The sequence below is a fragment of the Macaca fascicularis genome, chromosome 8 (genome assembly GCF_037993035.2).
Source record: "Macaca fascicularis isolate 582-1 chromosome 8, T2T-MFA8v1.1".
Taxonomy (NCBI): Eukaryota; Metazoa; Chordata; class Mammalia; order Primates; family Cercopithecidae; genus Macaca; species Macaca fascicularis.
The window spans coordinates 112,133,847-112,205,324 of NC_088382.1; the positions used below are offsets into that span (position 1 = coordinate 112,133,847).

Genomic DNA, 71,478 nt, shown 5'->3' on the forward strand with positions numbered 1-71,478 from the left:
AGTTGCAAAAATAACAAATGCTCAATATACAAAATTTGGAAAATTTGAAAGGGCACAAAGAAAAGAAAAAAATAAGCACCATAATCCCATCTCCTACTTTTGTTTTCTTTGAGACAGGGTCTCACTCTGTCCCACAGGCTGAAGTGCGACCGCACAATCACAGCTCACTGCAGATCCTCCCATCTCAGCCTCCTGAGTAGCTGGGTGCACACGACCATGTGCGGCTAATTATTTTTTGTATTTTTTGTAGAGACAGGGTTTCACCATGTTTCCTAGCCTGGTGTTGAACTCCTGGACTCAAGTGATCCACCCCCCTCAGCCTCCCAAAGTGCTGGGATTACAGGTGTGAGAGCCACCTCGCCCAGCCCTATCTCCTACATTTTGAAATACATTCTTCTGGTAGTTTAGATACAAGGATAAACATGTAATTCAAAACCAAACTGCCTTTAGCTGCTCCTGCATGTTCATGGGAGGGCTGGTGAAACGGCCTTTGTAAAATCATGACTGAGACAGTGGAAGAGATCGTACTTAACTGACTCCATCTTGCTTCTAACCCCCAAGCTGTCCTTGTTCATTCCTGGGCATAGGCTGAACTAACTTTGGGAGATACTTAGTTTTTCTAATTTAAATAAAGACAGTAACAGCCCTTTCCCAAAGCAGACCTCCTTCTTGCCTGGGGAGTAGATTGCCTTTGTAGGACTAACATTAGCCACAAGATTAGAAATTATGGTTTAGGAGTCATGCAGCTGGAGGCTACAGGATTCTGACCCTCCCTGAACTGCTCCTAAGAGCAGTGCTTGAGATATTTTGCAGACCCTGCACTTGATGGATCAGCTGCTGCCACCCAGATCAATAAACTGGCTCATCTGATCTTGTACCCCTGGCCCCCCAGGAACTGACTCAGCACAAGACAACAGCTTCGACTTCCTATGATTTCATCCTTGACCAATCGGCACTCCTGGCTCACTGGCTTCCCCCCACCCACCAAGTTATCCTTAAAAACTCGGCTCCCTGAATGCTTGGGGAGACCGATTTGAGTAACAACAACAAAAAAAATTCCGGTCTCCTGCACAGTCGGCTCTGCGTAAATTACTCTTTCTCTATTGCAATTCCCCTGTCTTGATGAATCTGCTCAGTCTAGGCAGCAGCAAGGTGAACCCCTTGGGTGGTTACAGTGGCTGAGGACATAATTCATATTTGTGCAGAAAACCATAACATTGAATATTATTTACTATGTACCAAACACTAAGCACTTCATACATATTAACTCTAAGAAACTTCTCTACTGCCTGCAAAGTTCAAAGATATTCTTCTATATTTAACTCATTTAATTTTCAGCAACCCTACTAAATATTAGTGCTATCCCATTCTGTAGATAAATAAACTAAGGCAGGGAAAGAACTGTGCCCCAAATCGCACAGCTGGTAAGTGGTGGAGTCAGGACTTTCTTCAGAATCTGCTTCAGAAGCCTGCGCTGTGCTGTGCTCTCCGTGCGCTGTGTGCTTCGTGCGCTGTGTGCTCAGTGCGCACTGTGTGCTGTGCACGCTCTGTGCTCCGTGCGCACGGTGTGCTGTGCTGTGCGCTGTGTGCTCTGCGCAGTGTGCGCTGCGTGCTATGCGCTGTGTGCTCTGTGCAGTGTGCGCTGCGTGCTATGCGCTGTGTGCTCTGTGCTGTGCACGCTGTGTACTGTTCTGTGCGCTGTGTGCTGTGCGTGTGTTCTGTGCTGTGCTCCGTGCGCTGTGTGCTTTGTTGTGTGCTGTGCTCTACGTGCTCTGTGCTGTGCCCTGTGCTGTGTGCTGAGCTGTGCTGGCATCGTTCTCACTCCTCCTGGTGGCTATGGGAGGATGGACTGGTAAGGCTTTGTCCTTGTTATCTTCTATCCCAGACCCGGACGTCTGTCACAGTCATCAAGGGGTCTTGTCTGTAATGCCAGGAGGTGTAGCACAAGATGGGAAGGTGGGGGACACACTGAAGTGAGGAAATCCTAGAGGGAAGCCCAGCCTGGAGGGGCTCAAACACCGCCGCCCCCAGGCCCCGCCCCACCCCGGCAGCCAGAGCCCTGCAAGCAGCGGGGGCCTTCTACGCAAGAGGCATCCACGCTGTGCTGCTCTGAACATTGAGAGAACGCTAGGCTGGGCGTGGTGCCGGCTCACGCCTGTAATCTCAGCACTTTGGGAGGCCAAGGTGGGAGGATTGCTTGAGTCCAGGAGTTCAAGACCAGCCTGGGCAAGAGAACCAGATCCGATCTCTAGAAAGAAAAAAAGGAAGAAAGAAAACATATGCCACATGGTCATTTTCCTTGCAAAGGTGGTTTTGGAGGAATCCAGAGAAATGGCTGAATCCCACCTCTGAGCTGGGGCAGAGAAGGAAAAAAGAAGTCTGGTTGGTCTGAGAATAAACCCCATAGTCCAGAGGCAGCAGTGAGCCCCTGGGAATCTGGATAAACTTGAGGAGGACACTGTTCATTGTACTTTACACCAACGTGAACTGGAGGATACAACCTGTTTTATTTCAGTCCCAGAGGACTGAGTGACCTCGGATGACACGTGGGAGAGTGCTGTACATTCATGCATGTATATACGTGTATGTGATTTGTAGCATGTATATTATGTGGTTTATATAAGCAGATACATGACATAAACATGTACCAGTAGAGATGTAGAGAATTCTTTATAAAAAGTGACATAATATAATGAATCAATAAATCTATATATAATACATTGTATATAAAATATAAATGTAATATGGTATATTATAAAACTTATATATAAAACAAACATAACATATACTGTTTTATATATAAGATATGTAAGCATATATTTATATACTCTTTATTAAAATGTAACATTATATGATTTAATGTTTTTCCCATTAAATTTTTTTAACAAAATGGGACATTATTATATATACAATTTTGTGTGTTTTTAATTTAGGAATATAGTGTGTATGCTTCATTTTTTCAGTAATATTCTTTAAGAAGATGATTGTTAATATATTTTTATATTATTTTGTTTTTGAGGTGGGGGTCTTACCATGTTTTTCAGACTAGCCTTGAACTCCTGGGTTCAAGTGATCCTCCTACCTCAGCCTCCCAAGTAGTTAGGATTACAGGCACACGCCACTGCACCCGTCTATCTTTTTATATTCTATGTGGAGGTATCATAATTTGCTTAATCAGTCTCTTATTTTGGTTATTTGTTTCTGTTTTGTTTTTGCTATTATAGGTAATGCTGCTAATGAACTTTCTTATAAATAGAACTTAGATTCTGATTTCATACATCTTGCCAACATCAGTCAGGGCCTGACAGGAAACAGGTGGCATGCTAAACCTGGGCAATTGAGGGACATCTAATAAAAGAAAAGGTACAAAGGTGTAGGCTGAGTTTAGGGAAACCAACCAGGGATGGTGTAGTGCCTCTGGGATATTACCTCCTCTAGAATATTTTGTTATTGCTTCATTTTTCATTCCTTTTATTACTCGTGAGGTCAAGCACTTTTTATATGTTTAATTTTCTTTTGTGAGTTGCTTTTGCCCATCAGGGAGTTCATTTATTCTGCTTAGTTTGTGGAGTGTTTTACATTAACTATTGGTTTGTTTCCTCAAATATTTCAGTTGGTTTGTTATTTTTTATATGTGGTTACTGTTGTTTTGATACACAGGAGTTTAAAATTTTTACATTGTCAAACTATTAATCTTTGCTTATATGTTTTAGAATGATGCCAATTTAATAAGACTCTGTAAATGGAAATTATAGTCTATTTTATAGTTTCTTTTTAACCTCTAATTCTTATCTTCTTAACCAGAGCTATAACTTTCCTTATCAAGTAACCATTTATGCTAAACCTGAAAAAACTGAATATGATTCTTCCCCCTAAAAAATCTTTACAAACATAGGTATTAACATGAATCATCATATTTCCTGACCTTGTGTTCTTCCATCACGGTTTCAAAGCAGAGAAGAGTAACTCTGCTTTTTTCTTTTTTTTTTTAAGCAAATTCATCTTCTAGGTGCTGCAAATATGATAAACTGCTTTTTTAAGGAGAATGCTTGCCTGAGCCTTAGCAGACATGCCCTGACTTAACACATCTAAGTGAAACTAGAGTATTTTTTCAAGAATCATCTTTATGATGTTCAAGATCAATTAAATGGAGGAAAAGTAGGTTTTAAAAATAAAATTAGGCTGGGCCCAGTGGCTGGCCGGGCGTGGTGGCTCACGCCTGTAATCCCAACACTTTGGGAGGCTGAGGCAGATGGATCACTTGAGGTCAGGAGTTCAAGACCAACCTGACCAAATGGTGAAACCCCATCTTTACTAAAAATATAAAGATTAGTTGGGCATGGTGGTGCATACCTGTAGTCCCAGCTACTTGGGAGGCTGAGGCAGGAGAATTGCTTGAACCTGGGAGATTGCAGTGAGCTGAGATCATACCATTGAACTTCAACCTGGGTGACAGAACAATATTCCATTTCAAAAAAATATAAATAAATAAAAATAAAATTAGGCCAGGTGTGATGGCTCACGCCTGTAATCCCAGCACTTTGGGAGGCTGAGGTGGGCAGATCACTTGAGGTCAGGAGTTCGAGACCAGCATGGCCAACATGGTGAAACCCCATCTCTACTAAAAATACAAAAAAATTAGCCAGTATGGTGGCGGGCGCCTGTAATCCCAGCTACTCGGGAGGCTAAGGCGGGAGAATTGCTTGAACCCAGGAAGGGGAGGTTGCAGTGAGCCGAGATTGCACCACTGTACTCCAGCTTGGGTGACAAAGCGAGACTCCATCTAAAAAAAAAATAAAGTAAAATAAAATAAAAAATAAAAATAAAATCAGTTCGTAGACTATGATACAAATATAAAAGATAATATTAAGCATAGGCTTGGGGCCAGTCATTCTGTGTTGCAATCCAGCTTTACTACTTACAAACTGAATAGGAAAGAAACTTTGTCCTCTCTGTGCTCACACTCACTCTCGTACTTCACTTCTGATACCAAACATGTGGGGTTGTTTTCCTCCCACACATCCATTCTCCAGTGGACACCAGCTTGTCCTAAATTTCAATCAATTCTGACACCATCTACCTGGAGTTAGCATCAGAACTAACAAGTTAAGGGCTCAGTCCTGCAAGACCGGCTCCTACTTCAGGTCCCAGTCACAAGTACAGGCCTCCTGTGCTTCTGACCAAGGCTATAAATCAGAGGTTTCCATAAGCCCCTTCTAGGGTTTGATCCTTCATTAGAATGGCTCATAGAGTTCAGGAAAACACTTGAGTTTACCAGTTTGTTATAAAGGATATTACAAAGGATACAGAAGAACAACCGGAGGAGATTCTCTAAATGCCTTCCCAGCAATAAATATGCTCAACTAAAATTATAGGCTCATAAATTGCTATCAGTATTTGGTAGTACCTGTCTAAAAAGACATTTTCACAGTTGAAATACATAACATTTCATCACACATTAGTATTAACAGATGAACATTTGCAATAGATTTTGATGATAGGGAACACCAATTTTGAAACTCAATCAAAATGTTACCCTCTCTCAATGAAATTTTTTTTTTTTTTTTTTTTTTTTTTTTAAGACAAGGTCTCACTCTGTCTCCCAGGCTGGAATGTAGTAGCACAATCACAGCTCACTATAACCTCTACCTTCTGGGCTCAAGCAATCCTCCCTCCTCAGCCTCCTGAGTAGCTGGGACTACAGGCACACACTGCCATGCTTGGTTAATTTTTAAATTTTTTTGTAGAAATTCCTGGATTCAAGCAATCCTCCTGCCTCCACCTCCCAAAGTACTGGAGTCCAGGCATGAGCCACTGAGTCTGGCCTAAAAATAAAGAACTTAGGCCGGGCGCGGTGGCTCACGCCTGTAATCCCAGCACTTTGGGAGGCCGAGGCGGGCGGATCACAAGGTCAGGAGATCGAGACCACGGTGAAACCCCGTCTCTACTAAAAATACAAAAAATTAGCCCGGCGCGGTGGCGGGCGCCTGTAGTCCCAGCTACTCAGGAGGCTGAGGCAGGAGAATGGCGTAAACCCAGGAGGCGGAGTTTGCAGTGAGCCGAGATCGCGCCACTGCACTCCAGCCTGGGCGACAGAGCGAGACTTCGTCTCAAAAAAAAAAAAAAAAAAAAAAAAAGAACTTAAATGAGGTTTAATTGGGCCTCAGCATCAAGTATTTCCTCCTGTCTGATGGTTCTGTTGCATGGAATCAATAAAACCCTGATTCCCACCTATGTGTGATTGCAAGTGGTCACAGCCTTTAACAACGTGCTGGGACTCTCAGGATATCCTTCAATTAAACTAATCTAAATGCTTGAAAAGACAGATTTTTGTTGAAAAATTGAATCTACTGCCAACGTGTCTTGTCACGAATACAAGTCCACTGAGTAGCATCCAAATCATAATAAACATTCAGATGATTAATATGTTCTGTTTACCACCCAGTGCCCTCACTCGCCAGTTACTGCACAGCTCACTATTATGCTGGGTTTGATTTTAAGTGAATGGATAAATACAGCCTGCATTTTTTTTTTCCACTTCTTTTTTATATGGAACATTTCATGAATTTTCATGTCATCCTTGGGCAGCAGCCATGCTAATCTGTGTATCATTCCAACTTTAGGATGTTTGCTGCCAAAGCGAGAACCAGATCTGAGTATTTTTAAGAAATGAGGGTAGAAGCCGGGCACAGTGGCTCATGTTTGTAATCCCAGCACTTTGGGAGGCTGAGGCGGGTGGATTACTTGAGGTCAGGAGTTCGAGACCAACCTGACAAACCTGACCAACATAGTGAAACTCTGTCTCTACTAAAAATACAAAATTAGCCGGGCATGGTGGTGCTCACCTGTAATCCCACCTACTTAGGAGGCTGAGGCAGGAGATTCGCTTGAACCCAGGAGGCGGAGGTTGTAGTGAGCAACAAATGACCTGGTTTGTAGGATTTGCCAATTACCATGGTGCAAATACTTCCACTACAGCCAATTTCAAGTTATTAGTGCGATATTTCTGAATATCAGGTTAAGAAGAGATGTGTATCATTGGATGAATGAGTATTTCTGAGTATCAGGTTAAGAGATGTGTACCGTTGGTAGTGAGCTGAGATTGTGCCATTGCACTCTAGCCTGAACAACAAGAGTGAAACTCCATCTCAAAACAAAACAAAACAAAAAAGAAATGAGAGTAGAGCTATGATCTTTCTCATCCATATAGTTATAGGAAGGTCTTGGAAGCATATAATACATACTCAATAAACAGTTGTTCATTGAATGAATAGATGAATGAGGTTTTTTTTTCCCTCTAAAAAGGTTAGTCTGGTGGCACTAGTTTGTGATGTGGTGGTCTCCACCAAGTCACAGTCTGATATGGAATATCTGAATGTGCATGTTTGTATTTGCATGCATTTGTTACAGTTTTTAGAGACAGCATGTGAAATAGTGACCAAGAAAGGCTCTGGAGTCAGATTCCTTGGGTTTGAACCTCAGCTCTGCCATTTACTAGCTTCACAGCCTTGGAAAAACTGCTTAATTCTCTGTGCCTTAGTTTGCTCATCTGTAAAAGGAGGATAACAATAGCACTTACTTTATAGGATAATTGTAAAGATTAAAAGAGCTATTCATGCAAATAACATCATAAATTTGCTTAATATAGTTCCTGCTGAGGCATCTATTTTTAGGCCTGACATAAGTTATTTGAAACCTAGTCATACCTCATGACCTTTGGCGTCTGGTTACATCTTCCCCTTCCAGTGTGATTATTTGTGCTATAGCCCCATTGTTCTACCCACTGATACAAAGCTCAACATAGCCCAGAACTGCTGGCCATAATAAACCTAATGGTCAATGCCAGAGTCATGGCTGTGGTGGCATGCACCTGTAGTCCCAACTGCTCAGGAGGATGAGGCAGGAGAATCACTTGAGCCTGGGAGGTTGAGGCTGCAGAGAGCCATGATCGCACCACTGCACGTCAGCCTGGGTGACAGAACTGTGTGTTTTTTTGGTCTCAACAAACACTCAAAAAAGTCTCAAACCCCTTGCTTCATCAGATGGCCGTGCTCACCGCCACCTACAGACTTCCTGTTGGCCTCCCATTGGGACCCCTAACCCTTCTGGGACCTTGTAAGTAATATGTATCGTGAATTTTGGTTTCATTTCCCCATTGTGGCCTATCTGATGCACACACCTGAACCTAATTTCACCATCACCCACCCACATACCCCCATCCCCAACTCCTACCCCAGTGCTCTCCCACAGAGTGGCTAGCTTGGCTTATGGCCACTCTCGAGAGAGAGACCCGAAGACCAAATTAGAAAAAATTACAACCTAACTTGATAAAGGTTTGCCATTTAAAGCTGGTAAAATATAAAAAAGAAATGTAAATTGAAAGCAAGCTTACAAAATTCTCCAAGGAATCCTCAGATTGCAGAGGACATAGTCTGAAAAATACCAGTTTAAGAGAAAATGAATGAGAGGGTTTGTGCAGCTCAAAGCAAAATGATCTCCTTCTTTGATTTGCTTGCTCAATTAGTCTCAGAGGATGAGTGTCCGACATGTACGGAAAGATGTTTTTAATTGGAGAATAACCTGGAAACTTCATACTACTGAGCTACGTGTCAGAAACAGTAACAAAAAGCACCGAGGACTTACTCTGTGCCAGACCCTGAGACAAAGTATGTACTTAAATTTTCTCATTTAGTTCTCAGAAAATGCCCAATGAAATTGGTATTTTAACCCCATTTCCAGATGAAAAAGTCAAGGCCGATGGCCCAGTTGAAACTCTTTTGAATGAAGTGGAGGAGGCAGGATCTGTGTGATTTGAGAGTCCAGGCTCTGAGTCAGGACTGCCTCCTGGCAACACACAGCAGCAACAAAGTGCAAGTTTGGGGGAATGCCAAGACCTTCACCTTGAGGGTCTGCATGCCCTGCTCTCCAGAACCGAGGAGGAGCCTTACCCCCACCCACGGGTACTATAGCACTAGCTCATCCGCCCGGGGTCTCTTCCCAGCGGTACCAGGTGGCTGTTCTCCTTGAATGTCAAAACACACAGCCCTTGGTTTCTGCATTTCCTTTGTCTTCGCCACCCACACCCACCCTCTCGCCTTGTACTTATTAACACCACAGGCTTACCCAGCACCTTTTATTTTTAGCATCTCAAAATGTTCGAACAAGACATTTTTCTTACTTTCATGTGCCTCTGCCTGGGAAAATCAGAATCACAAAGACTATTACCATCATAATGACTCCGATGGTTATGCAACAAACAATTCAAGATAAAAGGAGGGGAGAGGCCCTTCCAGGTTCTGGGGTTTGGGGGATGGATCCGGTTCAGAACACAGCTGCATCTCTGCTACCAAACCTGCTGACCTGGCCCTGGGACTCGGGACTTGCTGATCCGTGTGAAACAGCTTCTTCCTACCAGGGGTGTTATTGACAGGAGGGGAGGCCAGACAGCTGGGCTGCCTCGAAGTGATGCTCGCCCGTGTTAGCCATTTTAACAGTCATTTAAAATTCACTTCAAATACTAGGGATAGCAGTTTGTCACTTTCCCTGTTGTTTTTTCCCCACACACATATTAATATGGATGTGGCCAGCAGGTTCCAAGCTCTGAATTGTACTCATTAAGTCACAGCTGGCTGGGAATACGTGTCAATCCCAGACCTTTATTTCTCAAGCCGGTTTTATAATGAAATTAAAAATGGACTCCTCCAGACACCCCCTTCCCTGGAAGCAAAGCATTTGCCCCTCTGGGGAGTGGATAGTGTTCTGATATGCTCTTTTTCTCAAAAGAAATGCGTAAGTAATTTCAGTAATTAAAACATTTAATTTGATGATTACCCTCACAAAAAGAAACTGCACAAATTAACCCTGGTAGGGGAACATTCCCTCCAGCTCTTTCGACGAGGCCTTTTTTGCCCTCATCCGTGCCCTCCTTCCCTTTGAGGGAGCAGCCCACCTGTTTGGGATGCTCCCCCGTCACTCACCATATCCCAGTGTTCCCAGTGGAAGTGTGGCTGGCCAGATGGCCCCTGCTATTAGTCACTTTCCTCCGCTGAATTGCACGGCTTGACGTCTGAAACTCAGTATTTATTTGTAAAAGGAGCTAAGGAAAAAGCTGACTCATTGTTACTCCAGAGGAATTCCTTCAGGGAATATAATACCCTTAAGAAGACCAGACGTCATGAAAGACATTTTGGCTTAAGCAGAACTAGCTGCGTAAGTGAACTCACCTGGGGAGCTTGTTAAACGAAGTGGTTCCTGGACCCCACCCTGAACCTACTGAAACAGGAAGGTCCCAGGAATTTGAATTTTAACAAGCTCCCAGGTGATTAATTTGCAACCTGGATTTTGGGAGCCACTGAGATGGGAGACACCCACTCATCATCAGCGTGGGGGTGGGGTGTAACTGTGAGTCACTCAGGGAATGATGGGGGGGGGGGTCTGACCTTTGATTGGGTGCAGCTGAGCTCACCTGACAGGCTGTGCTTCATTTGGAAATGACAAATTAGAAAACGATGTGCAATTAAGCTTTTCAAGAGGCAATTAATCAGTTCACCCCCTCTTGTACCTCAGAGCCAGCCTTTGCATCCCTGGGTAATCAGGAAAGTCACTGACACTCCCCATGTCATGGGGGCTGAAGGATGACAGAGCGGAAGCCCTCAGATGTTGTCTGTCTGCCCTGAACAGGAGAACAGGCTGGGTGAGTCCTGCAGCCTCAGCCAGGCTGGGTCCTAACTCTCAGGAGCTGCTGAAGAAGACCGCAACGTACTCATTTGCAGATGGTTTTGCCGTGGTTTCCAAATGCCATCCCAACCGTAGGCCTGGAGCTAGGCTGGCATACCAGAGCCACCTGGGGAGCAAACCAAAAACATAGATTTCTGTGCCACTGATTGGCTTGGAGGCTGGGCCCTGAAATCTGTATTGGTAGCGATCCTCCCTGGGATTTGGGAACCACTGTGAACAGACAGGACTGCCTGTTGGATCATGAAGTGATTAGAAATAAACCCACAGAGAAGTCGATGTAAAGAAAAGCAAAACTCCGATGGCAGGAGCTTTGAGTGATCCTGCAGCCCGTGGAGAACACCAGAGGGCCTAACAAGGGGAGGACAGTCAATGAGGACTGAAAAGAAGGACGCACCTTCAAAAGAGGCTATGTGATTCACAATTGCTTGGCTCCCATTTAGCACCGGGGAGCTTCCAGAAAATGATGGGGAGGGTGAGATGGAGAAGATTCTAATTGCACAGGCTGCTGTCTCTTGTGAGGGATTTTTAAAAAGGGGGTATTTCCAGTGCCGTGTAGTAAGTGGATGCGCCAGGGTGTGGTGAGGGGGCGGCGGACGCCCTGGTTTGTAATATTTGCTGATTTCCTTGCCACCAGCATCACTTCACTGAACGTGGAGTTGGGAGGAGACCTGCGCAGTCGGCTCTTTGTGTTGGCAGGCGCCTCCCCCAGCACACCTCTGGATGGTTCCCGTCTTCAAAGACGAGCTTCCTGCAATTATCCCGCAGTATCTGCAGTAATATCACCAAAATGTGGCCATACGGGAATCCCTGAGGCGGAGTAGCTGGACCCGAGCGCTCACTGATTGTGCGGTTGGGAGCAGGCTTCTAGCAGGCTTGCAGAGATCCGCTTTTGTTGCGCCAAGAGCTGATGCTTCATGGCCAAGCCTGCCTGAGGCAGAGCCCAGTTTCCTAAGGAAGTGGGGAGGAGCAGAGGAAGCAGGAGCTAAGAATTTCAGGTGGGGAACGGGGCTCCTTTTGGATTCAGCTAGGAATCGCTCATAAAGACGAAGAGTTCACAATAAAGGAAATGGAGATGCTGCTGGCCGCCCCCGTACGCTGACAAGCAGATTCTTCACAGTTAGCTGCAGCCAGAGGCAGAGGGCAGGCTCTGCACAACCTGAGCTGGAGTGGAATGGAAAATATCCAATTAATCATTCAAATTTGTGTCTAAGGAGCCATGATGCTCAGTTATGAATTTCAAGCACTTTTAAAAACTGCTCTTGGGAGAGATATAAAACCCGTCATGGAAATAAAATTAGCAAATATTTCCCCAAGTAAGTTAAAATGTGTCAGGTAAATAATGGGAAGGAAAGAAGAGGTTTCTGGGAAATACCTCATTTGTGTAACTGAAGAAACATTGTAGGAGGTGATGGGGGAACAACACGCACAAAAATGCAGAGCCCGGCTTTGAGGGAAATATCTTTCCCCTTTTTCTTGGCCCTCATGGAGAGCGGCTTGGCTCTGAAATGGAAACCAGCCACTTTGTACAACTCAGTTCCTATGTCACGTTAATGTGCTGAGCACATTAGGTGTGAAAAGCAAGGAGTGGAAAGAGCAGAAAACATGGACTGCCGTATTATCAAGTCCCTTTCTGTCTTGAGAACCCCTGCCCAGGGTGTGTGAGTGCTTTTGGGGTGGCGGTGAAGGCATGCTAGGAAAATACCATTTTATTTTTAAAAACAAGCAAACAAGATCCTGCCATATAATGTGCTACTAAGAATATTTGCTCCTGGCATTGACTGTCAAGCAGTGGCATGCTGCAGCCAGCTTGCGTTGGCTCACAAAAGCCAACGGTACACATCTCTTCTTAACCTGATATGCAGAAATATCACACTGATAACTTGAAATTGGCCGTAGTGGAAGTATTTACACCATGGTAATTGGCAAATCCTACAAACCAGGTCATTTGTCCTTGGAGAACTGGTTGTTAAAGATCTGTCATCACAGGCCGGGCGCGGTGGCTCAAGCCTGTAATCCCAGCACTTTGGGAGGCCGAGACGGGCGGATCATGAGGTCAGGAGATCGAGACCATCCTGGCTAATACGGTGAAACCCCGTCTCTACTAAAAAATACAAAAAACTAGCCGGGCGAAGTGGCGGGTGCCTGTAGTCCCAGCTACTCGGGAGGCTGAGGCAGGAGAATGGCGTAAACCCGAGAGGAGGAGCTTGCAGTGAGCTGAGATCCGGCCACTGCACTCCAGCCTGGGTGACAGAGCAAGACTCCGTCTCAAAAAAAAAAAAAAAAAAAAAAAAAAAAAGATCTGTCATCACACAGCTGCTGGCAGGTTATCCTACTGAGAGACTGGATCGTAACCATGTGTCTTAGTCAGCTTGGGCTGCCATAACAAAATGTCACAGCCTGGGTGGCTGAAACAACAGCCATTTATTTCTCACAGTTCTGGAGGCTGAAAGTCCAAGAGTAAGGTGTCAGGGAGTTTGGTGTCTCCTGAGGTGAGGCCTCTTTCTTTGGCTTGCAGGCAATTGTATTTTGTTTTTTTTCTTTTTTTTTTTTTTTTTGAGACAGTGTCTCACTTTGTCATCCAGGCTGGAGTGCAGTGGTGTAATCTTGACTCATTGCAACCTCCGCTTCCTGGGTTCAAGCAATTCTTGTGCCTTAGCCTCTGAAGTAGCTGGGATCACAGATTACAGGCACCTGCCACCATGCCTGGCTAATTTTTTTTTTTTTTTTTGATATGAAGTCTTGCTCTGTTGCCCAGGCCAGAGTGCAGAGCGATTCTCTTGCCTTAGCCTCCCAAGTAGCTGGGATTACAGGCACACCCACCATGTCCAGTTAATTTTTGTACTCCCAAAATGCTGGGATTACAGACATGAGCCACTGTGCCCGGCCTAATTTTTGTATTTTTTAGTAGAGATGGGGTTTCACCATGTTGGCCAGGCTGGTCTCGAACTCCTGACCTTAGGTGATCTGCCCACCTTGGCCTCCCAAAGTGCTAGGATTGCAGGCGTGAGCCACCATGCCCAGCCGTGGTTGTCTTCTTGATGTGTCCTGGTGTGGCCTTTCTCTGTTCACACACATCCCTGGCGTCTCCTCCTCTTCTTTTTTTTTTTTTTTTTTTTCCTTGAGACAGAGTCTCGCTCTGTTGCCCAGGTTGGAGTGCAGTGGCATGATCTCGGCTCACTGCAACCTCCACCTTCCTGGTTCAAGTTATTCTCCTGCCTCAGCCTCCTTCGTAGCTGGGATTACAGGCATGCACCATCATTCCTGGCTAATTTTTGTATTTGTAGTAGAGACGAGGTTGCACCATGTTGGTCAGGCTGGTCTTGAACTCCTTACTTCAAGTGATCCACCTGCCTCGGCCTCCCAAAGTGCTGGGATTATAGGCATGAGCTACTGCACCCGGCCTCTTCCTTTTATAATGACAGCAGGCATGTTGGATTAGGGCCCTACCCTTATGACCTTATTTAACCTTAATACCTCTTTAAAAGTCTCATCTCCAAATACAGTTACATTAGGGGTTAGGACTTCAACACATTAATTTTGAGGGGACATAATTTAGTCCACAACACTATGTGACAGGCACTTGGGGAAGATGCATTTTATTTTCAGGGAAGTGGTATTTCAACTTCATAGGGAGAGAATTTCGAGGCATTTCAAGCCCTTTAGCATGGTGGAGCAGGAAGGGGGAGCTTTCTGTGAAGTAAAGGAGTGTTCTTGCTGGCAGTGGTACTGTTAGCCACGTAGCTGTTAGGCAACAGTTGTCTGCTCCCAGGGAGCCCTGGAAACCCCTGATGCCAGGTCCTGACTCTGGCAGGGAGAAAGGCAGTGGCCATTAGACTTGTTCCCAAAGATAGAACCATGAGGAAACACAGACTCTGAAATTTTCCATTTAAGTATGGGTAAATAAATTAGTAAAGACCCACTGAGCACCATAATGATAGCAATGACCTTTCCCAGCAGTAAGGAGTGAGCATGCGCAGGGTTGCAATCAGAATGAAGCTCAGGACTGTCTGATGGTTGTGGAGTGGACAGTCTCTCATCAGCTGTAACTCAGGAAGCAAGTAGCCTTGGTTGTTGGTATCAGCTGTCTATGAGCAGGAGGGAAGCAAGCCTGAGAATGAATCCAACAGAGGAGGGTAGAGAAATGAGCTAGAGTCTCAATTAAATAATGCCTGCCTCCCTGATATACAGACAAGTGGATTTTGTTTGTTAATATGTAAGTTAATATGTTCCTTTTATTGTCTAGTCCATTTTTCATGGAGTTTTCTGTTCCTTACAATAAAAAAGGTCTCAAGGGTGATAATCTAGGAGTGCTCTGTGTGTGTGTGTGGGAGGAGGGTGGTTTATGTAACCTGAGTGCACTGGTTCAGTGTGTCAGCGACATTATCATACGTCTATTGAAATCACTCATTCTTTATCCAGCCCATCTAACAGCTCACACATCAGCATGAATAGAGAAGTAGGACTGAATGCAAGCACTGACCTAGGTCCTACCTAGGACAGGGGTTGTCAGGCCCCTTGCGCTGTCTTCTTGAAGGTACTAGCAGTAGGAGAATCCTTGGAAACCTCCAAAAGGGTACATCCTGGCTCAGAGTCAGGAGAGCCAGGAGGGAAGCTGGTCTCATTCTGTGCAGAGCTTTGACAACTCCTGGCTCGCCAGGAGGGAACTGATGGGACAGGAGGAGGGACGGGTTCCCAGCAGAGCCCTCAGGAGCATGAGCCTTCCTTTCTGATCCTGATGGATCCTGCTGCTTGCCCTAGCTCTGCACCACCCCTCTTTGCTTCTCCCCATCAGCACAGCCTCTGACCTGTTCCCTATCAATCCATTCATCCACCCTCACTGAGCCACAGACACTATGCTGGGTACTACGGATGTGGATGTGCAGAGCAGGTCTAGGAACTGGCCAGGAGTGAGTCAGACATGTAAGTCTGAGGCCTGCTATGAGACAAAGGCCCGGGCACTTGGGGCACATTACAGGTGAACAGAAGAGGCCAACCCCAGGGAAGTGGTATTCAAGTTGAGATCTGAATGGTGAGTAGGGTTAGCTGAGTGGAGAGGGCTCAAAGTGTGGGGGATGGCAGAGAAACAGCTTTGCCAAGGCACTGAGGTGGAAAGGGCAAGGTGCATCCCACCTCTACCATCAGTACTCACTTTCCCCTTGGGAACTTCTCCCACTGTCCCCAGCCCCATCACACCCACCCTGAATCTGAATGAGCCATGAAGCCGTGGCCTGGTGGGAGGGGATGAGGAGTGAGGAAGAGCTCATAGGCTGGGAGAAGGTGAACAGGAAGTGTTAGGAGAACAGGAAGTGTTAGAAGTCCTCCCCAAGGTTTAAAAAAAAAAATTTCAGCGTGTTATCAAGGGAATGAGGGGGTTAGAGAGTAGCAGATTGTGATCAGAGAGTAGAATTTCCAAATTTCCAAATTTAAGATTTGGGCCAGGTGCAGTGGCTCACACCTATAATCCCAGCACTTCAGGAGGATGAGACGGGTCAGGGGTTTGAGACTAACTTGGCCAACATGTGGAAACCCCGTCTCTACTAAAAACACAAAAAAATTAGCTGGGTGTGGTGGCATGCGCCTGTAGTCCCAGCTAGTTGGGAGGCTGAAGCAGGGGAATTGCTTGAACCCAGGAGGCAGAGGTTGTAGTGAGCCGAGATTGCGCCGCAGCACTCCAGCCAGGCAACAGAGTGAGACTCCATCTCAAAAAAAAAAACAAAAACAAAAACAAAACAAAACAAAACAAAAATTTAGGAGGTGAACTGTTCCAGGAGATGATAGAAGCTGATGAGATCTGGGAGGGAGGTGCTGAGGTGACAGTAATTGAAGGCATGTAAATTAAAAAGCTGAGAACCTACCTAGATGCCAGCCTGGTAGCCGGCAGGAGTTGGTGGGGAGACAGAGAATGATCTGCAGAGGAGAGGGTAGGATAGTTGGATGGAAAGGCCCCATCCGCCACCACAGCCCCTCCTGCCCTGGTCGTGACCATAGAAATCCACGGGAAAGCCAGGGGAGGCTTGTGCAGGCTCTGGACACGCTCCTTCCTCCTTCCCTGCGTCTGATGGTGCAGGGGGACAGAACTTTGAGAAACACAAGGAAAACAACACTCCAGTTTTATTTACATAAGAGATCAACATTTGTTTGCAAGACTAAGGGTAAAGGAAATTTTAACAGAGAAAGACAAACTCAGGCATTAGTAGTGGTCTGACTGTACCCCTGAAGGAGTAACTTGAACAGTATTGAGCACCTTTCTTTGGGTGGTGTCCACCATGGTTAAGCCCTGCAGCCTTCTACTGGCCTCCCCAGTTATTTCTGGGAGCTCTGTGGGATGTCTCTAGAAGCTTACAACAGCCCTCGCCAGCCCTGCTAGGAGTCCATCAGTTTGCCCATCTCCTCCTCTGGCTTACTTTGTGGAGGTTCCTGGTCCTCTAGCCTAGAAATCATCCATGGATTTTTGGCCACATTCCCAGGGCAGTTCCAAGGTCTCTGACATCATTGCCAAGGGTGCCATCTCCCGGGGCTTCCAGCAGGGTTGCTGCCTCTAGCAGCTTCTCCAGAGCAGCAGTGCTCCCAGATGCCTCTGTTAGCACAACTGGGACCTCTCCCAGGTCGGCTCTGGGCAACCAGGGCCGCTGCTAATGTGCCAGAGCCTTGCTCTGATCTCTGGAGCCTCCAAAGCATCAGAGCCATCCCATGTTTCATGTCAACGTGAGAAGACTGCTTCCCTCCTCATTGTGTGTGATTCAGCAGTTAGCTGGGGCGCCTCTGGCCCTGGCAACTGATAAACTAGGCCCCATTGCGGGATCTCAAGGCAGTCGCTGAGATCTGTAGAGACTGGCATCTCACAGCCACCTCTCAGCCTGAGCTGCTGGTCACAGTTAGCTCTGCTCATGGCCCCTCCCCATCTCCCATGTGCAATCTTCTCTTCCATACCAGCTTGACGCCACCTTGAACCTTAGCTCATGCTTTGATTTTTCTTGGAGAAAACTCCACTTATACAAGTGGTCTGTGAAATACGCTAGATGTTACTGAACATTTAGGAGCCAGACCTAACAAAATCCTTAAACAAATCATAACTTGGCTGAAGACAGGATCCTGCTACATACGATTTTTTCCATTTCTTTTCTTTTTTTGTGACATAGTCTTGCTGTGTTGCCCAGACTGGTGGCTGGTCTGGACCTCTTGGGGCTCAGGTGATCCTTTTACCTCACCCTTCCAAGTAGCTGAGACTACAGGTGTGCACCACTATACTCCAGGTACATACAGTTCCTCCTCTTGTTCTTTCCTCCTCCTCCTCCTCCTCCTCCTTCTCCTTCTTCTTCTTCATCGTCATCGTCATCATTGTCATTGTCGTCATCTTGTTCTGTCACCCAGGCTAAAGTGAAGAAGCATGACCACAGTTCACTGTAACCTCCATCTCATGGCCTCAGGTGATCTTCCCACTTCAGCCTCTCAAGTATCTGGGCCTACAGGCGTGTGCTACCATGCCCAGCTAATTTTTTAATTTTTTGTAGAGGCAGGGGTCTCCCCATGTTGCCCAGGCTGGTCTCCAACTCTTGGGCTCAAGTGATCCCTCTGCCTCAGCCTCCCAAAGTGCTGGGATTACAAGCATGAGCCACTATGCCTGGCCCAGTTTTGAAATTTCACTTATAACTGGGAAACTTCTCTCCTCCTTTTTTAATTTTTATTTATTTTTATTTAGAGATGGGGTTATGCCATGTTGCCCAGGCTAGTTTTGAGCTCCAGAGCTACAGTGATCTCCCTGCCTTCGCCTCCCAAAGGGCTGGGATTAGAGGCATGAGCCACTGCACCCGGCCCCTCCTTCTTTCTTTTACACACTAACATGTGCGTGCACACACATTATTCACAACTGGATTTTGAACTTTTAATTTTGACTTCCTACTCTTTTCAGATCCACAGTTGCTAATGACCTTTGAGGTATTTACTGTAAGAATGAATGAATGGAATAATAAATTAGTGAATGGTGAAAACAGGAGCACCCTCATTGGAGAGCAGGTCCCAGAAGCTGTGAAGAGCCCAGGGCTCCACAGTTACAGACGGTGGTCCACAACGGCAGCCTTGCTTTCTGTGTTCAAGCCCCCTTGGCCCATGTCCCCCAGTGCCAGGTTCCTAGAAGAGAGGACTTGGTTGGCCCAGCTGTTGTTGGGTTCTCTCTTGGTGCAGAAACTTGCACCCAGGGCAGGGGCAGGTCATGTTTCAGAAGGATTCCTGTCAGAGTTCCTCCCAACCTTCCCCATGGGTAGGGGTTTAGTTTTTAAAGACGGGAATTGCTGGGTGGACAGATTTCCCAAAAGGTCTGTAACAAAGTTCTGCAATGTGAGACTGAATTGCTTTAGGAAAAGCAAAGTGATGGTGGCTTTGAGGTACTGTGCAGTTAGAACTCTGAATTAAAGCTGCAAGTCTCAACATGTGATCCCCAAAACCCTTTCAGGGGTCTGAGAGGTCCTTCCTTCATCAATTGCACATCTGTGTAAGGCTGGATTTTCTTCTGTATTTAAACCAAAAAAAATATTGCAACAGATTGAAGGCAGAAGATATTTCAGCTGCTCTCTGTGAAACCAGGCATTAGAAAATGTTGTAAAAATGTAAAACAATGCCCCGTTCTCAGTTTTTTTAAAAACACGATTCCCATAAAAAATGTTATTTGTGCTAACATGTAATGGGTTCACTGTTATTGATTTTTAAATGAATACATATTTTGTATATTTCTCAGTTTTAATTCCTAATATGATCCATATTGATAGATAAAACCTACGTAACAAAAAGCTCTTTGGGATCCTCGATAGTTGTTGAGGATGTCAAATGGTCCTGACACCAAGAAATTTGAGACATTAAATGAGATGAAGAAGACAGGTTTCACACTCCCCTGTCTTCTTTTCTGTCCCCTCCTCCTCCTCGGGCCATCCAGTCCCACCACTCATAGAGACACTGGATCTTGTCCTCTCTCCAGCTTTTAGCACCAGGAGCCCCACCTTGTTCCCCTGCTGGGCTCCTGAGGGGAATTGAGAAGGAGTCAGTGAGCAGAATGTACCGCAGCCCCTGGGAGCTTTACCTAGAAAGCTGAGTCAGACAGAACAGTAGGTAAAAAGAGGGCTTTGGACTCCATGTTCTCTGCTTAAAAGCAACCCCAGCTGGAGGTAGAAAATTCGGGTGGAAAATCCATTCCGCATGTGGAGAACCCCTGGCAGAATGGCTCTCCTCTGTGAGGATGTTTTGTTCTGAAATGTTGGTATGCATCGACAAAGACAGTTGATGCTCCTCTACAAAAGAAGCATCCACGCCACGCAAGGGAAAGCATTCTTGGCGAGAAATGTTCCTTTGGAAGAGAGGAAAACGTCTACTGCCAAGAGGAGAGAGGAGCTGTGAATCACTAGCCGGGCAGGTAGGAAGCAGCCCCACCCATCACCAGGTGGCTGCAGGCAGGACGCAGGGGTGTCATGGAGCAGAAAAGCACTTTACTCCATCCGAACAAAAATGTGCAGCAAGTCCAGCTCTACGTTTGCAGATAATGATCGAAGCAGGGAAACCAAAATCCTAATGTTTGAGTTCAATTTCTCTTTCATCTTTAAGGTCAAAGTCAAGAGAAATTTTCTTCTCACGGATCATTACTCTTCCAAGACAAAGCGCTGACTGCCCACGAAGAGCCCTGGCTCTGCCACTTCCTGTGTGAATGCTCTGCCTTAATGTTCTTGGCTACAAAATGGGGATAATAACTGGCCGGGTGTGGTGGCTCAAGCTTGTAGTCCCAGCACTTTGGGAGGCCGAGGCAGGCAGATCACAAGGTCAGGAGTTTGAGACCAGCCTGGCCAACATTGTGAAACCCTGTCTCTACTAAAAATACAAAAATTAGCCGGGCTTGGTGGTGGGCACCTGTAATCCCAGCTATTTGGGAGGCTGAGGCAGGAGAATTGCTTGAACCTGGGAGGCGGGGGTTGCAGTGAGCCGTGATTGCACCACTGCACTCCAGCCTGGGCGACAGAGTGAGACTCCATCTCAAAAAAGAAAAAAACAAAAAGGGATAATAATAGTCCTACTTCATGAGGTCATTGTGAGGATTAGCCTGGCACAGACTCAAGCACTCATTAAATGTGAAATATCATTATTAGTCAACTAAGCATCTATTAAGAGATAGACAGTTGTAGTGGTGGTAGTGGTAAGAATGTAATATTTTTTCAACTCCCTCAAGCTAATCAGGCCACCAGCTGCGAAAGAAGCAAGCCCTTCTGTTCCTAAGTTGACATGAAAATGTGCTCTTATGTTTGAATGACTCCAGTGTGAAGTTGAAAAAAAAATTTGGGGTCTCTGTTGTCATCAAGAACAATATAGACAGCCGCTAATGATTTTTCTTGGAGAATTCGTGAGACTGAAAGCAAGGAGAGGGAAACACACAAGTGCAGGTGAGAGGGCAAGAGAGAGAAGGAGCTATAGTTGTCACAAAGAATTCAGAACTTCTAATAAGACTTCCGGCCAGGCACAGCGGCTCACACCTATAATCCCAGCACTTTGGGATGCCAAGGTGGGAATATCACTTCAGGCTAGGAGTTCGAGGCCACCCTGTGCAACATAGCGAGATCCTGTTTCTAAAAAAAACAAAACAAAACATACTCCTTACTACCCTTAGAGGTTGTAAGGAAGGAATGCGAGTTTGCATCCCAGATATGGGTTCAGTCCTGGGCAAATCAGAGTGGTTGGTCAACCTAACACCCCCATCTACTCTTCAAATCTTTTTGTTTTGTTTTGCTTTTGAGGCAGAGTTTTGCTCTTGCCACCTAGGCAGGAGTGCAGTGGCGTGTTCTCGGCTCATTGCAACCTTGGCCTCCCAGGTTCAAGCAATTCTCCTGCCTCAGCCTCCAAAGTAGCTGGGATTACAGGCATGCGCCACCATACCAGACTAATTTTTGTATTTTTAGTGGAGATGGGGTTTCACCATGTTGGCTAGTCTGGTCTCAAACTCCTGACCTCAGGCAATCTGCCTGCCTTGGCCTCCCAAAGTGCTGGGATTACAGGCATGAGCCACCATGCCTGATGAGGGACTTATTCATGTATTTATTTGGTATGTAAAATTCACATGATTCTTTCTCAATATCTGAATGATCTGCTGCAGGCAAAAGGAAAGCACACTCTGAACTGCTCTAGAGCTTTTAGACCCCACCAGGCAAACGCAGCCTTTCCTCTGTAGCAACATGGACCCTCAGGTTCACTTCTGTTGGGTGCAGCTGTAAGAGAATATATGAACACCCTCCTCCTCCTCATCCCTCACCGTACTTAGCAGGAAGATATTTGTTAAAGACCTTGTGGGCCGGGGAGAAAAGAGGGAGAAAAAATTACACTAATTGGTGTGGTTGGTCATAGGCATATTGGCTATCCACACCAATAAGAGGGCATCTCAACCCATACACAAGCCCTCATTTCTTCCATACTTATCTGCCTGGGGTGCTATAGCAGAGAATTTCTACTTGAGTAGGAAGTTGTCTGGATGACTTGGGTTTTCTGAAGCTAAAGTTCTGAGATTCTGGCACCAGCGAAGCCTCTCTGACTCCAGGGGCAGTGTTCATGTAGGGCTCTTCCTGGGGATTTCCAGCCATTTTCCCTAGTGTGGGTCTCTGTCATTGATCCATACCCACAGGGCCTTCAGGATGGTCGCTGCCCTGATGCAGCTGGATCTGGGTTAACAGGGAGGAGCTGGAATTGCTTGGGACAATATCCACTGGAGCCACAGCTGACTTGCAAGGTCAGCCTGGAATGGCCGTCTGTGGGTAGATCCAGGGGACAAACTGTCATCTCGGTTGGGTTCTTTAAATACGAGAAACAGAAACTAACTGGATAACTGACTGGGAGCTTATTGGAAAGATGTGCAGGAGATCTTAGGCCGAAAGAAAAGCCAGGGACCAACTTGAAAATGATGGAACAGGGCAGTAACTAAGGTGTAGTCTCCTAGGGTGCACTGTCAGAATGAATCAGCTCCAACCGTCTTCAGGCTTTAGGTCTCTCTGCTAAAGATCAAATTCCCAGAAGAGAGTCGGATCGGCCAGCTTTGGTTTCATGCCTGCCCTTTGGCAAGGCAACTTTACTGGTAGCACTTAAGGGTAGAGGGTGGGAGTGGGGAGTGGAGAAAGTTATTTTATCAAAAGAAGTGCATGGATGATGGACAGACTAAATTCCAGATGTCCATTCCAGGGAGACTTCCCCAATGGCCTGCTTAGGGGGATGGCAGGGGCCAAAGGTAGGCTCAGCAACTCAGTACACAGCTGATTTCTAGAGAGTTCAGTATCAGAAAGTGTTTCATTATAAAACTGGTGATATCCTCATTGAAGAAATTTGGAAATCACAGAGAAGTCTAGAAAAAATAATTTTTAAAAGGCATCTATGATTCTATTAGCCAGAGTTAACTGCAGCTAATTTTTCAGGGTGTGTCTCTCCTTTTTTTTTTGAGACAGGATCTCACCCTGTTGCCCAGGCTGGAGTGCAGAGGTGCAATCATAACTCAATGTAGCCTAGAGCCTCTGGGCTCAACTGATCCTCCCTCCTCAGTCTCCTCAGTAGCTGGGACCATAGGCTTGTGCCACCATACCTGGCTAATTTTTAAATATTTTTGTAGAAGATAGGGTCTCACTGTGTTGCCCAGGCTGGTCTCAAACTCATGACCTCAAGCGATTCTATCCACCTCGGCCTCCCAAAGTGCTGGAATTACAGGTGTGAGCCACCACACCTAGCCTATGGATTCTTTTTTACAGAGTTGAGGCTACACTGTGTGCATATTTCATATTAAGCACTGTGTATTGACCTAACTGTTAGAAAAGTGTCTTTGTAATATTGGTCTAGTGACTAGACTTGAGCTGTGGCTGTGCTACCTGCTGGAAGAGGCAGAGGGGACCTTCTTTGGCTCATTATTTCACCAACACTGGGGACCAAGCAAGTGTTGCCCAACTTGGGAAAGTGCCAAGGCCTGCCTTTCATCCAGAGGAAGTTCTATCTGGACATCAGCCAAGGTGAATGGGAGCTTCCATGGACATAGTGCTGCATACGGAAGGCCCTAGTTCCATATTAGAATCCATATTAGAGTCCTTCTGATATGAATAGATCACATTTCCATCTCATTATTAAAGAAGACACTACCTTTATTTAGTCACTTAAAATGATAAGAATATACTTCATGATGAAGAGTAAAATCACTAGGAAGGGCCAGGAGTAGTGACTCACGCCTGTAATCCCAGCACTTTGGGAGGCCAAGGTGAGCAGATGGCTTGAGCCCAGGAGCTTGAGACCAGCCTGGGCAACATGGTGAGACCCCATTTCTACAAAAATTACAAAAGTTAGGCAGGCATGTTGGTGCATGGCTGTAGCCCCAGCTACTGGGGAGGCTGAGGTGGGAGACTCACCTAAGCTCAGGAGGTCAAGGCTGCAGAGAGCACACACCACTGCAGTCCAGCCTGGGTGACAGAGTAAGACCCCATCTCAAAAAAAAAAAAAAAAAAAAAAAAAAAAATTCACTAGGAAGGTGGGATAATGGGAGAATCTTAGTTGAAATATAGCTATACCTATCTTAATAATGTGCCATGTATACACAGATGTGTGTATTTAGACACCTGAACTTGTGTATTTAATAATATTAAACTGAGAGCTTGCCTGCTTCAATCTTTGCTGACATTTGCTAAGGGATATAATTCAAGGTGATATAAGAATTCTCTGTCACCTGGAGCTAGAGAAATCTGTACAACTCCTGCAATTAAATCTCAGGAAAGAGTAGGCCATGTTCCTATTAATAGGGTCCACCCCTCAGAATCGAATCACAGTGGGATCACTTTTGAAGAGGTCAGAATTTGTCCATAGAGGAGAATCATTCAACTTTGCTTTTTGACTCATTCCACGTGACTCAACGGGCCAGCCTCTCATTCTAATACCTCTAGGGACACTTGTTTGCTAAGACACATTATCTGCACAGAAAAGGTCCTCCTAAGTCAAGGCTGGGGAACATCGAGCCATTGGGAATGCCAGGCTTAGTCTAGTGACACCCAAGGGACTCCAGCTGAGGGGGCTCTCACCTCTCTATTACTCCTTCTATGAGCCTTTCATGGACTCCTTCACTCTCCTCATTTCTAGTTATTTTTCCCTGGGAGTCGGCTTCAGCCCTCTTTTTTCATTCTGAATTATCTTGCCTGCTTCCAGGGTTCCAACTACCTGTGGAATTGTGGCTTCCTAATTTATATCTCTAGCCCAGCCTTTCCTCAAATTCCAGACCCTCTTATCTACAGGATACCCCAGATTTCTACCTTAAAGTTGTCACTAGCACCACCTGCTCACCAAATCCCCAAACTTACTCTTCTCCCTGTGTTATTTTTATCTTGGTGGCACCAAGAGTCTGCCAAGCTTGAAAGCTGGAAGTCAGTACTGATTCCTCCCTCACTCCATCCTCACTCTGTTCACTAAATCCTGTTTAATTCACCCAGTTGGTCATTCAGTGAGTGTATTTCAAGCACCTGCTATGTGCCAGGCATTGTGTTAGGTATCTACTGTGAAGCAAAAATAGACAAGGTCCTTGCCCTCATGGCTTACAGTACAACTAGGGAAACAATGTCATGAAGGAAATGTGTCCTAAGTTATTAGTGTTTAGTCTGGGAGACAGGGAAGGCTTCCAGAAGAAAAGGGGAGATCTAAAGGGTGCCTTAAGAATTAAATGAATGAAAGTCATAGGTGGGGAGTTCAATTTCTAAGCAGACAGAACGTCCTGTGTATGAGCTCTGAATGAGGTGGAAGGAATGAGGCACGTCCTTCAAGGGACTAACGACCTCTGGAAAATGAGTGGTCTTCCAGGAAGGCCATCATGGCTGAGGGGTAATGAATTGCAGTAATACTGAGACGGGAGAGGAGAGTGGGGAAGTGGGAGAGGCCCCATTGCTCAGCACCTTGTAAAGATTTTGGTAATTTTTTTAAGAGGAGAGAGGAGACTTTCAAGGTGGGTGGGATGCTGGGTGGGGAAGGTTGAGGAATGACAGATTTCTATATGAAAGTCACTCTGGCTACAATGTGGAAAGTGGATTAGATGGGGCCTGGGCAGAGGTAGGGGAAGGCGATCCCATTGGCTTCCTCCTTGCCATCCCCGTAGCCGTGATCCCCAGTCCGGATTTTTGTTGTCTCTTCTTGCCTTGCAGCAGAAAACACCTCTACTACTGTCCCTAGCAACTTGCGTTCAGTGTGGCTGTCTCACTTCTGCCAATAGAAAAGAAAACCGACAATCCTTCTTTGGGCTCAAAATTAAGTTCAAACTCCTTAGTCTGGCTACAGGTCCCTTCAAACCCAGCCCTTGTCTCCCTCACCAGTGTCACATCCAACCACTTTTCACCGATACCCTGTGCTCTAGTTCATACAAGGGAGATGCGAGAGCTGTACTGTAGTTTGAGGTGGAAGGACCAGAGTAGAGGCACCGAGAGCCAAATCTGAGGCTCAGTCAGAGGTCTAGAATATTAACTGAATAGAAAGTAAAGGAAACCGGCCGAAGTGGGGGTTTCAGGCAGTTGGCTTCCAGCACCTTCAGGGAGTTGGCTACGACAGCGTCAAAGACCAATATTTGGGAAGCACTCAGGGACAAGGCATCTGGAGGCTTGGATGCAAGACCGAAGGTGTAGTCGCTGGGAGGTAGTTCCCCAGGACAGGCCCCCGAGCACTGACAGATGGGAGCTTAAGGACAGGACCCCCAACCAGTAGAGAACTGAGGTTCCCAGACAGCCATGACCACAGCTGGCAAAGAATGGGCAGGACTCAGAGACCTGTAACTCAGAAGGTCAAGGGCAATGGCTGACTTGAGGATGACTTGGTAGGAGGAGAACGATGAGAACATTCTTTATATTCTACCTGTCTGGAGCCAGAATGAATTCTACAACAAAAAGAGCAAGGCCAAGCTTCCAGTCAAGGCTAGAGCTAGAAGTGCGTGGAGAAAGGAGTGGGCAGCTCCTGCCTTCGCCTGCACCAAGTTCAACAAACACATAGTCATAGCCATGGCTGGTCCCCAGAGCACACACAAGGCAAGGACGTTAGTGGCCACCCCATGCACCCCGGTGAGCTGTGCTCACTTGGGAGAACCATCCTCCTTGAAGGTGAGTGAAATCTCAACATGAGTATGGTTCTGAGAGTAGCCCTGTAACTCTGAGGAGGGCCTCTGGAGACCATAACTGTGTACAGTTCACATGGTAACCAGAACACTATGACATACTTCAGAAGGCGGTGAGGTCACAGAACACAAGCTTTAAAGTAAGTGAATCATGTGTGCCTCATTTATTTTTAAAAGCAACTTCTGAGAAGGGCTTAGAACAAATTTTTTCCCTGAGTGCCATTTCCCACAGGTACTCACAGAACAATAAGGTGTGACCATAATGGCTGCACTGAGTTGTCTCTTGGACAGTGTCAGAAGGGACATAAAGAAGGTGGACAGAGAACTAAGGCAACTGAGATGCATCGACGAATTTAGCACGCGGTGCCTGTGTGACTTGTATATGCACCCCTACTGCTGCTGTGACTTGCACCCATATCCGTACTGCTTGTGCTACTCCAAGCGATCACGCTCTTGCGGCCTGTGTGATCTCTACCCATGTTGCCTGTGTGATTACAAGCTTTACTGTCTGCGACCATCGCTCAGAAGTTTGGAGAGGAAAGCCATCAGAGCCATAGAAGATGAGAAGCGAGAGCTTGCCAAGTAAAATAACTTATTTTTAGATTTTTTTAGTCGGTATATTAGCCTTATAAGTTGGAATAAGGAAAAATATGTGACAATCAATACTTGAACAAAGATTAAAAGGGTTCAGGATAATGACCCTGGTGACTTAGGAAAGATTTAAGGAAAGAAGAGTAAATGAGTCCATGATGGGAATTGTTGGGTTCTCAAAAGACAATGTAATGATGTCGATTGGCAAGGTCGTTGGTGGTTTATAGCAAGAATGCCAGTATGATAAATAATGCGGCTTTAATGAAGGGAAGAAACGGGGTGTCATTAAAAAGCCATTGGAAGCAGCAAACTAAACATTTTTCCTGGTTATGAGTAAAGTGATTTGAGTATATTTGGACTTACAGAAATGACTATAGGAGAAGTAATAATAATTGATCAAATCCTTAATGTGTGCCAGAGGCTTTACAAGCAGGAGAGCAAATTGAACAATAGAGGCATTCCCTTGGTCTTGTGGGAATATCATTCTCCTATCCCCCCACTCCAGACAAAGACTTACCTTGTGTCTGGAATTAGGTCTATCATGTTGGTCTCCCCTCTCACTCTAGCAAAGGTCTTGCAAATAAACTATGGACTGAGTTGTAGCTTTCAGGATAGACTTGAAAGGCTTTTTAATTGAATTGGGTAATTAAAAAGAGTCAGTTTAAAAAAAATTTGTTTTAGATTATGTTTTCTTTTTACCTGGAGAAGCCTTTCCTTTTCTAACTTTTTGCATATGCCATTTAGTCTGTTACTGTTGATGAAGAAGATGGTTCAAAGTGCTGTCCCTGGTTAAAGAAATAATACATTCATACACTGAAATAATAAGTAAACGTAGAAAGGATTGATGAAACATTTTACATATTGATGTATTAAGTCAAACAAGCAAAGTGCAGAAAAACTGATAGAAGATAGATAGATAGATAGATAGATAGATAGATAGATAGATAGATAGATAGATACATAGAGTCTCTTGATAACAGTGACAGTGATGTTTCTTTGGAAAAAGCAATAGGAGGCCAGGTGCAGTGGCTCATGCCTGTAATCTCAGCACTTTGGGAGGCCGAGGCGGGCAGATCACCTGAGGCCAAGAGTTTGAGACCAGCCTGGCTAACATGGTGAAACCCCATCTCTACTAAATACAAAAAAAAAAAAAAAAAAAAATTAGCCAAGCATAGTAGCAGGTGCCTGTAATCCCAGCTACTTGTGAGGCTGAGGCAGGAGAATCGCTTGAACCCAGGAGGCAGAGGTTGCAGTGAGCCAAGATCGCGCCACTGCACTCCAGTCTGGGTGACAAAGCGAGACTCTGTTTCAAAAGAAAAAAAAAAAAAGGATAATTATTGTCTAGGTCACCAGCTACCAATGGTCATGAATGAACCTCCTTCATAGCCTGGGAGCTTTCACCTGTAAATTCATCTACACTCTTTGAACCAATGTTTGTTTTCATTTCTTAGGGTATCAAGTTACATAAATTGCTAACACTTGAGGCAGGGGCTCTTTTTAAAATATTTGGTCCAAGTTAAGGTTTCCTTGTGAGCAGATCAGTATCCAGTCTCCTCCTACTTTTGGATACTTGAATACCCTTGTCCAGGTCTTTCCAGCCTCTGTCTCCTGGCTGCTCTCCTATCCCCAGACTCTACCAATTAAAATGCCCTCTGTCCTGTGCCATCTACTCTCTTTATGCCTCTTTCAGGAGCCTTGTTTCTTGGCATGCAGTAGAAACAGCTTCAAGCTTAATCTCGGCAGTGTAGTTTAGGCAAGAGGTAATGCTTTCTCTTGTTTGTGATGCTCTTCCTGACAGCCTCTGGGTCTTTGCCTACTTTTTCTGTGCCTGCAGGCAGTATATGAAGCTGGTGATGTCTTTACATTAATTCCTGGATCTCGGAAATGATAACTCCAAGTCCATTTTAGAAATGACCTCAGGCTTGTCCTCTTTATCTCTTCCAATTCATACCACCTTGTGAAATGTCTATGCTCCATTTCTGACAACCTGACATTTCACTCTCCAAAAGGGCTTAGTGTCATTTGCAAACCTAAATATTCAATTTTCCTGAATATGGGTGAATATGGGTGAAAATGTTAAACCCTGATTCTAGCCTCAGTCCCAGAAGGCCCCCACTGTAGTATTTTTTCTTCTAGTGCAATGCCATTTATTCTTATCTCTAAGCTAGCGCCTGATCCATAACTAAATAGATATAGAAATACCGTGTTGATTCAATCTTTTAAAACAATCTTTGGTGTGAAAGCTTGCCCAAGGCTTTTCGAGTTTAGAATTCATATTCACATGACCTTCCTCCCTTTTAAAGAATGCAAGGGGGTTGGTTAGTTACGACATATCCTTTCAGATGGCAGGCTGTGTTGTCCAGAAGGTTCTTTGCCCAATGTGAAGTGAAGACTCTCTGGTCTGTAGTTGTGTTGGTCCCCTTGAAACTGTTTTTCTGGGTCAGAGTCAATCTGCTGTGTCTCTGGGTCCTCCTTTAATAACTGGTAAAAAGCCTCAGCCAACAGCTTCTTAATTCATCCCACAGATTACTTGAGCACTCCTGACTATAATAGTCAGTTATTTGATTGATGTATGTGTGGTGTTTTCTTAGACTGGGCATAGAAAATCCAATCTAAGCTGGGTGCACTGGTTCACACCTGTAATCCCAGCACTTTGGGAGGCTGTAATGGGAGAATTGCTAAAGTCTGGTAGTTCGGGACCAGCCTGAGCAACACAGGGAGACCCCATCTCTACAAAAAATAAAAATTAAAAAAATTAGCCAAGCGTGGTGGCACATGTTTGTGGTCCACAGTACTCAGGAGGCTGAGATGGGAGGATTGCTTGAGCCTGGAAGGTCAGGACTGCAGTCAGCCGTGATTATGGCACTGCACTCCAGCCTAGGCAATAGAAAGAGACCCTTTTTCAAAGAAAGAAAGAGAGAGAGAGAGAGAGAGAAAGAAAGAAAGAAAGAAAGAAAGAAAGAAAGAAAGAAAGAGAAAGAAAGAAAGAAAGAAAGAAAGAGAAAGAAAGCAAGCAAGAAAGAAGGAAGGAAGGAAAGAAAAAGAAAGAAAAAGAAAGAAAGAAAGAAAGAAAGAAAAGAAAGAAAGAAAGAAAGAAAGAAAGAAAGAAAGAAAGAAAGAAAGAGAGAGAGGGAGGGAGGGAGGAAGGGAAGGAAGGAAGGAAGGAAGGAAGGAAGGAAGGAAGGAAGGAAGGAAGGAAGGAAGGAAGGAAGGAAGGAAGGAAATCCAATCCATTTCCATCCTTTATTGGGCAGCTGCTCCAGAAGACACTATATTGGCAGTGTCTTCCTTAGTAGAGACCCAAGTAAGCACCTTTGTTTCTTTAGCTTCTTTGATATCCTCTTTTCCTCCCCTAGAGGCAGGCAGTGCCCCTGTCTCTTCCTCCCTCTTCCGGATTTAGAGGGGCTGAGGGGACTGCATTGGTTTCCTTTGTGGGAAGCCATGCCACCAGCCTGATTTAGGTTGTACCCGATTCACCACCACATTTCATGGGCTTCCCTACCCTCTGTCTTAAAGCTGGAGAAACAAAACCCAGGCCCTCCTCAATCCTGCCCTAGGAGTTTATTATCTAATTCATGGGTGCCCTGTGTGACCAGGACACCAGGCAGTCCTCGGGAGCAAAAGAACCTTGATATACAGCTGTACTCTTTACCGGTACCTAGAAACGAATCCTGAGACCGTGTTTCTGTCCACGTACCCAAGTGTCTGTGGCTGGCACGAATCTCAGTGAAAAATTCCCTTGAAATCCCCACACCAAGAGCACTCTCAAAACTTCAAAAACCTGCCTCCTCATTTCTTGGTTCCCTCTTCATGCTCTGAGGATGAGGTTTTCACTGAATCCACTCTTGCTTGGTGAGACTGATGAGTCAGGCCTCATGGTGAGCTCTTTGTGGGTTTAGAGGTGTCTTGCCCAGGTCTAAGCCCTCAGAGAAAGCTTTCTAGTCTCCCTCATTCTCTAACCCAGAGGTCGAAGTATAAGTGAGCCCTATGGGGCTTTCTGGCTGGTGCAAGGCTGGCTCTTCCACTCCCACTGAGGGGAGCTCTCCCTTGTTTCCCTCTGTGTCCTCTGCAGAAGTGGAAGTGAGTTGGGCCTTTGCCTGCCTCTCATCATAGACTCTTCACATCCATACTTCTCACAGCTCAGTCACCCCTTGGCTGCAGGGGTAAAAGTCGCTTCCCATCTAGGCCAAATGCATTGCTATGATTTGGTTTGACCTTGTTGTTTAATGATATAAGACTTAAAGCTTCAGAGTTAGGGTAAGTCCATGTAAGGTGGGGCCTGGTGCAGCTTGATAAAGAAGACTTACACTTTATTGAGTGAAACTGTTCCTAGCACTTCATGTTCATTTAAGCCTTGTAACATGGGTGACATATTGGGTGATATTATCTTGGTCATCTTACAGACAATGAAACAGATTCAGGGGCCATGTTCTTGATCACTAGGTGGTGGCAGAGCCAAGAGTTGAAGCTGTGTGTGCCTGAGTCTGGAATCTGTGAGCCTAATCTCTAGTCAGTGGTTCTCAATGTGTGGCCCCTGAAGCTGATTAGTAGCATTACCTGCAGCATGTTAGAAATGCAGATTCTCAGATCCACCCTAGACCTGCTAGTTCTGAAACCTCTGAAACTCTAGGGGTGGGATCCAGCCACCTGTGTTTTTTTGTTGCTATTGTTGTTTTGTTTTGTTTTTCTGAGATGGAGTCTTGCTCTGCCGCCCAGGCTGGAGTACAGTGGTGTGATCTCGGCTCACTGCAACTTCTGCCTCCTGGGTTCAAGCGATTCTCCTTTCTCGGCCTCCTGAGTAACTGGGACTAGAGGTGCAGACAACCACGCCCAGCTAATCAGCCACCTGTGTTTTAACAAACCCTGCAGGAGAGTCAGATGCACTTGTGCCATGCTGCCTGGCTCCCTGCTGAGTGACATTGTCCTCAGTATCAACCCGAAAGCCTGGAGAAGAGAGAAAAGGCTGGAAAATAAGAGAAAGGGGGAAGAAAGGAGAAGAGAAAGAAAAAGATGTGTTGGAAAGAGAAGGATCAAGTTTAAATGGGACTTTGGGATGGGGCTAAATTCAGGAGAAAAAGCAAAGTACTCCAACGAAGCCTAGAGGAAGGCCTGCCCCACCTGGTTCCCTGGTAGAGGTAGATATTTTTGATATCTTCATTACTTTACTCATGACCAGGCTGAATCTGATTTATATATTTGAGAAGATGGCTGGGTATGCAGCTGGTCATTGCTGTGGGCAGCATGTTTCATATTTGGGAGTCTGGTTGTACATCCAGGTGAAATTCAGCATTAGCAGGGAGGAAAGGAGGCCACACAGAGCAGCAGACACAGGCACTGGCTGTCTGCTAGCTTTTCCCAGCCTTCCCAAGAGGCTTCTGCAAAGGAGCTGATTTCCCTACGTTTACTGAGGCTAAGCTTCGCCCCCATGACAACAAGTATAGGAGGCAAACTCCCTTTGCGCAGAACCCCATAGAGCCATGGAAAATTCCAGGTGGGGTGATGGGGACATCACCAGGCAGGAGTCAAATTGCAAGTTCAGAGTTGAGTCTGATGAGTAAAATGTGGCTTCTGCAAGTTTCCCCTAAACCAACACATCTTCCCTGATAACCACTGACTTAGAAGCAAGAAGAAAAGGAAGCATGATCTGGCCAAGACTTTTTGGGTGACTTCCTGAAGACATTTGTGAGACTCTTGTGCAGCTGTCGCAGAGCCACAGGAATCAACGTGACAAGAATAGAGGAAAAAAAGGAACCCAAGCAACAAAATACATGAAATTGTGCCCTGGGATCCAGGTTACTTAGAGGAGATGAATCTGGGCACTGACTTGGCTTATAGACTTATAGACCTGGCTCCCAGATCCAGCTTCTGTGGAGGTCAAGAGGGCTTTGCCAAAACCAGCTATGGCCAGAGCCGGGGCCACTAGCAAGGACTCCTAGCTGGGGTCCTTGGCCCTCCTTTAGGAGGCCTGGCTGCATCGTCCTGGTGGGATTTGATGTTTCTCGTCTCATATGAGAAGATCTGAGCTGAACAGAAGTTTGATTCTCAGACCATGCACACACCGTGGGAGAGTCTTGAAAGGCCCAGAGAGTGCCCGTCTTGCTCTGTGCTTCCTTTTGGCCTTGGCTGCTCTGGCTTTAAGCCTGTAATCCATCCAGAGAGGGTACCGTGCCTGGAGTTTGGGTTGGTTCTCGGCATCTTTGTGGGCTATTTTCTGCCTATCCAGCAAGATAGAGTGCTTGTTCTCCTGCTTACCTCACAAAGATAGATTTCAAAGAGTCTAAAATTCTCCTACTTTCTCCTTAGTGTGGCATAGGGTACCCTGGCACACCCAGGGCAAGAAATATAATCATGCCTCATGCCACCCCCAGGTTCCATGGGGCAAGAGGTAGAAATGGGGCTGAGGTCGGGTGTGGTGGCTCACACCTGTAATCCCAGCACTTTGGGAGGCTGAGGCAGGCAGATCACAAGGTCAGGAGATTGAGACCATCCTGGCTAACATGGTGAAACCCCCTTCTCTACTAAAAAAAAAGAAGCCAGGCATGGTGGTGGGCACCTGTACTCCCAGCTACTCAGGAGGCTGAGGCAGGAGAATGGTGTGAACCCGGGAGGTGGAAGCTTGCAGCGAGCCAATATCACGCCACTGCACTCCAGTATGAGCAACAGAGCGAGACTCCATCTCAAAAAAAAAGAAAAAAAAAAAAAGAAAAGAAAAGAAATGGGACTGAATACAGTCCTCTGGCTGTATTACACAAGTTGTTTCTGTTTGCCTCAGTGTCTTCTGGGACTGAGTTCTACTTGACCATTTTATAATTAGCCACTAAGAGTCTTGATTTGTAACTTTCAGTACAAGGTAGTGAACACTCAAACTGCTAATCTAATGATGTTAGGGCTCAAGTGGAAAATACAGATGAAAATCAGTATGTATAGCATGATTTCATAAGAACACATACAAAACTCTCTCTTTCTGCATGTATATAGAACTACACACACACACACACACACACACACACACACACAAAGTCAAACACCAAAATGCTAAGAGTTATATGAGATTATAGGTATTTTTAAAATAGTCCATATGTTTACTTATCTGTATCTTGAGTCTTCTACAATGAACTTGTATAACTTATGTAACAAAAAGAAGTAACTGCATAAACAAAATTTAACATACAAAAGTGATATGGTGATAATTACATCTGCATCACAGTTATTATTGTGAAGATTAAATGAAATATGCCTTTAACATGCTTAGCACTTTCCACAGCACGCTAAAAAAAAAAAAAAGACAAAAACTTAACGTCCTATGTGCCAAGCATTATTGTAAATATTTTCTTGCATTAACTAATTTAAGCCTTACAGCAACCCAATGATGTAGACTATTTTTATTGCCCCAGTTTTACAGATGAGGAAACTGAGGCACAGAGAAGTAAGTTATCCACATGGCAGAGCCAAGCTTTAAACCTAGGTACACCAGTTCCAGAGTCTGTTCTTAGGCACTTTGCTTTACTACCTCTTGACGGATCATAACTGATCAATTAGTGTGAGCTGCTGTTATTGTTTTTATTAAGGATTTACACAATAGAACTACTGAATAGCAAAAGGTAGCTCTATAGGAGCCATGGTAGCTCTGCAGTGAGAACAGAGGAGAGCACTGATATGTAGCATTTTCCAATTTCCATGGTGTAAATATCCTCATCACTACTATGATTTATTTCAAGCTATCAGCGTGCAGTACTAAATGGGGAGTCGGGAAGAGATGTGCACTATGAGCTCTTGCTAGCTGATGCGATCCTGATTCAGGACACCACTGGCAGGCTGTTCTGTATCTGATCAACATGGCCCCACCCAGCTGACTGCATTTCTGCTGGTGCCAGCTGTCCAGAGCCTAGAGTGACTTCCCAGCCTGGAGGAGCCAGGCCCTGCTGGGCAGAGCCAGGCCAGGGCTCTCCTGCCATCCTTGTTTGATTGAGCTTTCAGGCTGTCTCTGTGCAATTGCCAGAGGTAGCACCTGTCCTATGAATCAGTAGGGCTGGGTTCTAAAGTTGACAACCATCTCTAAAATGCAGATTTTAAATGGTATCTTAATAGTTACATCCCATTTTTAAATCTATATAAATACAAAATATAATTTATATATATAATTTAATTATAACTATATACACAATTTAATTATAGTAATAATGAGAGTGATAATAATTAAGCAGGATTTATAATGTACCAAGCACAGTGCTAAGTAAAATATCATAATCTCATCTAATCCTCCAATAGCCCTATATGATGCAGGCATTAATATAATTATTATCTCCATTTTGCAGATGAGGAAACTGAGGCACAGAGGGGTTAAGGAACCTACCCAAGGATGCATAACTAATAAAAGGAGGAGCTGGTATTTAAACACGAGAGAAAGATTTGGAAGGGCAGGCAGCATGCATTCATTGTGAATAGCGGTGTACTTGTGGGGCAGTGTGATTCACATGGGTGGACCACACTTTTTACTTCATGCATTTGTGTAAAGTTTATTTTCACAGTGGCTAGTGTTAACTTTGGCTATTTCAAAAGCTAGAAATCAAAATATTGCTTCTCAAGCTGTGTCTGGATTCTGAGGTCTGAGCTCTCTCCCACCCTATCCCTTTTCTCAATTCCAGACTGAGAAGAACAACAAATAGAATTCTGGCTTCCTCCTGCTGTAGCAGTAACATTTTAGGATCAGTGAATGTATGCGGTTTTGAACCTGATCAAGTCAAAGTTCGAGTGAAGGATGGAAAGGTATGTGTGTCGGCTGAGCGGGAGAACAGGTACGACTGCCTCGGATCGAAAAAGTACAGCTACATGAACATCTGCAAAGAGTTCAGCTTGCCGCCCTGTGTGGATGAGAAGGATGTAACATACTCCTACGGGCTCGGCAGTTGCGTCAAGATCGAGTCTCCTTGCTACCCTTGCACTTCTCCCTGCAACCCTTGCAACCCCTGCAACCCGTGCAGCCCCTGCAACCCCTGTAGCCCCTGCAGCCCCTGCAACCCATGTGACCCTTGCAACCCGTGTTATCCCTGTGGAAGCCGATTTTCCTGTAGGAAGATGATTTTGTAAAGTGCACATAGGAACCCATTACTTAATAGAAGTCAGCTACTCCACCCAGGCAGCTCTCTCAATGTTTCTCCTCTCCTTCCCGTGGCCCCTGTTGTTCAAGTAGGTAGGAAACTGAATACATAATTGCAATCTGCTGGTGTTGTGTGAAAGTCTTTTGGTTAAACCCACTGCAGGAGCCCTGCAGAGTTAGTGAACACTGGAATAATTAGTGGATGGGAATAGAACGATGATATATGGTGAGACCCACCCTCCCACTCCCTCCTCCATACCCAACTACCTCCAAACTCCAGGAGAAGACACTTTTCTGGTGGGCATCCCCAGACATTGTTTTCCAGATGATCCAGTGAAATGGCCTAGCCCAGAAACCAAATGGTCAAAGCAGAAACAGATTAACTAGAGTTGAAGGCAAGCACATTTTCAAAGCACTGCAGTAGGGAGTCCTGGAAAGAGACTCCTCAAGCACAATGGGGTTGTGGTTTTACTGGACAATGATCAGAATACAAAAAGTATGGGGTGGTAGATGGGATGAGGGGCACGTTTGCTGGCCAAGGCGGGGTGGCCATACAGCTTGTCATTTTTCAACATTCCTGTGGTTTGGGGAATTGGCCAGCTCTGGTTAGCATATGCATGCTAAACAAAACGTTAAAAAAAAAAAAAAAAAAAAAAAGCAAAACTGAAACTAAACAAACCAGCTTTGGTTTGCAACCTGCTTGAGATTTATTACAACTATCTCTTTTTCTGTTTTTTTTTTTTTTTTTTTTTTTTTTTGACCGAGTCTTGCTCTGTCCTCCAGACTGGAGTGCAGTGGTACAATCTCAGCTCAATACAACTTCTGCCTCCCAGGTTCAAGCGATTATTCTGCCTCAGCCTCCTGAATAGCTGGGATTACAGGCGTGCAGCACCATGCTTGGCTAATTTTTTTGTATTTTTAGTAGAGACAGGGTTTCACACTGTTGGCCAGGCTGGTCTCGAACTCCTGACCTCAGGGGATCCACTGCTTTGGCCTCCCAAAGTGTTGGGATTACAGGCATGGGCCATCGTGCCCGGCCTCTTTTCTTTTTTTTTTAGACAGGGTCTTGATCAGTCACAAAGTCTGGAGTGCAGTGGTACAATCATGGCTTACTGCAGCCTTGATCTCCTGGGCTCCAATGATCCTCCCACCTCAGCCTCCTGTGTAGCTGGGACTACAGGTGCATGTTACCAAGGCAGGCTAAGTTTTGTATTTTTGGTGGAGACAAGATTTTGCCCTGCTGCCCAAGCTGGTCTTAAACTCCTCAGCTCAAGAAATCCACTTGCTTCGGCCTCACAAAATGCTGGGATTACAGGTGTGAGTCACTGCACCTGGCCTGTCTCCTTTTCTTAATTTCTGAAACTGCTTTTAGACACAGAAGCTCAATTCAAAGGTCAGGAGTGGAAAAGTACAGCTTTCACAAAATGATAGCGTAAGTCACCTGAACTTGGATCTGCCTGGAGGACACAGTCCATAAGCCAGGGTTCTTTATTACCAGGATTGAAATAAGTGTAAAGAAAGTACGAGATGATGGGGAAGAATCAGAATGAGGATACTGGCTGGTTTCCAACCTGACTCTCAGAGGGAACATAAAACCCTCCAGTTTGCACAGTAAGTCTCTTCCTGAGTTTCAGCGGCATGTGGGTGACAGCAGTAGATCTCAACATTGGCTCCACATGGGGATCACTTGGGGTGCTTTAAACATATGGATGCCAAGCAAAACATACAAAAAAAAAAAAAACTAAAACTAAAAACTAAAAAAGGCAAAAATTAAAACAAAAGGCAGATGTCTATGTCCTTTCTCCAGAGAACCTAATGTAATATAGGTGAGATGCAACCTGGGCATTGTGACTTTTAAAAGCTTCCCAGGTGATTTAAGAATGCAGCTAAGGTTGAGAAGCTCTGGATGGGATATTAAAGCTATCCCAGGCTTTTATTTTAAAAACTTCCTTTAGGCCAGGCACGGTGGCTCTCCTCTGTAATCCCAGCACTTTAGGAGGCTGAGGGGAGAAGATCGCTTGAGCCCAGGAGCTGGAGACCAATCTGGGGAACATAGCAAGACCTCATCTCTACTAAAACTTTATTTATTTGTTTTTATTTTTTGAGACGGAGTCTTGCTCTGTTGCTCAAGCTGGAGTGCAGTAGTGCAGTCTCGGCTCACTGCAACCTCCGTTTCCCGGGTTCAAGCGATTCTCCTGCCTCAGCCTCCTGAGTAGCTGGGATTACAGGCATGCACCACCACGCCCAGCTAATTTTTTGTATTTTTAGTACAGATGGGGTTTCACCATGTTGGCCAGGCTGGTCGCTAACTCCTGACCTCATGATCCACCCGCCTTGGCCTCCCAAAGTGCTGGGATTATAGGCGTGAGCCACTGCGACTGGCCTCTACTAAAAATTAAAAAAAATAGTTAGGCGTGATGGCATATGCTTGTGGTCCTAGCTACTTGAGAGGCTGAGGCAGGAGGATCACTTGAAGCCTTGGATATCAAGGATGCAGTGAGCTATGATCATGCTACTGCACTCCAGCTTGGGCAACAGAGCAAGACCTTGTCTTAAAACAAACAAAAATTCACAAACAAAAAGCTTCCTTCAAGTTTAAGGCTGAAGAATACTGATGGTGGTAACAGACATATTTTGTTTTCAATTAAGGGAAGTAATGGCCCTCTAACAGAAGTGGTGAATAAAACATAATGAACATTTCAAAAATTTACCTGTATAAATATCACGCCATGTTTTGAATATATGTTTATAAATATCCTATTTTCTAAGGTATAAATTTTTGGAAAATGAATTTGAAGAAATTTCACCCTAGAGAGTCAATGGGATGTCACTGGGGTCTTTTGGCAGCCACCACTACTTCTTAAATGTGGAAAATAAACACTAAAAACATATTTTTACAAACTTGAAGCATTTATCAATAATTTTATTTTGTCTTATATAAAGCCACTGAGGTCCTAACCCGTTGGATAAGCAGGAACTTCTGTCCTCTGGTGGGTGCCATTCTAGGACACTCTTAGGAACAGTTCATTCTTTGATTCACTCACACACTGACCCACCCTCCTTTTTGTTGGTCCCGCAGCTCATCCATTCATCCATCAACCTGCCAGCCAGACTTTATCATTTTGAATGCCAGATACTGTGCTCTGCAACAGGGATGGAGAGAGAAAGCACCCTTTTCACAAATGCCTCACATTAGATTCAAGGAGGGATGCTATAAAGGGGCTCAGGGTGGAGGGTGGAGAGAGCCAAAGAAACTGAATGTGCAAGAACTAGAGAGGACAAAGGGGCCTTCCAGACTGGCCCTGGGCATTCCCAAGGTTTATTGTCGACATCCCTGTCTCGAAGGAAGCTTCAGGTAAACCTGAGTCTGACCTGCAGGGAATTGGTGGCCTTGGTGTGCTCACCACCCCTAATAGGGAAAGACTTGCTAGAAAGACAAGGATGTATCTACTGAGTCCACTGCTCTGAGTAATTCACAGTGCCAGGAGCTTCTATATTTTAAGGCAAGACTAAGCTCCGTGATATACTGTCAGCGCACTTGACAGTGTGGAATCAAGAAGTAAATCATACAGTGTGGGAGGGAAGTGCCCTCCAATCTCAGAGAAGGTGTGGGGAGGGGAAGCAGGCCTGAGTGGGAGGCAGAGCCTGGCTGTGGGCCCTGTCTGAGGCCTGCAGGAAAGGCACAGAGCAGGGCTTAGTCCATGAACTAACTGGGTTCCTGGGGATGCGGAGGAAGTTGATACAAAGGAGAAGAAAGAAGAAACATTTGCTGCTTTCAAAATTGCCCTTGGCTGGTCGGATGAACCCCAGGGCTCCGACAGCTCGGCTGTGGCCTTTAATGCAATTTTGTAGGTCCGGGTCCAGTCGTAAACACCCGACTCCATCTACCTGGGTAGGAGATGGGAATGGGGGTGACTCTTGAAGGGGCAGAAGAGAGAAATCAGCCCACATGGCAACTGAAAGACGAGAGGATCTAAGCTACTTCACTGCCCAGCACATGTGTGATGAATGAACATATAAATTAGGCAAATGTGCCACCTTCTAATAAATGTGTTTGGTAATACTGTAGAACTAAGGGCAATGAAGATAATGATACTTCTTTAGTATTATTATTATTATTTTTGAAACAGGGTCTTGCTCTGTCACCCAGGCTGAAGTGCAGTGGCACAATCTTGGCTCACTGCAGCCTCAAATTCTGGGCTCAAGCAATCCTCCCACCTCAGCCTCCTAAGTAGCTGGGACTACAGGCACATGCCACCATGCCGGGCAAATTTTATCTATTATTTTGTAGAGATGCGGTCTCGATACATTGCCCAGACTGTCCTCGAACTCCTGGCTTCAAATGATCCTCCCACCTCAGCCTCTCAAAGTGCTGCTATTACACCTGTGAGCCACCACACCTGACCTGACCGTTACACTTCTTAGTGTTCATGGAATAGATTTTAGAGCCAAAGATCTATTTCACCACATTAGGAATTTAAAATTTCTTGGGTATAGGACCAGGGAGAATCCATATCCAATGACTATCTTGTATTATTTGATTTCTTTTAAAGCTCATGTAGTGAATTATTTTATAAAATGATATTGTTGGGACGGGCATTGTGGCTCACGCCTGTAATCCCAGAACTTTGGGAGGTTGAAGTGGGTGGATCACCTGAAGTCAGGAGTTCGAGACCAGCCTGGCCAACATGGAGAAACCCCGTCTCTGCTAAAAATACAAAAATTAGCTGGGTGTGGTGGTGGGTACCTGTCATCCCAGCTATTTGGGAGGCTGAGGCAGAAGCTCTTGAACCTGGCAGGCGGAGGTTGCAGTGAGCCGAGATCACGCCGTTGCACTCCAGCCTGGGCCACAAGAGTGAGACTTCATCTCAAAAAAAAGAGAAGAAAATAAAATGATATTATGAAAGATCCTCAGGTGACTGTTCTTAAGTCATTGTAAATAGTTTTATTTAGTGAGTTCTTCATGTCCCCAGAACTAATGGAATAAGTAAGTTTTAAAATTATTTCAACTTCTCTTCCGTGCACAAAAATTCCTTCTTCTCTCTCTGTCTCTATCTCTGTCCCTCTCTGTTGCTTTCTTTATCTCACTTTGTCTTCCTCTCCCATTTAAGTGCCTATGAGTGTCACAGGTTGGAAAAGTTTGGGACACTCTCATTTAGCTCTTTGGCTGAGGACATTATGCTAAAAGTTAAGCTAAAATGGATACTGAAACCAGAAGATGGTGGGTTTGTAAAACAAGTAAGGGGAGAGGGTGTTGCTGGGTGACCCAGATGAATTCCAGTAAAGTTTGTAGGGTTTTTGGCCTTTACGTAGCACAATTATCAACCAAGGCCTGGATGAGTCACATGGTTTGTGATCCTGGGTGGAAGATGGACTCAGAATTTATCCTCAGGGAGCAACTGCTTTTATTACTAACCTGGAAGTGCTTTCTTCCCGTCTAGAGCTGCAGTAAGTATTTGCTCTTGTCCCTAAAGGTATAAAACAAAAACAAAACACACCCCTTGCTTAGGCCTCTGGATCCTGATGAGTGTAGAGCATTTGAAAATCAGACTTGGCCGGGCGCGGTGGCTCAAGCCTGTAATCCCAGCACTTTGGGAGGCCGAGGCAGGCGGATCACAAGGTCAGGAGATCGAGACCACAGTGAAACCCCGTCTCTACTAAAAATACAAAAAATTAGCCGGGCGCAGTGGCGGGCGCCTGTAGTCCCAGCTACTCAGGAGGCTGAGGCAGGAGAATGGCGGGAACCTGGGAGGCGGAGCTTGCAGTGAGCCGAGATCGCGCCACTGCACTCCAGCCTGGGCAACAGCGTGAGACTCCGTCTCAAAAAAAAAAAAAAAAAAAAAGAAAATCAGACTTGAATACCCTTCTTCCTGAGCCACACCAAGACCTGTGACTTGTAGCCACACAGACATCAGCAACGCGGTGGATGTAAACCTGGCCTTGGACAGATGACAAAGGTAATGATTCCAGGCCCTCAAGTGTGCCTCAGAGAATGTGTCAGTGACAGGAAGAGTCCTTGAGCCAGGACACCAGGCAGGGTGCTTGAAATCCAGCCGTCACTGTTCTTGGGCAACTGGTCCACCATTTAGAAGCTCTTGCAGTCAGCGGGTCATGTTTCTCTTCACACAGTACAGAGTACCTGCAAGGGGACGAGATAACCCCAGGTGGTTGAAATAACTTCTGCTTTTAGTGGGATGGGGGCCACCGAGCATCAGAATGCCTAGAATTTCCAGTCTAAAAGGCTCAGAGGAAAGATAGCCTTTCTTTTCAACTCAAATTTTAGTGATAACTGCATTTTTATTCACCAAACTAAGGAAAGTGGTCTCGAAAGAGTTTTACTCTGGTTTGTGAATTTAGGGGTGGGAGTTATAAACTATTTTGTTATGCTCATGAATTCTGTAGGTGAGAAATTCAGATGGGACATGGCAGGGATGCTTGGTCCCTCCCATCTGGGAAGATCCGAATGGCTGGAATCTTCCGGAGGCTTCCTCATTCCCTGACACCTGGGCTGGAATGACTCCAGGGCTGAGCTGAGCTGAGCTGACGCTGTCCTCTGGTTTGTGATTTTAGATGAAAAGTCTTAACAGCGGTGTAGAACATCATACTTTATTATACACACAACTGCTTTTATTGAAAACAACATAACATCAAAAGAATCACAATATTTAGCATTTAAAATGTTCCCCTAATAGAACCTTTGGGATTAATACTGCTTTAGAAGGAATATGGTCACCTCATCTGTGGAAACAACTACAGTCAGACACACTTCAATAACCTTTCTTCATTGTTTTTTTTTTTTTCTAATTATATTTCTGTTTCTTTTTCTTTTTCTTTTTCTTTTTTTGAGACAGAATTTCCCTCTCGTTGCCCAGATTGGAGTGCAATAGCACGATCTCAGCTCACTGCAACCTCCACCTCCTAGGTTCAAGCGATTCTTCTGCCTCAGCCTCCTGAGTAGCTGGGGTTACAGGCATGCACCATCATGCCTGGCTAATTTTTGTATTTTTAGTAGAGATGGGATTTTGCCATGTTGGCCAGGCTGGTTTCAAACTCTTGACCTCGGGCTATCCACCCATCTCGGCCTCCCAAAGTGCTGGGATTACAGGTATGAGCCACTGCCCCGGCCTTATTTCTGGTTATTAAAACCATTTTAATTAAAATGGATCAAGGCTTAGTGTTGGCATATAAATATAATGAGCATGTATTCCAGATTTTCTGGGACAGCCCAGACTTCTAATGAGCATCTCTTGGTTTGGGGATGGGAGGATGTGGTCCCCTCATGTTTCCTGTGTGGTCAGGGTCTCCTAGCGAGGTCTTTAGGAGCTAGCACAGATCCTTCAGATTACACCAGAGACGGTAACAGAAATAAGGGTACAGGGACAAAAATGGTGATTGAGACAAGCACCTTGGAGAGCCGTGTGAAGGTGGCAGGAAAGCACGAGGCCAGGATTTGTCAGAGTAAGACTACTTGATCATAGATGAGGCGACAATCCTGGAAGAGGAAGTCGGTTTTCTTGAGTCAGCAGCTTAGTCACCTTCCGGTAGCATCAGTGTCAAATGGGTTTTAGCCTTTAGGGACTGGCCATGGGCTTCGGAGGTAGAACCCCATGTGGTTGGAATCACTTCTGCTTTTAGTGGGACGGGGCCGCTGAGTGGGATGGCTCTACTGCCAAGAAAGGGGGTGGATTCTAGAATGGTGTACCTAGGAGTTCATTTGTGGTTGAAGCCTCTATTCCTTCTTCATGTGAACCCACAAGAGGACTTACTCTGTGCAGGGCAGCCTGCAAGAAGCTGGGCAGGATGCAGAATGGCCATGACCGGAAATGGCTTTTAGGAGTTTTTAATCTAGTGTGGAAGACAGACATATAAACTGATAAGTGGCCGGAAGTGGTGGCTCATGCCTGTAATCCCAGTACTTTGGGAGGCCGAGGTGGGGAGATCACTTGAGGTCAGGAGTTTGAGACCAGCCTGGCCAACATGGTGAAACTGTCTCTACTAAAAATACAAAATCAGTTAGGCATGGTGGTGTGTGCCTGTAATCCTAGCTACTTGGGAGGCTGAGGCATGAGAATTGTTTGAACCCAGGAGGCGGAGGTTGCAGTGAGCTGAGATCATGCCACTGCACTCCAGCTTGGATGACAGAGTGAGACCCTGTTTCCAAAAAAAAAAAAAAAAAATTTAAATTTAAATTTAAAAATAAATAAACTGGTAAGTGACAATGCCACCTTATCAAGGATACCTATTGAGATAGAACCAAGCACTGAGGGGCACAGGAAGGACAGAGCCACTAACCATGGAGTGACAGGAGTAACTCAAGCCACATCGTGTGGGTCACACACAAGTCCTTTCTATGCCTTCTTCTCCCCTCAGTGAAACATGAGAGAAATAACAAGAACTTGCTCCCCAGGTCTTGGGGGGTTTAATTCTCCTGGGAAGTAAGGTGAGTGAGTGTCTTCTGAGAAGCCCCCTTGTCCTTCCAGGCTCTCTTTGCTTCTCTCCCTGTATTCTCCGCTTAGGCACCTGTCAGAGTCCAGGCAGGAAACAGAGGACACTCCGCTGGGATTCTGACAGGCTTTAATAAAGTGGTTTTACAGAGGCGAGGGTGGCTCCACGTGAGTAACAAGGGATGCTGTGCACACAGCAGCTACTAGCAAACGGAAGCTGTCCTTGCACTGAGCCTAGAGAGGAGGGAAACAGTGGTGTTACTGGTGCCCAGAAAAAAGCTAGAACTCTGAACCCAGGGCTGCTTCACAGGAGCTGGGCTGTAGAAGGATGCTGCTGCTGCTGCCAGAAGGACTGCCCAGCGGGTGGGGAGAGAGAGGAATAAATACTCCCACCTCTCTTTGCTCCCAAACTCCAGCTCACCCATAGTGCATCCCCCTTGGCCAACTCCAGTGGGATACCCAAAGGCAAGGGACTCTGGTGATGGCATTCACGGGGTTAGCCACCCAGGCCCACAGCAGAGCAGAGGAGAACTTGAAGTGGAGTTTTAGGGTTAATGGAAAATAATCAGCTTGCTTGCTTTCTCTCTTTCTTCCTTTCATTTCTTTCCTCCTTTCTCCTCTCCTCTCCTCTCCTCTCCCTTCCTCCCCCCTCCCCCTCCCTCTCTCTTTCTTTCTTGTTCTTTCTCTTTCCTTTTTTTCTTCCTCCCTCCTTCCCTTTCTTCCTTCTTCCTCCCTCCCTTTCTCTCTTCCTTCCTTCCTTGCTTCTTTCACTCTTTTCTTTCATTTCTTCCTCCTTATCTGCTTTTCTGCTTGCCCACAGGCCATCATGCCAGACATTGAGGAATCAGGTATCGAAAACCAGACCTGCTCCCCAACTTTATGGTGCTTATGGTCTAGCAGGGAGAGAAATACAGAGCACAAAATAAAGGAGAGCAGGAATGGGATGGGTGGGCTCAGGAAACAACTCTGGGGTCTGATTTTTCTTTTCCAACGTCAGGCCACATAGCTCCTTACTCCTAGAACTGCAGTGTCCAAAGCCCCCATGAAAACCGTCACTCAGAGCTGATCCTAGAAAGCCCAAGGGACAAACTACTCAGAATTCACAGGCAAAACCCTGTGCTACCCCAAGGAACAATCCCTCCATCCCCTCTGCTATTCTGCAGCATTTCTCTCTCTCTTGCCTGAGTCTATGCACTCGCCCATAATATGTAAGGAAGGAGAAGTTCAGAAGAACAGCTTTTAAACTTAGGATGGAGGAAATCAATCTAAGGCAGACTGAGTGCCCAGAAGTCATAGCTGAAATACAGACATAGTCGATTTCTAAATAAAGCCAATAGAGAAAGAATAGGTCAGGAAAAACTAGTTAAAATTTGATAAAATTTACATCCTTTGTAGTCAATTTGAAAAGCAGAGGACAAACAATTTTAAAATGGGCAAGAAGAATGTTTGCAGCAGCTTTATTCATAATCTCTAAAAACTAGAAGCAAACAAGACGTCTCTCAATAGGTGAATGAATAAACTGTGGTATATCCATCCAATGGAGTATTATTCTATGATGAAAAGAAATGAGCTATCAGGGAAAACACATAAAGGAAACTTGAATGCATATTATTAAATTTAAAAAGTCAGTCTGAAAGGCTGTATACTCTATTATTTTAATGATATGGCATTCTAGAAAAAAAAAAAAACTATAAAGAGGCTAGGCATGGTGGTTCACGCCTGTAATCCCAGCATTTGAGCCTGGGATTTGAGTTTAAGACCAGCCTGGGTGACACGGAAAACTCCATCTCTACAAACAATACAAAACTTAGCTAGGTGTGGAAACACACAGCTGTAGTCCCAGCTACTTGGGAGGCTGAGGTGGGAGGATCACCTGAGCCTGGGAGGTCAAGGCTGCCGTGAGCCGTGTTCCTGCCACTGCACTCCAGCCTGGGTAACAGAGTGAGAGATCTAGTCTCAAAAGCAAAATAAAACAAAAAGACTACAAAGATAGTGAAAAAAAAATCAGCAATTGCCAGGGGTATGGTGGGAGGGGGATAGAGGGTTGAATAAAGCATGGGGGATATTTTTAGGGTGATGAAACTATTCTGTATGATACTGTGATGGTAGGAACAGGAAGCTGTGCATTTGTCAAAACCCAAAGAACTTTACAGCACAAAGAGTGGTCCAACGTATGCAAGTTTTAAAAAAATCATTTAGGAGGTAGGGTGATTTCAGCATAGACTTCAGACTGTGACAAAAGAATCTAACTGTATTACAAATGTACCAAAACATCTCACTGAAGAGGGTGAGGGAAAAGATGCTGACCTAAGTAACTTTTGGAACGAGTAAAGTCCCTAAGACTAAAGGCAAAAAGAACCGCACGTAAGCACTGTACTCTAGTAGGTAACATTTTTCCCCATCAGGTTACAGGTTAACATTCTGATACTGCCGTACATGTATACCAAGTTGAACAACTAATAGATATTGCTGGATGGTGAGAGCAGGTTTCTCACTGTTGGATTGGGAATTTACAAATACACAAGCAGAAGTGGCAAGCATGATCCATGTTGTAATGGATTACAGTTGCAGACACAAATGAGCTCATGTTCACATAGAAATTTAGATATGTGTCTGTCTGTCTATCTATCTGTCTATCTATCTATCTATCTATCTATCTATCTATCTGTCAGTCATCTGGCTTCCTATCTTGAGTACCTTATTTTGCATACATATATATGCAATTGTCAGGGGTATGGTGGGACATACCCCTGGTTACTGGTTAGTATGCCCACATATATTTCCTTGCTCTGTCAGCTGAGAGAGCCTAGAAACAATGACACCCTAGTAGCAGAAGGCCAGATCTTGTGCCCAGAACTTGGTTTTTCATGCTATTCTCCAATTCAAGAAATCAGGACTCCTTGGAGAAATGGTCGATTCTAGGACTGAGGCAGGAAATACACAGGGGAACCTGGAGCATCTTGCAGTACCAGAGAGTAAGGAAGTGCTTTAAAAACAGTCCATATCACTGGGGCCGTGTCAAAAGGACATGGGGGCAAACTAAAAGAACTCCCACTGGTCAAATCTGAAACAACACAATTGGATTATAATCCAAAGTATACTGTTATGAATGAATAATTGAAAAAAATATTAAATGGGAGAGATGAGACAAGGCTCTCATACAGATGAATTCTAAATAATTTATGAAGATACTCCACCTTCAAGTAGGTGCAGCCCAAGTCTCCACTCCTTAAGTGGGGGCCGCACTTAGTGACCTCCTTCCAAAGAGCACAGTATGCAAAGTGAGGCAAGGGTAACTTCACAGTGAAGACACCTGACGCACACACCGCAGCCAGGTGATCGAGGTCAATACCAACAGCAGTAAGTCCTGTGGGGGCAGGCACCCTCACAGCAGTCCAGCCACCAGGAAAACACCAGACACAGCACAAGACAGGAACATCCTGCAGAATGCCTGACTAGTACTCTGCAGATTGTCGAGGTCAACAAAAACAAGGAAAGCCTGAGAAACTATCACAGCCAAGAGGAGCCAAAGGAGATGTGATGACTAAATGCAATGTGGCATGGGATCTTGAAACAGAAAAGTGATGTTATGTAAAATCTAAGAACTAAGGAAATCTCCATAAAATATGGACTTTAGTCAATAATAACAAATTAATATTTGCTCATTAACGATAACAAATGTACCATAAGATGTCATGTAAGATGATACTGTTAGAGGAAACGGCGTTGGGTATATGGAAACACTACTATCTTTGTAATTTTTCTGTAAATCTGAAATTTAAAAAAAGTATACCTTAAAATAATAAAATAAACAATGGGTAAGAATACAAACAGGCAATTAAATCAAAGAAGAGGAAATACAAGTCAATAAACATTAAAAATATCCTTGACCCCTGAGGTCTTCATGGAAGTGTGAATTAAAACAACAGCATACTCTTTTTTCACATGTGAAATTAACAGACTATAAACAGCTTTACTGTTTCACTCTGGCTGGGAGGCTATTTTTGCAGTAAAGAGGACACACATTTCTTGCTGGTAAGAGTGTAAAAATTACTAAAATTTTGGAAAATAATCTGGCATTATCTACTAAAATACATACATAGAGATATTTTTGAATGATGCATTCTACTGTAAGGAATCTTTCTGAAATAAGAGGTCTGGTGAATACAAGCAAAAGAATGTGTTTGGAAGCTTTATTTCAAGGGGTGGAAAATGGGAAACCATCCAAATATCTCCCTATAAGGGAATAGCTGAATCAATTCAGTTTACCCATCCTGTGGAAATTCGTCCTGCTAATAAATATAATGGGCGAGATCCCTATGGATTGGTTTGGAGGGATTCCATAAAACATTAAGAGGAAAAAGTTGCAGATTAATGTATGTGATCCTGATTCTGTAAAACAACAACCACACAACACAAAAACATCTAGATTTGCATGTGTGAGGATGGTAGTGGACAGACAGTCTGAGTCAAACTGTTGACATTGTTTACTTGTCAAAAGGAGTTACTAGGGGAGAGTGGACTGAATCATCACCTTTTTCCTTTATATCTCTGTTTTGTTTGTAACAAAATAAGTTTGTGCTACTTTTTAACTTTAAAAAACCTACTGAAAGACTAGATGCTAAAAAAAAAAAAAAAAGGAACAAAAAGGCTAGGGGTGTGGCTTACACCTGTAATCCCAGCACTTTGGGAGAGAGTCAGGAGGATCATTTGAGATCAGGAGTTCAAGAGCATCCTGGCCAACATGGTGAAACCCTGTCTCTAGTAAAAATACAAAAATTAGCTAAGTGTCATGGTGCGCACCTGTAATCGCAATACTTGGGAGGCTGAGACACGAGAATCACTTGAACCCAGGAGGCAGAAGCTGAAGTGAGCTGAGATTGTGCCACTACCCTCCAGCCTGGGCAGTGGAGTGAGGCTCTGTCTCAAAACAACAACAACGAACCTAATTAAGTTGAAATGAAAAAATTCAATGGTCATGTGATAGGCAGAATAACGTCCTTCTTTCCCAAGATATCCTTGTCTTTACCCTTGGAACCAGTGGATATCTTATTTTACATGGCAATAAGTATTAAGTCAAATTTGCATGTGTGATCAAGTTGAAAATGTCTAAGATGGGTAGTTTATCCTGGATTATCCAGGTGGGCTTAACATTATCACCAGAGTCCTTAGAAGAGGGAGACAGGAGGGTCACCTCCAAAGTAGAGAGGCAAGGACAAGCCGAGGTTAGAGGGATGCCAGCCAAGGGGTCACAAGGAATGCAGGTGGCCTCATGGAGCCAAAAGAGGCAAGCAAATGGATTCTCCCCTTGAGTCTGCAAAAGGAACTCAGTCCCATTGACACCTCAATTTTAGGACTTCCGACCTCCAGAATTGAAAGAAAATAATTTGTGTTGTTTTAAGCCACTAAGTTTGAGGTCACGGCAACATAGGAAACGAATACAGGCTCATACTTAAGATGTGATTTATCACTTCTGCTTTAGTATTTCTGAGTTCCTTGGAGATTTTTTGTTTGTTTTATGTTTTTTGGGTCTTTTTTGAGATGGAGTTTTACTCTTGTTGGCCAGGCTGCAGTGCAATGGCACGATCTTGGCTCACTGCAGCCTCCACCTCCTGGGTTCAAGCGATTCTCCTGCCTCAGCCTCCCGAGTAGCTGGGATTACAGGCGTGCGCCACCATGCCTGGCTAATTTTTTGTATTTTTAGTAGAGATGGGGTTTCACCATGTTGGCCAGGCTGGTCTCGAACTCCTGACCTCAAGTGATTTGCCCGCGTCAGCCTCCCAAAATGCTGGGATTGCAGGCATAAGCCACCACGCCCAGCTGAAAGGAGATTTTTAAAAGTAAAAAAAAAAAAAAATCTGAGACTTTAGCTGGGAAGGAGCCAGTCCTGCAGGAGAGAAGTGTGAAGTAGGCCTTAAAAGATGATTAAACTTGTTGAGGGATGCTAGTGTCCGCAACTTGATTATGCATCTGAGTCAGCTGAGGACTACTAGAACCCTCCTCTATCCCGAGCAATTCTCACAGGCTCCCAAGGGACAGGAGGATGCTCACCACAGAGCTGTCATGGCTAGAGGAGAGCTAAAGGCCACATGGGCAGACACCTCCAGGGTCATGGAAAGTAGGAAGTGAAGGACCCTGTGCAGAATTCATACTTGAATCAAGACAGAATCTTCAAACACAGTGTGAGGGAGAACAGGTAAGAAACAATGAAATTTACAGAATGGACATTTAGAAAGCATACACCCATACATTACATATTTATAAGAATTGATTCCCATTTAAGAACATAATCCCAGGCCGGGTACGGGGGCTCACACCTGTAATCCCAGCATTTTGGGAGGCCGAGGTGGGCGGATCACCTGAGGTCTGGAGTTTGAGACTAGCCTGGCCAACATGGTGAAACCCTGTCTCTACTAAAACTACAAAAATTAGCCAGGTATGGTGGCAAGCGCCTGTAATCCCAGCTACTCAGGAGGCTGAGGAAGGAGAAGAGCTTGAACCTGGGAGGCGGAGGTTGCAGTGAGCCAAGATTGCATCACGGCACTCCAGCCTGGGCGACAGAGCAAGACTCCGTTTCAAAAAAAAAAAAGCAAAAAAAATTGTATACTGCCCAGCACAGTATCTGACATAAATGTGATGCTCAGCATTCAATAGTTGTGCGTTTCCTTCCCTCGTCTCCTCTCTCCTTTCCTATTTACCTCCCTCTCTCAGTTGCAGTCTGCTGTTCTACATGTACCTATGTGATTTTGAAATTTCTTTTCTCAAGCAGGCGTGCGTGACCCTGCTTTGAACAGCACATGCAAAAGGCTTCAACACAATGTAGTTAATAATGTAACTTTACACCTCCATGCCCTTATCCAGAGGACCAGGTGGATGGAGAGCCACCACCTCCTAAGGTTTGGCCTAATGCTTGAAATGGTGAACATATTAGCTTAGTACAGTTAAGTGCTGTATGACGATGTCTCAGTCAATGATAGACCATGTGTATGATGGTGGTTCCATAAAATTATCATGGAGTTAAAACATTCCTGTTTCCTAGTGTCATCACAGCTATTGTAATATCACCACAGCAATTACATGTTTGTTGTGATGCTGGTGTAAATAAACTCAGTCACATACAAGAATAACATACAATGACGTACGGTACATAATACTTGACAATGATAAAAAATGACTGTGTTACCGGTTTATGTGTTTAATATGCTACACTTTTTATTCTTAGAGTGTACTCCTTCTTCTACTCATCTGTATATTTAAAAGTTGACAGTAAAACAGCCTCAGGCAGGTGCTTCAGGAGGGATTCCAGAAGAAGGCATTGTTATCACAGGAGATGGCAGCTCCATGCATGTTGTTGCACGTGAAGACCTTCCAGTGGGACAAAATTTGGAGGTGGAAGACCGTGATATTGATGATCCTGACCCCGTGTAAGCCTAGGCTAATGTACATATTTGTGTCTTAGTTTTTAACAAAAATTTCCAAAAGTTAAAAAAAAAAAAAAGAATAGATAAAGGCTTATAGAATAAGGATATAAAGAAAGAAAAAATATTTTTGTACAGTTATCCAATGTGTGTTTTAAGCTAAGTGTTATTTTAAAAGAGTCAAAAAAATTTTTTAAATTACAGCTTATAGGCTGGGCACGGTGACTAATGCCTATAATCCTAGCACTTGGGGATGCCAAGGTAGGTGGATCACCTGAGGTCAGGAGTTCAAGATCAGCCTCATCAACATAGTGAAATCCTGTCTCTACTAAAAATACAAAAATTAGGTGGGCGTGGTGGTGTTTGCCTTTAATCACAGGTACTTGTGAGGCTGAGGCAGGAGGATCACTTGAACCCAGGAGGTGGAGGTTACAGTGAGCTGAGAACACACCACTGCACTCCAGTCTGGGCAACAGAGCGAGACTCTGTCTCAAAAAAAAAAAAATATTGCAACACTATTCAGAATAACAAAGACTTGGAACCAACCCAAATGCCCATCAATGTTAGACGGGATAAAGAAAATGTGGCACATATACACTATGGAATACTATGCAGCCATAAAAAAGAATGTGTTCATGTCCTTTGCAGGGACATGGATGAAGCTGGAAACCATCATTCTCAGCAAACTAACACAGGAACAGAAAACCAAACACCACATGTTCTCACTCATAAGTGGGAGTTCAACAGTGAGAACATATGGGTACAGGGAGGGGAACATCACATACCAAGGCTTGTCAGGAGGTGGGGGGCAAGGGGAGGGATAGCATTAGGAGAAATATCTAATGTAGATGACGGGTTGATGGGTGCAGCAAACCACCATGGCACATGTCTACCTATGTAACAAACCTGCATGTTCTGCACATGTATCCCAGAAGTATATATATAAAAAAAAAATTGGCCGAGCACCATGGCTCATGCATGTAATCTCAGCACTTTGGGAGGCTGAGACAGGCAGATCACCTGAGGTCAGGAGTTCGAGACCAGCCTGCCCAACATAGTGAAACCCCGTCTGTACTAAAAATACAAAAAAAACTCAGTCAGATGTGGTGGCAGGTGCCTGTAATCCCTGCTGCTTGGGAGGCCGAGGCAAGAGAATAGCTTGAACCTGGGAGTTGGCAGTTGCATTCAGCCTAGATTGCACAACTGCACTCCAGCCTGGGTAACAGAGTGGGACTCTATCTCAAAAAAAAAAAAAAAAAAATTACAGTTTATAAAGTAAAAAGTTAGTGTAATTTTTTTTTACCAGGAGTGTGTGTGTGAGTGTGTGTGAGTTTGAGAGTGTGTGTGTGTGAGGGTGTGTGTGTGAGTGTGTGTGTGTGTGTTTGTGTGTCAGTGTGTGTGACGGGTGTGTGTGTGAGTGTGAGTTTGTGTGAGTGTGTGTGAGTATAAGTGTGTGAGTGTGTGAGTGTGTGTGTGTAAGAGTGTGTGTCAGTGTGTCAGTGTGTGTTTGAGTGTGTGTGAGTGTGTGAGTGTGTGAGTCTGAGTGTATGTGTGTGTGAGTGTATGTGTGAGTGTGTAGTGTGAGTGAGTGTAAATGTGTGAGTGTGTGTGTGTGTGAGTGTATGTGTCTGAGTGTGTGAGAGTGTGTGAGTGTGTGTGTGTCTGAGTGTGTGAGAGTGTGAGAGTGAGTGAAAGTGTGTGAGAGAGTGAATGTGTCAGTGTGTTTGTGAGTGTGTGTGAGTGTGAGTGTGTGTGTGTGAGTGTGAGAGTGAAAGTGTGTGTGTGAGTGTGAGTGTGTGTGAGTGTGTGAGTGTGAGAGTGTGAGTCAGCGTGAGTTTGTGTGAGTGTGTGTGTGAGTGTCAGTGTGTGTGTGTTTGTGTGTGTCTGTGTCTGAGTGTGTGAGTGTGTGTGTGAGTGTGAGAGTCTGTGAGTGTGTGACTATATGTGTGAGTGTAAGTGTGTGAGTGTATGTGTGTCAGTGTGTGTGTGAGAGTGAGTGTGAGTGTGTGAATGTGAGTCTGAGTCTGTGTGTGTGAATGTGTCTGTGTGTGAGTGTGTGAGTGTGTCTGTGAGTGTGAGAGTGTGAGTGTGTGTGAGAGTGTGTGTGTCAGTGTGTGTGAGTGTGTGAGAGTGTGTGTGTGAGTGTGTGAATGTGAGTCTGAGTCTGTGTGTGTGTGAGAGTGAGTGTGTGTGTGTGTGAGTGTGAGAGTCTGAGTGTGTGTGTGAGTGAGTCTGCGAGTGTGTGTGAGTGTGAGTGTGAGTGTGTGTCTGTGAGTGTGTGTGAGTGTGAGAGTCTGAGTGTGTGTGACTGTATGTGTGTGTGTCTGTGTGTGTGTGAGTGTGTGCGAGTGTGTCTGTGTGTGTGAGACTGTGAGTGTGTGTGAGTGTGAGTGTGGGTCTGTGAGTGTGTGTGAGTGTGAGTCTGAGTGTGTGTGACTGTATGTGTGAGTGTGTGTCTGTGTGTGTGACTGTGTGTGAGTGTGTGCGAGTGTGTCTGTGTGTGTGAGACTGTGAGTGTGTGTGTGTGAGAGTGTGTGTGAGAGTATGTGTGTGTGAATGTGAGTGTGTGAGTGTGAGTGTGTGAGTGTGACTGTGTGTGAGTGTGAGTGTATGAGTGTGAGTGTGTGTGAGTGTATGAGTGTGTGAGTGTGTGTGAGTGTGAGAGTGTGTTAGTGTGTGTGAGTGTGTGTGTGAGTCTGTCAGTGTATATGTGTGTGTGAGTGTGTCAGTGTGAGAGTGTGTGTGAGAGTGTGTGTGTCTGAGAGTGTGTGTGTGAGTGTATGTGTGTGAGAGAGCGTGAGTGTGTGTATGTGTGAGTGTGAGTGTGTTTGTGAGTGGGTGTGTTAGTGTGAGTGTGAGTGTGTGTGTGAGTGTGTGAGTGTGAGAGTGTGTGTGTTTGGATGTGAGTGTACGTGTGAGTGTGTGTGAGTGTGTGTGTGTGAGTGTGAGTATGTGTCTCAGAGTGTGTGAGTGTGTGTGTGAGTGTGAGTGTGAGTGTATGTGTGTGAGTGTGTGTGTGAGTGTATGAATGTATGTGTGTGAGTGTATGAGTGTGTGAGTGTGTGAGTGTGAGAGTGAGTCTGTCAGTGTGTGTGTCAGTGTGAGTGTGTGTGAGAGTGAGAGTGTGTGTCTGAGAGTGTGTGTGAATGTGTGAGTGTATGTGTGTGAGAGCATGTGTGTGTGTGAGTGTGTGTTTGTGAGTGTGTGTGTTAGTGTGAGTGTGTATGTTTGGATGTGAGTGTACGTGTGTGTGTGTGTGTGTGAGTGAGTGTGTGTGTGAGTGTATGTGTCTCAGTGTGTGTTTGTGAGTGTATGTGTGTGTGAGAGCGTGTGTATGTGTGAGTGTGTTTGTGAGTGTGTGTGTTAGTGTGTGAGAGTGTGAGTGTAAGTGTGTGAGTGTGTGAGTGTGTGTGTTTGAATGTGAGTGTACGTGTGAGTGTGTGTGAGTGTAAGTGTGTGAGTGTGAGTGTTTATGAGTGTGTGTGTGAGTGTGAGTGTGTGAGTGTGAGTGTGCGTGAGTGTGAGTGTGAGTGTGTCAGTGTGTGTGTGAGTTTGAGTGTATCTTAGTGTGTGAGTGTGTGAGTGTGAGTGTGTGTGTCTGAATGTGAGTGTGTGTGAGTGAGTGTGAGTGTGCAAATGTGAGTCTGAGTGTATTTGTGAGTGTGTGTGAGTGTATGTGTGTGTGTCAGTGTGTCAGTGTGAGAGCGTGTGTCTGTGTGAGTGTGTGAGCGTGAGAGTGTGTGTGAGTGTGTCAGAGTGTGAGTGTGAGTGTGTGTGAGTGCGAGTGTGTCAGAATGTGTGTGAGTGAGCGTGTGTGTGTCAGTGAGTGTGTGTGAGTGTGTGTGTCTGTGAGTGTGTGGGTGTGTGAGTGTGTAAGTGAGTGAGTGTGAGTGAGTGTGAGTGTGAATGTGTGAGTGTGTGTTTGAGTGTGAGTCTGTGAATGTATGTGTGTCTGAGTGTGTGTGTGTGTGAGTGTAAGTGTGCGAGTGTGTGTGTGTCTGAGTGTGTGTGAGTGAATGTGTGTGAGTGTGAGTGTGTGTGTATGTGTGTGTGAATGTGTGAGTGTAAGTGTGAGTGTGTGAGTGTGAGTGTGTGAGAGTCTGTGAGTGTATGTGTGTGTGTGAGTGTGTGTGTGACTGCATGTGAGTGTGAGTGTGAGTGAGTGTATGTGTGAGTGTGTGTATGTGTGTGTGAATGTGAGTGTGTCAGTATGTGTGTGTGAGTGTGAGTGTGAATGTGCGTCAGTATGTGAGTGTGTGAGTGTGAATGTGTCAGTATGTATGTGAGTGTGTGAGTGTGTGTGAGTGTGAATATGAGTGTGTCAGTATGTATGTGTGAGTGTGAATGTGAGTGTGTCAGTATGTGAGTGTGTATGTGAGAGTGTGTCTGAGTGTGTGTGAGTGTGTCTGAGTGTGTGTGTCTGAGTGTGTGTGTTTGAGTGTCAGTGTGTGTGTGTGTGAGAGTGTGAGTGTGTGTGAGTGTGAGTGTGTGTGAGTGTGTGTGTGAGAATGTGTGAGTGTGTGAGTGTGTGTGTGAATGTGTGAGTGTGTGTGTGAGTGTGTCAGTGAGTGTGTGTGAGTTTGAGTGTGTGTCTACTAAAAACACAAAAATTAGCTGGGCTTGGTGGCACCTATGATCCCAGCTACTCAGGAGGCTGACACAGGAGAATCACTTGAACCCAGGAGGTGGAGGTTGTAGTGAGCCAAGATTGCACCACTGCACTCCAGCCTGGGTGACACAACAAGACTCCCATTTCAAAAAGACGAACATATTGCAAACCTATGGGTTACCCATAGCTGGGGGCTGGGAGTGGAGGGATGAAGAGGTCAAAAATAATATAGAAAATAAAAAGATGGTCACTAGGAATGCACTGGTGATGGTAAGATGCTATATATTGACAGGTCTGATCAAGTCACTTCTGCATCTAGACTCTAAAAAGGAAGAAAACATGCAGGTTAGAGAAGATCCAGCTCAGGGCCAGGCCTCAGTGATTTTCAGGTGATTCTGATGTGCGTCTAGGGCTGAGAGCCGGTGGCCCATGCCTAACACAGGCAGGTCTGTAGATAACCCTCTAGAAAAAAAGGGGTTCTGGAAAGTGCAGAAAGTGAGAGGGGACGGACATGAATGTGCCCCCGAAATGGCAGCTCTTGTGTCAGAACAATGGTATTATGGGAATTATCTTCCTGTATTTTCCAAATTACTTTTAACGTCATTACATTGCTGATGTATTTTTTTTAATGCCATTGTTGTTTTGTTCCTAAGTAGTTCAGAGTTTCTAGGGAGAATTAAGAGCCATAACGGAACTCAGCAGCCACTTGAGAGTTTAAAAGCTCAGCCTGAATGGTAGCAGGTGGCAAATTCAGGGAAAAAATAGTTACACTGCAGTTAAAACAAGAGTTAACGCTTTCCGTTAGGGAGAAGTCTTAACAGTTACACTTAAAACATATATCCTTATATGTTGCATTTCACAGCTTAAATACAGGAAGTGAGTTGAACTAATATTTGCTATCTAAATGACACGCTATGAAAAGTGAGCCCATTGAAAGGGAGAGTTGACCGGGTCTTCCCAGAAGCAGATGCAAGACAAGACGAAATAGGCAAGAAATTAGCAGAAACATCTGTGAGAGGAGCCTGGGAGGGAGCCAGAAGACACACTGGGAGAGCGTGCCTCCAGGCCAGATCTGATGCCGGGTGAAGGAGAGAGGGAGGAAAGGCAGGCCCCCCAGCCTATGGCAGGTTTGGCAAGGCTGTCAGGGAGTTCTCCAGCCAGACACCTGTCAGAGGGGGCCACGCCCCCAAAATAGGCCCGCCCCCAAACCCCTGCTGAGCCCTGTCATTGGCCGGAAGTAGCCTATGGGAGGTGTAGCCTATGGGAGGCATGGCCTCGGTGTGAACAGGCGAGGGATTTCAGGGCCGGGCTGCTGGGGCTGTGGGTCAATGCTGCTCCCTGCAGTTGGAGAAGAGGGATGCTTTCTAATGACCGCCACAGTTTTGCCAAGTGTTTATAAACTAAGCCTAATGTCTGCTCCTGGACTGCGATGTTTACAGCTCTCATGGAGTGGTGGTGGCGCTGGATTTTTTTTTTTTTTTTGTGGGGTGGGGGGGGTTGGGTTTTTGTTTTTGTTGTTGTTGTTGTTGTTGTTTTTGAGACAAAGTCTCGTTCTGTCATCCACACCTGGATTGCAGTGGCGTGATCATGGCTCACTGTAACCTCGACCTCCTGGCCTCAAGAGGTCCTCTCTCCTCAGCCTCTCAAAGTGCTGGGATTACAGGCATAAGACACCACGCCCTAAGTGGCACTTCTTCATTGGGTGAGGACAGTAACTAACTGGAAGGAATTTTAAATTTTTCTAGGATTTGCCTGAAACTTTCCTGAAACTTCTTTCTTGTGATGTAAGAAACATGGAAGGTAGAGGACAAAGGTCATCCACTTGAAAAGGTTTTCCACGAGTAACCATGACCAAGAACTAGCTCTATGCCAGGCCGAAACTGGCAGTGTGGCATTCTTTCTCTTTTCTCATCTTCACAGTAGCCCTCAGAGGTTGATGCTATTATTATCCCTGGAACCGGATCAGTGAGATGGTCATTTGTGTTTGGCTCTCCCTGAATTTCACACTCTTCACCCTCTGCCTTGGGGAAGGTTTGTGGCGCTGAAGTAGAAAGCAAAAGCCATCCACATAACCTGCCCTTCTGGCTTTTTCAGAAGTATGAATTGCTCAAGGGGAAAAGGGTGGTGATGGAGAGGGACAAAGACAGGATCCTGGGCCACAGAAAGGGGTAGAGAGAGATTCCTGAGGCTGGTGGCTTCCTCAAGTAGGTAGAGGACCTGGCCCTATTCTTAACATGGTCCAGAATATATAGCAGGACTGCAGAGGACCCCAGGTGCTCCTCCTAAATTGAAGATGATAGGCCTTTCCTCATTTGGGGCACTATGTTGGCCTCCTGGGTACTATGTAACATTGGGAAGGCGGAGGGATCACCAATAATGCTTGGAACTTGGAAGGGTGGAGGGGAGGCTTGGAGGCTAAATTTGATGGGCGTTTATGGAGTACAAGCTACAGCCATTTCAAACTTGTTCTGTGTGTGTGGTGGGAAGTCCAGTTTCAGGCACTTGTCAGGGCATGCTCTTCGTAGGGTTGTTCAAGGGTCTTGGGGTAAGAAGTCTTTTGGCCTGCACCCACTGCGTGTAGCTCTGCCCTCCTCTGCCCATCTCTGGCTATGGAGCTACATGCAGTGGGTCACCCTTGTCTGGTGTCCTGTCCAGGCCAGTGAGGCTCTTCAGAGGATGGGCTGCTCCATGATTGGCATCTGCTCCCTCTATGCCTACTCATCAGGCATTTCATATGGCTTCTCAAGCCTCAAACCTACAAACCTGGATTTATTAGGAAAATACTATCTGTTGCACCAATCAAATCCCAAATTTCCCGTGGCTTGAAAAATAAATGTTTGATTCTTGCTCACATAAAAAGTCCAGCACAGGTATTCTCGGTTGGCAGGTGGCTTCCAGGGGCCCAGGTGCCTTTTATCTCATGGCCCCTCCCTCCTAGATCCTTGAATTCTCTGTACCCAGCAGTTTGGTATAAGAAAGAGAAGACAGAGAAAGGCATGCCTGCTTCTTACCTCCCTAGCCAGGAAATGCCACAAATTGCTCTACTCCCAGTCTATGGGCAGAACTAGTCACATGGTCCCACCTCAACACTGGGGAGTGTGGGAAACAGTTCCTGGCTGGGCAGCTCTGTAACATATGAGCGGAATATGAGGGAACAGGATTCTTTGCTGTCCCACTGGCCATCTTTGTCAGTCCCTCCATGATCCCCAGTTCCAGCCAAAGACCACACTTCACACTTTACTAGCAGGTAGAACCACTCAGGCATTTTCTTATCTTCCTGCCACCAAATCCACCAGGATATGTACCCACACTCTCTGTCTTCTCTCCTGTTACAAAAAAATGCCATAGGTGCTAAGTACCCCTGAAGTAGAGTGTGGGGCCACTGTGGTAGGCAGCCCCTGAGATAGCTCCCAGTGCTCTTCCCCTCGTGGTATTCATGCATTTGTGTGATTTCCTGCCCTTGAGTATGGGCTGGGTTGATGACTCACTTCTTTTTTTTTTTTTTTTTTTTTTTTTTTGAGACGGAGTCTCGCTCTGTCACCCGGGCTGGAGTGCTGTGGCACTATCTTGGCTCATTGCAACCTCTGCCTCCCGGGTTCAAGTGATTCACCTGCCTCAGTCTCCCAAGAAGCTGGGACTACATGCACCTGCCACCACGCCCAGCTAATTTTTGTATTTTTAGTAGAGATGAGATTTCACCATATTGGCCAGGCTGGTCTTGAACTCCTGACCTTGTGATCCACCCCCCTCAGCCTCCCAAAGTGCTGGGATTACAGGCGTGAGCCACCTCGCCCAGCCATGACTCACTTCTAATAAACAGCATATTGCAAAAGTGTTGGATGCCACTCTGAGATTAGGTTATAAAGACTGTGCTTCTGTTAGGACCCCCCTCACCCCACTCCTCACTCTCCCCAAGGGCAGCTGGCTGCCATGCTGTGAACTGCCCTATGGAGATGCCCACATGGCAAAGGGTTGATGTCTCCAGCCAACAGTCAGTGAGGACCTGAGGCCTGCCCACAGCCACAAGAGAGAGCTTAGAAGCAGATCCTTCCCCCGTGGAGCCTTGAGATGACTGCAGCCCAGGAGACATTGTGACTGCAGCTTTGGGAGAGAGCCTGAGCCTAAGGTGCCCAGCTCAGCTGTGCCTGGATTGCTTTGCTGTCTCACAGTGTATTCCTTTGCTAGGGCTGCCATAACAAAATACCACAGACTTGGTGGCTTAAACAACAGACATTTGTATTTTTTTTTTGAGACAGAGTCTTGCTCTGTCACCCAGGCTAGAGTGAAGTGGTGTGATCTTGGCTCACTGTAAGCTCCTCCTCCGGGTTCCCGCCATTCTCCTGCCTCAGCCTCCTGAGTAGCTGGGACTACAGGCGCCCACCACCGCACCCGGCTAATTTTTTGTATTTTTAGGAGAGATGGGGCTTCACCATGTTGGCCAGGCTGATCTCAAACTCCTAAGCTGAAGCAGTCCGCCTGCCTTGGCCTCCCAAAGTGCCAGACCTTTATTTTCTCACAGTTCTGTAGGCTGAGTTCCAAGATCAAGGTGTCAGGGAGTTTGGTGTCTCCTGGGGCCTCTCTGCTTGGCTGGCGGGTGGCTGTCTTCTTGCTGTGTCCTCATGTGGGCTTTTCTCCGTGCACATTCCTGATGTCTCTGTACCTTCTCATAAGGACACCAGTCCTATTGGATTAGGGGCCTGCCCTTATGACCTGATTTAACCTTAATCATCTCTTTCAAGGCGGAATCCCCAAATACAATCGCTTTCTAAGGTTCTGGAGGATTAGGGCTTTAGCATAGGAATTTGGGAGGGGGCACAATTCAGTTCATAGCACACAAGAACTGGGAGATAATACATATTTGCCATTTTATGTTTTACTTTTTTTTTTTTTAAAGAGACAGGGTCTGGCTATGTTGCCCAGGCTGGCCTCGAAACCCTGGGCTCAAGTGATCCTCCCATCTCAGCTTCCCAAATAGCTGCACTACAGACAGGCGCCACCATACCCAGCTATAGATGTTTGTTGTTTTAAGCACTAAGACTGGGGTAGTTTGGTATACAGCAATCAACAACCCAAACAAGCACCTAGTCAAGACTCTGAGAGACTGTGAAATCGTCTCATCCTCCATGGCTGGGGCATGAGAAGGCTGTGGCTTCCCCAGACCACAGAAGCAGCCAATAGTAAGGATTGCTTTGAAAAAAGATGTGGGTGTGCTGAGCTAGGCTCCTCCTGCCCCACCGCCCCCACCCCATACCCCACTGGACTGGAAGGAGTGCTTCCACATCGCTTCAACTAGCGCGGGAAGCTTTGAGGGAACACGTGGAGCATCTGAGGTGTGTTCCCTGAGGTTTGGAGGAACAGGGCTGGTATCCATCTCCCCGGGAAGCTCTGAAAGGGAGAGGTTCTGCCTCAGGGTGACTCCATCAGGCAGCAGAGCCCGATGAGAGTGAGAGGGCGAGGGACAAGCCTATTTCCCAGGATCCAGGTGGACACTGGCAGAGTGAGGCTGGATTTGGGGGCCCTTGAAAGGGACATGGGTGAAAGAGCTTTCTGGAGCCGTTTGACCCAGCGAAGAGGGACACTCAAGTGTTTCTCCCATCTCAACCTCCTGAGTAGCTGGGACTACAGGCACGTGCCACCACACCCACTAACTCTTGTATTGTTTTTGTAGAGACGAGGTCTCCCTATGCTGCCCAGGTCGATCTTGAACTTCTCAATTCAAACGATCCTCCAACCTCACCTCCCAGAGTGTTGGGATTACAGGCATGAGCCATCACCCCCCAGTCAATATCACTATCTTTTTTTTATATTTATGTATTTTTTACAACTTTTTAAATAAAATATTATATAATACGTAAAAATATTTTTCTATCTTACCCCTTCAAGATGCAGGCGGGCTGCTGGCTGGACTGGGCTTCCGGACGTCAGCCTTACTTGCCCTTTGCCTTTTGGTGACTCTCTGTCTTGTTAGGGTGCAGCACAGCCTGGATGTTAACAATCACTATGTTTCACAAGGTTCTATTTATTCCACTGTATGCAGAGCTATGTAAGTTGAGTCTTTCGTGTGTGGCTGTAAGGCTCTGGCTCTGGGAGTGTGAGGCAGAGCTTTAGACCTGTGTGTCACACTCCTGGGGAGCTTGTGGAAATGCAACAGGGGTGGGTGAGCCTAAGAGTCTCCATTTGTTTGCTGTTTTTATTTTGAGATGGGGTCTTGCTATGTCGCCCAGACTGGTCTTGAACTCTGGGCTCAAGCCATCCTTCTGCCTCAGCCTCCCCAGTAGCTGGGACTACGGGTACATGCCGCCGCACCTGGCATCTCCATTCCGACAAGTGATGCGATGCTGCTGGTCCATGGCTCACACTTGACTTGTATGATGGTGAGCAAGAAACTGGGGACCAATGCCCAGCGATGGGAGGCTCTGAAGCACTAGCCCAAATGGTTCTTGAAGAATCAAGGATGGTGTATCTGCCCCATGCCAAGTAAGGACTGTGGGATTCAAGGAATGCCTTTCCTGCCTGTCAGCCACCTCCCTGCCACCCGCACAGCCCCGAGCCAGCAGCTAGTGGATGGGAGAGGGGAGCAAAGGGAAAGAGAGAGGTAGCCACATTTCCTCTTTCACTGTGTACAAGGCCAGTCCAAACTGAGGAGGGAAGAGCTTTCAAATTGAACCAGGATTCAGGATTTCCTTGTCAGTCTGGACTGGACATTTTTGTGTGTTTGCTTTCACCCAAAATAAGCTGAAAAGCTGTAGAACCTGCCTTAGACCTCATTCAGACAAGGCCGGGCGCGGTGGCTGACTCCTGTAATCCCAGCACTTTGGGAGGCCAAGGCGGGTAGATCACGAGGTCAGGAGATTGAGAGCATCCTGGCTAACACGGTGAAACTCCGTCTCAACTAAAAATACAAAAAATGAGCCCAGTGTGGTGGTGGGCGCCTGTAGTCCCAACTACTCAGGAGGCTGAGGCAGGAGAATGGCCTGAATTCGGGAGGCGGAGCTTGCAGTGAGCTGAGATTGTGCCTCTGCACCCAGCCTGGGTGACATAGCAAGACTCCGTCTCAAAAAAAAAAAAAAAAAAAAAAGAATCTGGGAGGCGGAGGTTGCAGTGAGCCGAGATTGCGCCACTGCACTTCAGCCTGGGCGACAGAGCAAGACTGTGTCTCAAAAAAACAAAACAAAACAAAAAACAGAAAGACTTCGCTCAGCCAGAGAGGAAGCAGCCCACACCATGGGTGAAGAGGCAGTGGGGAGGAAGAAAAAGTCGGCTTCCTGCAAGCCCCTGCATTCCACTGGCTTCACGGGAAGGGACCCTGATGCCCTCAGCCTTGCCAAGGCCTCTGTTCTATCTCCTCTGTTTCTCCCAGGGCTACAGGCCCTAAGGCTGCCCTCCCTCTCCTGTGTCATCATTTTCTCTCTCTCTCTCTGTTAGAGCATTCCCAGCACCATGAAAACATGAGGCTTCCTTCCTTTACCAAGCAAAACCAAAACAAGACAAATCCTTCCTCAACCCCTTGCTGCATTCAGCCACAGTTCTCAGTAAAACTCCACAGGAAGTCCCCACGTTCTCCAGCTCTTTCCTTCTCATTCACTTAAAAATACATATATATATTTAAAATTGGGAAATATGTTTATAAAAGGGGGCTAAAAAAAGATTTTCTTGCTCCTTGGATGAGTAACAAACATCTCCGAGGCTTCCTTTTCTTAACTATAGCAAAGGATGTGGCCTTGCTGTGTTTTGAGAGCATGAAATAAAATAATTGTGTCAACCTCCACAGACAAAAGTAGGCACGGACTCAATCATACCTACGATGATATACTATATCCTGGTAAGTCCCTGGATTACCTTCTCCTCCCTCGCTGCTCCCACCCCGTCTCAGCTCCTTGCAGGCTTCAATCTCTGGGACTGGGCCTGAGGTAAGAATTGCAAAATAAAAATGTTACTGAGCAAATGGGCTTGCTGCCAATGCTCATCGTAGCCCGTACTGTGGCCACAGCTTTTAAGAAAAGAAAGGCTTTATCGTGTAACCAGGCAGCAAAGAGATATGCTCAAGTCAGTCTCCTTGATTTGGGATCTGGGGCAAGTTTTAAGGGGTTGGAGGGTGAAGGAAAAGATTTGGGAATGATGGCTTTGCAGGGTCTGATTGGAGGGCTTCAGATTGGACCATTTACAATAAGGTATGTTGGGGTGGATTTTAGTCCTGAATCTTCCTTCCAACAGACCCCTTGCTTCTGAAAGAGTTCCTGTGGTCAAGTTCCACTCATGTCCCAGTCTTCTTGATTCCACAGGCAGGAGTCATTAGTTCCAGGTGTTGTTGGAGGTCAAAGATTTTTCTTTTGTGCATGCCTGGGCTGCATGACTTGCAGTCTTGGCTCTGTTATGCCTACAAGGTAACTTGACATTCTGTTATCAACAGAGTAGGCCCAATTTGGGCTGGTCCTGCAGCTACAAAACCAGCAGTCAAAAGGGCAGTAGCGATCCCATAGACCATGAATACTATCCATCAGCCCGCAGTGCACTCACAGGGCTCTGGGGATTTCTACATCTTTCTCCCTGTTTCCATGTGGTCACACCCTCTTCTCTCAGACTCGGCAGGTTCTGAGGGCCTTTGATGTGCTCACCAGGTGCTGTGGGGTTTTAGAGACTTACTCAACACCTTCCGTTCTCGGGAGTTTACCAGAGGGGAGAGCAACGCAATCCGGACTTCACCCGGGAATAGTTGTGTGGCTTTGGCCAAGGTATTTCTCCTCCCTGAGCGCCCATTTCTTCATCTACAAAATAGGAAGAATAATAAATACCTGGCAGGACTGTTGTGAAAATGTCACAGTGAAACCTAGCTACTGGGATTCACACAACACAGAAATTGTTTTGTTTTGCCTGTTGATTAAAAATGGATCAACGTCATAAAAAGAAATGGAATTTACTTCTCTCTAAAGACACGTAAACACATTGGAGATGAAAAATAATGTATGGGAACACATAGTAACAGCGGAGAGGCTGACAGGAAAGCAGTTGGGGGAGGTTTCAGTTCTGTTGATAAATAAACCCCAACTTGCCATGTGAAAGCTGAAAGGTTACGTCAACCTCTCAGCTTTGGTGCCACCGCTAGGGAGCGTCAGTTTGCATGGCTCCAGCTTGACTGCAAAGTGATTCTGCTTTCCCTGAGGAAGGGCAGAGACAACATAGATAATTGTCAAGAACTAAGCTCAGGCAGGAATTGCGTTTTCATTTTCATTTCATTTCTAAATTTACTTCTTAATCCATGTGACAAATATAATAAAAGAGACTGCTGAGTGCCAAGGGAGCGGGAGAAACCTGCATTTTGGTCTTTCCTTTGTAAAATACCTCCTTGAGAACAAACAGTATTACATCACAATGTAATTAGATTGCCGGGGCTCTGGAGAGTACATTATTAGAGGAATTTAATAATATAAATCCCATGATAATGAATGGACACCGAATATCTTGCTTTGAGAGGTTTCTTGTTTGATTTCCTGGGGGATTTATTTTAATTCATATCCATCTGGAAATGCATGTAAAACATGAAAATATAGTTTGTGTTAATTTCTCTCTGAAACGTTTTCTGTTTTGTTTTTGCTTCTGCGGGGATGGGGTGCAGCGAGCACCCTCAGAGCTGTACTTCTCACGCACTTTATTCAGGATTAAAAGGAGGGTGTTCGCTACCCTCTAGTGGCTGACTCTGGTCTCCTTGCCAGGTAGAAACTGCTGGGCCAACACCCCGCAGAACCGGCATCTACCTGCCTCCAGAGTCAGTAGAAGAGGTGAGAAGTCTCCAGGCCGGGCAGGAGAGGGAGACAGGAAAATTACTTCCCATGGGGCAGTTCCTTCTGCTCCCCAACCCCACGCCAAGGCAGAACAGGCAGGTTACCAGCAGCTGCAGGAGACCCCCTGACTTGAGGCAGCACCCAGGAGGCCCCAGCAGGGATGGGAGGAGGGCCGGCCCCTCACGGAAAGCTAACATGGAAGCCACTCTTGCCTTGTGTCTGGGTACTGAGAGAGGAAGGAAGGGGGCCTGCGGCTCAAGACTGCCCCTCACCTTGCTGTACCAACATGGGCATGCCATGAGGGCTGAATGTCCTCGGTGGTCTCATGTCCCATGTTCACTGTGCCACCCAGATGGGGTGCTGACAAGCCCTCCATGTGTGAGTCTGTATCTGCTGCCTATCATGGTGGGAGTAAGAAGGGCTGGGGGAGACTCTAGGTAGAGGGGCTGTTCCCTTTTGTGGGAGTGTCCCCAGGGACCCTGAATCCAGCCACAGGCTGCCCTCACCACTTCCACCCCCTTTCAGGGAAAGGGCTATGGTTATCTGTGTCTATACTTCTTATGATTTTTTTTTTTTTGAGACGGAGTCTCTCTCTGTCGCCCAGGCTGGGGTGCAGTGGCCGGATCTCAGCTCACCGCAAGCTCCGCCTCCCGGGTTCACGCCATTCTCCTGCCTCAGCCTCCCGAGTAGCTGGGACTACAGGCGCCCGCCACCTCGCCCGGCTAGTTTTTTTTGTTTGTTTTTGTTTTTTTTTTGTATTTTTTAGTAGAGACGGGGTTTCACCGGGTTAGCCAGGATGGTCTCAATCTCCTGACCTCGTGATCCGCCCGTCTCCGCCTCCCAAAGTGCTGGGATTACAGGCTTGAGCCACCACGCCCGGCCCATGATTTTTTTTTTAAGAGAGAGGTGTTTATTCCATGATCAGTACAGACCAAATACATATGCACCATAAGAAAGTCAAACCAGTCAGGGACTCCAGAGTTTGCCCAACACCGAGGCACCAGTGTCGTGATGTAGAGTGGGTTCTCACGGCATGTATAACCTCACCAACTTATCATGATTTGAATGTAGAGAGGGGCAGTGCTATCAGGCATGGTGGCATATGCCTATAGTCCCAGCTACTTGGGATGGAAGGCAGACATTGGAAGATCTCTTGAGATCAGGAGTTTGAGATCAGCTTGGGTGACATACGGATACACTGTCTCTAAAACCTAAAAAAAAAAATAAAAATTAAGGAAAAAAAAAAAGAGAAAGTCAGTGCTGCCTCCCAACTCTTTAAGGAACACTTTTTGCCTTCAGAGAAGAAGACACTGAAGTGCAGAGCCCCGCAGTGAGCTCTGCCAGGACACCAAGTAAGCAGGCGGAGGAGAGCCCAGGTCTGGGTTTGGAGGCTCTAGCTCAGCACTGCGAAATAGAATTTTCTGCCATGGTGGAAATGTCCTATATCTGTCCATCCAACACGGTAGTCATTTATGGCCACTGAGCACTTCTTAAGACTCTGGAGGTCCACGGATGCCTGTCCTACATGGTTGTTGGCTAGTACAGCTAAGAAACTGAATTTTAAATTATGTTTAGTTGCAATTAATTTGAATTTAAATGGCCACGTGTAGCCAGGGGCTGTGGTACTGGACAGTGCAGTTCTAGAGACAATGTGAGAGGGAGACCTTTGTAACCCTAGAGCTGTGTATGAGGGTAGTCTCAGAATGAGATCCATCAGCAACATTTTAAGGGTAAAATTGGTGATTAATGGTGCAAGTTTGCTAGTGAAGGTAGGCATCAGATGGGGTGCACACATTCGTTTATCCACCATCCAACACATCTCTTCCACCCTACCTTGGCACAATGTTCAATTAGGATTTATTGGGTCATGTGGCTGGCCTCCCAGCTGGACAGATGCTGAGGGCTGAGACTCTGCTGCATTCCTCTTGGTATCCCTGGCACCACACACTGTACCTGATGTGTTGTAGAATCTCAAAATTTGTTTGCATTGAATGAATGGAACTGGGCCAGGCCTTTGGGGAGATGCACAGATCAATTAGACAGAGATCCTGCCCCCAACGACCTATGGTTCAATCAAAATATTTAAAATACTAGACAAGAAAACTCACGTGAAGGCACTGCATTGCGCTGGACACGTAGTAGGCCCACAATAAATGTTAGTTCCCTTCCTCCCTTCCTCTCTTACACTCCCTCTAGGATTCACCCTCCAAAAATTTCTATAAAAGGGATAAAATGCTGGAGGGTTTAGAGGAGGCTAAGGTTAATTTTGTCTGGAGAACCAATGAGGGCTTCCTGGAGGAGGTAGCATCAGATCTAGCTCATCCAGATCTCTGAGCAGCATGAACAAAGACATAGAGGGATGGGGATAAGTTCAATTTAGTTTGAGGAAGGGTATATGAAGAGAAGCAGTAGAAACCAAGCTGAGAAAATCCTTTGATTCTTAGGCTACGGAAGGCTCTCGAGCATGGTATTATAAATCTGGATTTTAGTACCAGAGAGACAGACATCCCTGCACTCTCTGCAGACTCAGTTATCTAACTACCGACTATGTGATGACCCAAGCACATGACTTCACTCCTCTGAGCCTCACTTTCTTCATCTGTTAAAATCGGAGTTATATTACTTATTCATTTAAAATACAAACACAAATGCATGGTACCTATACACTGCTCTCATGTTTTTCCACTTGGTAAGCTTTTTTATATTATCACATAGAAGGTTAACCTTGTATTTATTTTATGGTGTTATCCTAATTTAATTAACTAATCCTCTATTCATGGATATTTAAGTTGCTTCTAATCATTGCGAAAAATTGTATGTATCTACAGGATAAATTCCTAAAGTGGCATTGCTAACCAAAGGGTATACGAGATTTAGATTTTTTTTTTTTTGAGGCAGTCTCACTCTGTTGCCTGGGCTGTAGTGTAGTGCAGCGATCATAGCTCACTGCAGCCTCAACTTCCCGAGCTCCAGTGATCCTCCCACCTCAGCCTCCCAAGTAGCTGGGTCTACAGGTGTGTGACACCACACCCGGCTAATTCTTTGTATTTTTAGTAGAGACAGGGTATTGCCATGTTGCCCAGGCTGGTCTTGAACTCCTGGGCTCAAGTGATCTGCCCACCTCAGCCTCCCGAAGTACTGGGATTACAGGCATGAGCCACCCGCACCCGGCCTGAAATTCAGATTTTGACAGAATTATCAAATTGCTTTCTAGAAAGAGTGAATCAATTTCAACTCTCATCAACAATATGTGAAAGGATCTGTTTTCTCTGCCTTCACTTAAGTCTTACCAGATTTTTTGGTCTTTACCAATCTGAAAGATTTTAAATTGCTATCTAACTGTAGTTTTAATTTGCATTTATTTTATTCTGAGCAAGTTTGGGCATCTTTTCAATGTTTAAAAGCCATTGGTATTTTCTGCCCTGGGAACTGCCTATTTGTAGCCTTTGGTCATTTCAATTTGGTTGTTAGCTTTTTTCTTATTGATTGATAGAAATTTCTTATTTATTAAACAAATTAGCCCTTAGGATACGGTTGCAAATGTTTTTCCTAAATTGCCATTTATCTCTTACTTTGTCTATTTCTCTCCCAGATATTTTTAATCTGTAGGTATCAGATTGACCATTCTTTTCCTTCACAGTTTCTGGATTTCAAATCATGCTCAGGAAGGCCTTCCTTACTCCAAGAAAATAAGTGAAATCTTTGATCTGTCTGTATTTATTCGGGAGGGAGGAGACAGGGAATTCTGCTTTACTTTTTTTCCACAGGGCAGTCGCCCTAACACCACTTCTCAGGATTCCTTTGAACGGTAAGTGCCATTCAAGAGTCAGTCTGGGGGCCCTGCTTAGCGGAAGAGCAGGTATTGATCAGATGCCTGATGTATTTGGAATGTCATTTTATTTAATCCTCAGCACAGCTCTGTGAGCTCTTGATATCCTTGTTGTTCAAATGAAGGAACTGAGGTTCAGAGGGATGGAGTAAGTGGCCCACAGTCACACAGCCAGGAAGTGGCAGTGCTGGGATTTGAACGCAGTTCGGTCTGACTGCAGTCCGTGCTCCTTCTGCGTGCCACAATCATGATTCAAAGGGAGACGCAGGGCTTGACGGAAGTATCGAAGGAGTGGCTTTTCAGACTTCTCATCCTCTTCACTCCTTCCCTCCAAAGCCCTCCTGTATTGTGTTAGGAGAACTGTAAAGCACAATGACCCCTTTTTGTTGGTGCCTGAGCCACTTGGGATAATTATCAGCTGCCCGACTGGCCAAAGTGCCCTTGGCCAGAAGAGAGATGTCTATCCCAGAAAAGCTGCCTACTAATCAGGAACACTGACAATGAGCTGTTACAAAAGCAAGGAATCAACTTTTATTGTGCTCGCTGAAAGGTCGTGGTTGATTTGTAACAGCAGCTAGGCAGCATTAACCTAAGTATGGTCACGAGCTGCATGACAACATTTTGGTCAACGAGGGAACGATGTAGATGATGGTGGTCCCATAAGATTATATAGTACCGTGTTTTATTGCACCTTTTCTATGTTTAGACATGCTTAGATACACAAATACCTATGACTGTGTGAGGTTTGCCCGCAGTATTCAGTACAGTAACATGCTGCACAGGCTCGTAGCCTGGGAGCAGTAGGCTCTACCATCTAGCCTGGGTGTGTAGTAGGCAATACCATCTAGATT

The 71,478-nt window shown here is 45.6% G+C and overlaps 1 protein-coding gene and 1 pseudogene across 1 annotated transcript; one reads left to right on the top strand and one right to left on the bottom strand.

The window, feature by feature from the left end:
- Positions 1-6,543: 6,543 nt before the first annotated feature.
- Positions 6,544-6,643, bottom strand: LOC123575364 (U6 spliceosomal RNA; annotated as a pseudogene).
- A 20,479-nt stretch (positions 6,644-27,122) lies between these two features.
- Positions 27,123-36,673, top strand: ODF1 (outer dense fiber of sperm tails 1). The gene is made up of 2 exons (XM_005563840.4): positions 27,123-27,442; positions 36,097-36,673. Exons 1-2 carry the CDS (start codon positions 27,123-27,125, stop codon positions 36,536-36,538), a joined length of 762 nt encoding a protein of 253 aa, XP_005563897.1. The 3' UTR covers positions 36,539-36,673.
- The last annotated feature ends 34,805 nt before the right edge of the window (positions 36,674-71,478 follow it).

What these genes read in the sequence shown, in the direction of transcription:
- ODF1 (XM_005563840.4), top strand. Translation starts at nt 27,123, where the DNA reads ATGGCTGCACTGAGTTGTCTCTTGGACAGTGTCAGAAGGGACATAAAG. An exon ending in GAGAAGCGAGAGCTTGCCAA is followed by an intron (nt 27,443 to 36,096) that starts GTAAAATAACTT and finishes TCTCAATTCCAG; the next exon opens with ACTGAGAAGAACAACAAATA.